Below are 71531 nucleotides of genomic sequence, written 5' to 3'. Positions count from 1 at the left end.
GAGAGCTCCAGCAAAAACGTTAAATTGGTCCCAGATCTGCTGCACAGTCTTGTCAACTCCTATGATCAGTGTCACGCAAGAGCACAAACAGATCTGGTACCAGGCTAGAGTTTTCCTGATTCCCTCCATTGAAACCAATCTGGATGATGGGATCTCCTTCTTGGTATTCGCGTTCTTCTAGTTCAACGTTGAGTGAAGATTTATCGTGGCCGAGCTCTTAATGATGTATCGAAGGGCATGATGTAAGAGAGAACTTAAGTCACGATGACAGACAATCTTCTCGCTGCATCGGATTGGTTCGGGTATTCCGTCAAAGCAGGGGGGAAAAAGATGAAGAGCTAGGATAAGTGAATAGTGAGACATACTGTAGTAGGAACCTCTCTTTGAAGTAAGAGATGAACCAAAGGCACTGTTTGTGGAACATTATTATTTTATTATTCTTTATTTTATTTTTTTAAATGGGGAGACACTTGTCTATTTTCCACCTGACTGGAAGCGGGAGGGAAGGAGGTGGAAGGGAGGGGAAACTCAAGACTGCTTTACTGTTTCCAGGAAGCAGGAAACGCAAAGAGTCCCCCCCTGGCCTGGTCTGTCCAGCCATATACAGTGCCTTCGGAAAGTATTCAGACCACTTGACTTTTTCCACATTATATAAGGTTACAGCCGTATTCTAAAATTGATTCAATAGTTTTCCCCCCCCCCCTCAATCTACACACAATACCCAATAATGTTAAAACAAAAAATATCACATTTACATAAGAACTCAGACCCTTTACTCAGTACTTTGTTGAAGCACCTTTGGCAGCGATTACAGCCTGTGTTCTTGGGGACCTTCAATACTGAAGAAATGTTTTGTTACCCTTCCCCAGATCTGTGCCTCGACACAATCCTGTCTTGGAGCTCTACGGACAATTCCTTCGACCTCACGGCTTGGTTTTTGCTCTGACATGCACTGTCAACTGTGGGACCTTATATAGACAGGTATGTGCCTTTCCAAATCATGTCCGATCAATTGAATTTACCACAGGTGGACTCCAATCAAGTTTTAGAAACAGCTCAAGGATGATCAATGGAAACAGGATGCACCTGAGCTCAATTTTGAGTCTCATAGCAAATGGTCTGAATACTTATGTAAGTAAGGTTTCTGTTTTTTGTTTTTAATACATTTGCAAACATGTCTAAAAACCTGTTTTTGTGTTTGTCATTATGGGGTATTGTGTGTAGATTGCTGAGGATATTGTTTTATTTAATACATTTTAGAATAAGGCTGAAACGTAAGAACATTTTGAAAAAGTCAAGGGGTCTGAATACTTTCCGAAGGCACTGTATCTATATCGAGAGAGAGAGAGAGATTCAGAAGAGAGCGAGTGTGTTAGTGTCAGAAAAGGAGAGCCAGAGCTCGAGTCGGTGAGATCGCCGTAGCCAATGCCCACGGAGATCAGTTACCAGTGGCCCCGCTGACCTCTCGGCTGATGAGGAGGTGTGAAGGCCAAACCTCTCAGGTGAACCTACGTTAAACAGTCATACTGACCACATTCCTCACAGCAACACATGAGACCTGGGTTAAAATACTATTCAAAATCTTTCAAATACTTTAAGCGTTTGTTCTGGCCTGGACTGTTCTGGGAAGAATCTACTGGTCCATTAAACCAGGCAAGCTCAAACGAGCAGAAATAAAGTATTTGAAATTATTTTGAATAGTATTTGAACCCAGGTCTGTAATTGATACGTGGGGTCTCAAAGGGCATCGGGAGAGAATAGCATCCGGTGTGTTTCCGAATACCCAAGTATCCCATGCTTATTCGCGCTAGTGACTCGATAGCTCAGAATTAAGATAGAAACAGTTATGTAAGCGGGAGAGAAAGGGCTAGAATGTTCCTCAGATATCCTTACAAGCAGATGGTGTGTAGTAGTGTCAGACTGAACACTAACTCATGTACACTGCCACCAGCACATACACACTGTGTGTGTGTGTAGATAAAACGTCCCAGTAACGGAGGCCAGAAGGAGAGGAGTGTGGGAGTTTCACTGGTGGTGCCAGGACCTGATGATACAGTAGAGAGGGAGAGAAAGAGGGAGGGGTGGGGGTCAGTTGGTCAGGCAGACAGTGAGAGGAGACAGAGAAAAACGTACACAGAGAAAGAGCTACATATACTGTATACATCCCTTCCCAGTCAGTGAACATCCTTCCCTCCAACCAGCCTCCCCTCTGGCCTCCATTGATAACGCTTGTCCTTTTCTCTCACACACACACACACACACCAAAGCTCCTGCCTGGCAAAAGGCAAATACAGTACATTTCAGTGGAAGAAGAGGCCCTGCGATCCCGAATCAGATTTACACGCTGCTACGCACAAGGACTCTAACCAATTTAGGTCTGTCATGGCTCCGTTTTATGTCTCAATGCAGTCATTGTGTGGCAACCAGTTATGTACAAAGGTACTCTAGAGGGCTGAATGGCTGCTTCAAGATGAAATGGAAGTCATAAATAAACACAGGGTATAGCTTTCATGCTGGGCAGTGGGGCGATGGTCCATTCTTTTCAGAGGTGGTACAGTACTGGAGGGAAATATGCCAATCTCTTGAAGTGTCTGACTGAGGTAGTGTGTGTGTGTGTGTGTGTGTGTGGGTGAGAGAGAGAGCCAGTGTGTGTAAGTGTACCAGAGGGAAAGAGAAACTGGGACAGACACCAGTGATTTGAGCTCTTCCCTGCGTTTCCTGCATTTCCTTTGTCGCAGATCGAGCGAACGAGGTCACCCACTCCTACGAGCCCTCAACCACCAGCGGCCTTGCTCGTCCTGGATATACACACACTTTACATTTTGTTCATTTAGCAGACGCTTGTATCCAGAGTGACTTACAGGAACAATTAGGGTTAAGTGCCTTGCTCAACAGCACGCCGACAGATTTTTCACCTAGCCAGCGTAGGGATTCGAACCAGCAACCTTTTGGTTACTGGCCCAACGCTCTTAGCCGCTAGGCTACCTGCCAAACACACGGCACTATTTTAACAAACCTATCGCAATAGTAAATCTAAGCGCAGGCGGTAGCACTATAGGTTCAGAGTGTGTCAGAAATATATTTTTTGCTATTTTCACTATCACAATTATCGGTGCACTTGGCTGGCGTTGGCTCGAAAAAGGTGGGTTTTGATGAATAAACAAGTTGTGGGTGTGTCCAGGCTTGGCCCCTCACTGGTCAATCAGAATGTGTTCCATGGCGAAATATGTGGTTGCTTCAAGTTGTGTATTTATGGTCTTATGTATCAACTTGGAATCAACTCCAAATCCAATGTTAGTCTGTTATAGCTTGTTAAATGGCTTACAGAAACCAAATAACAAAATGTAGACCTATCTTTGCTAAATACGTTCACTTGAACCCATTTGCAGTCCAATTTTTCTAAGTAATTGCATAGCCTCAATAGCATTCACACTGATATAAAGGCTAGGTCTAGCGTAAATTGCATTAAGGCTGAGCATGGGCATGCCAAACACTGTCAATAATCAGGATTAAATTGATAAAGCATTAAAAGAGAACGAATAATTCTAAACAAAACTAAGCAAAAACTTGTTTTAAATATAGGCTGTCACACTTACAGGCACCATCATTTCTCCCCGTGGGCATATAATATTAAAACAATGCAGACTATGGAGGGTTTTACACACATCCAAACTTTTCACAGTAGCTGGACAAAGATCTAATATAAAGAGAAAGAGAGAATGTCCACTCACCGTTATACGGCTCCCAAATAGGCTTATGTTTTATGAACAAAAATCAGAACCATCTTACAGATCAGATCGCATTCACACATCTCCAGAAGTTGCATTGCAAGCGTGCCAAGGACATTGTCACCCTAAAACCAGGATCATTCTAATAAGTTTGCTTGTAATAAAATTTGCTGAATATATTGATAAAAGTCACCTTGTCCGAGAGAGATTTACAAAAGGTCCCGCCAGGGTCAGCCTACACGAAACACAGCCCTTATTTGAAGTATTTCTAAAATCCCTTATGGGAAAAATGAATGGTGGAAAAACAAATTGGAACCATTTCCCTGTTTGACCGCTAGGTTTTATGGGCATTATGACACATTGACTGTGGAACTCAATAACCAACTGCGTTACCACTAAAACCAGCTTTTGGTTGGTCTTAAATATCCCTATCAGCGCTGCCTGAAATGAGCACTTTGGATCATGTTTTTAAAAGGACACCTCAAATACTTCCACCGTGCTCATCTGAGCGGAAGCGAGCTGATATAAGACAGGTAAATTGCTGAACCTGGCGTTTGGGCTGGAAAAAAGTAGTGCGGCAGTTTTTACATGACTAAATGTCAAACAAACGTGCGTTTGACACTAGCGCCGCCTTAATGACAGCCGAAAACAGAGCCCACAGTGTCAGACACACACCTGCGTGCATGCCAGGCTCGTGCAGTCTGTGTGTTCCAAATCACAATGCTACCGGCACAAAGGTACCATTCTGCCTGCCTTGTGCCAACGGTCACCTTTGCTTCCAAGATTTGCCACTCTGCCACTACTACTGGCACCTGCCCAAGGCCTAGATAGAAGATACATTAACATGGACGTTTCATGCGTCCATGTTATGCTGGAGCACTGGTGTTCAATAGACTAGCTAACTTTACTTCCATAGTTGACCCGTTATTGTACTATACGTAGGGCAAGTCATTTTTCCTGGTCAGTGTGTCAGAGTAGGAGTGCTGATCAAAAGTAACGTGGACAAATAGTCATCAATATATAGAGAACACAGAATCCTGAACACCAAACATAACGTCCAGAAATCTGAGTGTTGTGCGGTTTGATTTCTTCGTGACCTCCCTGTATGTGTCCGTTTCCTTCATCACTTCAGGTCTAATCCTTATTAATGAGAGGGGGCAGAACTGATCTTAGAGCAGCGATCAATACGGGCACAGGTCACATAACCAGGCTAGGTAAAATTCCTAGCCCTGATTCCAGTGGAATATATCAAATGCTTAGGTCAGACCACATGACCTAAGCAGGAAACACTCTGGGCCCCGACTGACTCAGTCCATCAGTAGTGATTGAGGAAACAGCAAACAGCCGAGCCTCCGCCTGCCAGTGGCCCAGGGTTGACCTGATGATTAACAAAGACTCGTGGCCACAGCCATCTCACTGGGCTATGACATGTAACATACCAGTGTTGTGTGCTGTTTAATCTCTATGGAGAAGTTCAGCCTAATAGATTTGTAAGCAGCTGTACAGGAGTTAGCTACTCACACATTGTTTCCACTGACCACAAGAACTGGGCCGTGTTCATGAGGCACCAAACGGAAGTAAACAGACTGAAACACGGAGGGACAGCCTGGACTTGCCCAATAAGAAATGCTCATGTTCATGTTTTAGAACACTTTCTGTTGCGTGCCGTAACGAACACGACCAACCCAAGGCCAGTGGATGACCAAACGAACTCCTGAACAAGAGAAGAAAAACAAGTAGAAACGAGGGAGCTAGGGGGTTAAGAGAACCGGAGGAAGTTTCTTTATCCACTGAATGATTTTTTTAAAAAGGGCCTGAGAAACCTTGGTGAGGGTCTATCAGTGCCTGTGATAAAGACTAGCGTAATTCATGTAAAAGGCACATTCCTGGTGTTGTGATGTAGAGAGGGCGTGGGAGTCAGGTGGGCCGGCCAGCATGCTTATCACCGCTCAGAGTAATGCACAGAATGAGGATGCAGGGTTCTGCATTGCGATCAAAGGTTTAAAGACCATGAGACTCGGAGGAGGGAGCTGTACGGCTAACACAGCAGATAACAGGGTAGGAGTGGAGCAGAGGTGGTTGGTGGGAGGAGCTATAGGAGGAGAGGCTCATTGTAATGGCTGGAACGGAATCAAACACGTTGTTTCCATATGTTGAGGTATTTGATACCATTCCAATCCAGCATTTACAATGAGCCCATTTTCCTATAGCTCCTCCCACCAGCCTCCTCTGGAGTGGAGATATTGTAGAGATACCATAGCCACATTAGGAAAAGTCCAATAGGATGGGAACAATAGGTTGCACTACATTTGTTAAATATCCACCCTGGATTATCAGCTTCATACTAGTCAGTCTCATATGTGATAAAAATTCTGCTAAAACAGACAGAAACATCAGACATTCATCATTATACAATCCCCATAGATTCACAGTCCTGCTGCTTGGGCTAAAAGTACCAATACGTAACAGCATTAAATTAATATGAAATTAATCCAAAGGCTCAGAGTGCATGTGCAAGTAACTGGCTTATCCTAGGTGCTTCCTAGAGCATCCTCCTCTCCTCCCTCTTTCACGCCATCTCTCTCTCTCCATCTGTCTGAGATCGACTGTTCAAGGGCTTTGTTTTAGCAGCACCTTGACCCAGACACCACACGGCTGCAGACAAAGACAGGGAGGCGTCACAGGCCAGTGCACAGCACAGACACAGCAGTCAGCCAGGCTACCAGCTATGAGCCCTGCATCCCAACAGGCCAGAGGGCATCACCAACACTGATCGACTGACACAGCTACACTGGCCCCTTCTGGGCCTGGGGTGGTACTGCAGGCTGGGGGACTGAGGTGAAAACAAAGAGGGGATTGGTTTTGCACAGCATTAGCAGGGTAAGGCAGACACGTTGCGATGTGAGGCACCTATTGAATGGCAAACCTTGAAAAAAAAAAAGAAACTTCTAAAGTTGATTGTAAGAGAATTGCTAAAATCAAGGCTATATCTAACTCCATATATCTAACCCCATTTTGAAATGTACTGTTGTTTCATAGTGTGGCAACCCTCAAAAACACAGAAGAATTTAAATAGAAGTGACTCAGCAAAACATGGCCATGTTCACCAGATGTTGGTGGTGGCCTTTTAATTAATCAAAATATATATATATATAAAAAACACAATTTAACAAACACATTACTTACGCAATGACCACAGCAATTAGCTTTGAAACCTGAAAAATCGAAGGGGTTTGTAAATGAACAGGGCTGGCCCACTTGGAAGCCCTCATGGCCAGTGTCTGTCCTGTCGCATTGCACCATTTCATTGTCCCACGTGGACGCTAGGAAACATCTAACGTCTGTTTGGTCATCCGGTCAGCAATGTGCATGGAGACCTTTGCCAGCCATTTCCACAGCCAAAGGAGACATGGAAGACTCGAGTCAGTCAGTGCACTGTCACCCCAAACCCTGGAATGGATGATGGCATCCCACTAGGTCAAGCCACATTGAATTAAAACCAAATCACCATGGTTCTTAGGCAGCTCAATTCTGATACTTGTTTCACTAATTGGTATTTTGACCAATCAGACCAGCTCTATAAAACAAAATACACATTTTGGGGAAAAAATATTAGAATTGGTTTGCCTGTGTAAACACAGCCTTGGCCAGTGGTATCTAGTGAATATACTAGTCTCATGTGGCAACTAAACAAGAAAAACCTATACAAGGTCTAATGAAGTAAGACCCCACTGAACAAGACTCTTCCAAGACTAGCCCTTTGATGGGTTAAGAGACCCTGCTAAAAGCAATTAACACAATAAGGACCTCAACATAATGTTCTTGTATCATCAATCCACGTGGCACATCTCAACACTAGCCTGCCCCTGTAAAGCACGAAACACCCAGAGAATCTCACTGCCAATAGGTACACAGTGGGAGCCGTTCTTTCTCTTGCTAGAACAAAAGAGGTCCCTGCTGCATGCCGACCCGGTAACGACGATATTCTACTTGTAAAATCAGTGGTCAACAACTTTGAGCCAATCAGAGAGCACAAACTCCCACATGGGGAAGCCAAAAGGAGTGACAACAAAAATGTTTTTTTTTTTTTTTTTAAACAAATACAGCATTTTCTCCACACATCCACAGTTAAATGTCATGAGCCAGTCACACTTGATATGCAATGTAGGCTATGGGATGGTAGCTAGCTAAGTGCACAGATGCAATGCACACAACACAAAATACTTCCTCCAAGCTAGCTAACCAACCAACCACTGACATTGACATTATAATTAAATCACAATGGATTAGTTTCATTGAAACAGCTGCCTGTGTTAGTACAATGTCCTTAGCTAGCGAATATTTTAATGTTAGCTAGGTAAACATTTGGCTATGGACTGGCACACACTGGCAGTAGTCACATGCACAGTGAAATGCCTTTCTTGCCAACTCAAATGGGATTATGGAGAGTGAATTGTGTTGTTTCATCATCTTGCTAGGTAGTTATCTAGCTGTGTCCATCTGGCTAGTATCAACAAGGGCTTTCTACAACATAGCAACATTATCTATCTCGCTAGCTAGCTAACCGACATTGGAATCTAGACCATAAACTAAGCAACAGACATTGACATGCATTGCCAAAAAACACTACTGCCACCTCCAGGTTTGGAGTATTCTAACAAGGCTGAGTGGTTGACGACTTCAAGGTCTTTGCTGTGTGAACACAAAAGAGATTGAACAAAATGGCGGTAGTCAGAGGTGTTAAATGTATCTAAGTTATAAGAGTATAGTAAGGAGCAGTTTGCTGTAGGTCTGTTCTGGTCAGCTCTGGTTGCAGCTAGCTAACAACAGCCTCTTCCTGTTCTGTGCTAGAGCCTAAACGTGGCTATTAATACCAGATCAATCACCAGGGAGATCACATGGCTGTGGCTGATGAGTCACACAGTGGAAATTATGTGGAGCTGGTGCTGGTTATGTTGCGCCTACCTAGTCACTGATCTTGGGCTTTAAGTTTTCCACTCCTAATGGTTATGGATTGGGTTTGCGGTGGGTAAACTAATCCTAGATCTGTGGTTATAACCAGATCAATTACCGGACTAAATGACTGGACACTGGATGGAGATCTCAAAGCAATGGCTGCTGAGTCAGAGGAGAAATATGGAGCTGCCCGAGTCTGATCCAGATACAGGAGAGTATGAGTATGTTGTCACTAGAAGCTCATCTGGGGTCTGTTTTGTGTTTTCCTGTCATAAAGGTCAAGTAAAAGATTTGGAAGTGTAAACTGATCCTAGATCTGTGGCTAGGGTTGATCAACCACCCACCATTGGAAACTCCTCCAAAATGTAAGAAGTGGTAGATATCTACTGGGAGAGCGGGGTATTAATCATTCTCCACATGATTGGAACTGACATCTGACAATAGACATGTGTCTCAACAATGCATTCACTGCTGTTAATACAACCCACAACAAGCAAACCAGATCTAGTCTATGGGGGTGCTTGCACAGACCTGGATTGAGCCTACCAGGGGAAAATGTCCTTTTCATGCTTAATTCCTTTAAAGCTATGTTCCCATTGGGGGTTGAAAACCTTTTACACATTATGCTCTTTATATAGCAGTTGATGATATGGCCTATGTTGAGTATCCCCATTCACAATCATGACAAGAGGGATGTTGTTCTCTTGAATGAAGACAATCACCAGTGAGAACTGGCCTTCAGTGCAACATCACACTGACTGTCTGACACTGCCCTTGGAGCAACATTTAAATTCTCTGCTTTGATGGTGATTGATCCAATCTTAAATAATTTTCTCTTTTAAAGACGGAGGAGCCTTGTTTTAAAATTCATCTACAGGCACGGAGCAGAGAATTCCAAAGCATTTCATCATCTCGATCTAACACCTAATATCGGAGGACAAAGCACACCACTAAATCATGTTAGATTACATGAATCAGATTGGTTACAAAAAATTATTTCATTCTTAGCTCATCAAAACAACTGTCTTTGTGAATGATACTAGGGAAAGTGATGTTAAATGGCAAGTGAATGTGTGGGCCTTGTACTTCTACTTTAGAAATGCATCCTTCCTTCCTTCCTTGTTTCCTTGGGGTAAAGAAATTGGATAGGTTTGTTCCCGGTTTCCCTGATCACAATGGAATTAAGGCTTAGAAGTGTTTTAACGATGCGTCTTTCCTACAACGGCCGAAGATGTAACATGCATTTCACAAAACAACACACAGAGAGAGCGGTCTAAGTGCGTCATTGGCGCATGTATCGTTCCTGATCGGATCGAAAGAAAGGGAGCCCTGCTCTCGGATCAGCTTTCTCCATTAAAATCTACCTTAACATTATAATGTTATTTCACAATATTGACAACGGATCAGCTCTTAGAGAGATATTACCAATTACGGCTGCAATATTGAGGCGTTTATTCTAATACTTACCCAATAAATAGGCAAAAAAAATGAAATCACAGATTTGTCACATCATTGCGCACGTTAGTCTAATTAACATAATAAAAACATCCCTATTTTAAACTAGGGATGTGTGCATTGGATGCGTCTCAATCCACCATATCCACCGATGTAGCACTTCCACATCTCCGGTGAAAAGTGGCAGAGCTAGAGCCGTGTGTCAGGCCATGGGGACATCCCGAAAATCCCCTTTGTAGCATCTGAACGGTTTGGCCTACAAACTACTATGACCCCTCTGTGGAAAGATGACTCTCACGAACACAATGGGTGTTCTTCGTTTTGCTCTACGACCCCCACAAGCATATTGAGACTCGTCTGAAGTCGGTAGAGCCGATTAGCTAACTTCGGTCTATACCGACTAACGATACATTTAACTGTTTTATGAGTGGTCTGAAGCAGGCGTTAAGATTACGAGCGTTTTCAAGTGCAACGTTAATAACAAGAGTTTTGGTGACCAGCTCAGAGATTTAACAATGCTCCTACGAAGGTTCTAACGATGAACTTAACCTTAAGATGGTTTAGGGAAACCGGGCCCAGAGCAAGGTTAGCTCCCTCTTGTTTTCACAAATTCAGATCTGTAATTACTTTCAAGAAAGGTAGGAAGGAAGGATGCATTTTTTGAGTATTTGAACGGGGCCTGTGAACTGAATGAACTCACTATATAAACCCAGAGCTGCATGGAAAGAATTCAGAGCAACGGAGGTGAATGTAATATTTAACCAACACTGCCACCAGGTGGACATCTAATGCCACCATTTTCTCTTCTGAACTACTACTACAACAAAAACTGTGGGAATGAAGCGTCAGTGTAGAGGGTTGTTGTTAAAATGTATGGTTTATTCGTGTTAAAGAGATCCTGGAATTTAAAAGCTGAATTTCATTCTCACTGGGCACACTGGTTGAATCAATGTTGTTTCCACACCATTTCAATGAAATTACATTGAACCAATGTGGAATAGACGTTGAATTGACATCTGTGCCCAGTGGGTTGTGTCTTACAGACTGCTGTAGTCATGGTGACCTGACCTCTTGCTCTCCATGGGCTCAGAATCAGTCCAATCAGGTGAATCCATTTGAGAATAAATCCAAACATATCAGTGTAATAAACCCATCTTATTCTTGCACTGGGCCCTCTCTATTTTAACACATTTGATTTTAAAGGGAGAGTGACAGTTAAATACATGGGCCTATATCAGTTATTTGCTTTTAAAACAAAAGTATTTAAAAAAATAAAGATAACTATGATTTCTTTTAGTTAAGAGTTAGACTACACATCTATTGAAATTATTCACAAAAATCATGAAGTGTTAACACGTGACCCACTAGGCTACAAATATGTCATTCTAATTCATTAATAACCAACCAAGGAACAAGCAGAACTTAAACACCTGAGAAACCAACTAAAATCATTCCTAAGAGCTCACAATTAAAAGAGTAAACTAATAAAAGCGTATCGGGACACACCGGACCTCAATCCTCTGCGTCGACAAACTGCTCCTTCACGATGCGAATGATGTGGCGGACCCATTTGATGGGGGCTTGGTGGTGGGTGGCAGGGCTGTAGTCGGTTGCTGTCTGGGGGTGGGGAGGGCAGGGGGCCTGGTTCAGGGTCAACCCCTGTAGGGTCACTCTATCCACATCCTCTGGGCCTGAAGAGAGGAACAGAAGGTTCATGGCAATTCTGGCTCGTGTTCAGTTGGGCAAACTGTAGCAAAACGTACTGAAATGGACAACATAAATCTGTGTTCTCATTGGAGGTATTCCCTCCCAGTTTCATTCAGCTCAAAACATCTTCTCCCTACTGAACACAGTCCTGGGTCATGTTCTAGAGGAGCAACGCTCTGAATGTTGCAGATAAATGTTTTGTAATAGAGCGGACATTATTCCCTATTCAGCATGGCAGAGAAGTACAGCTGAAGTCGGAAGTTTACATACACCTTATCCAAATACATTTAAACTCAGTTTTTCACAATTCCTGACAGAGTAAAAATTCCCTGTCTTAGGTCAGTTAGGATCACTACTTTATTTTATGAACGTGAAATGTCAGAATAATAGTAGAGAGAATTATTTCTTTCAGCTTTTATTTCTTTCATCACATTCCCAGTGGGTCAGAAGTTTACATACACTCAATTAGTATTTGGTAGCATTGCCTTTAAATTGTTTAGCTTGGGTCAAAAGTTTTGGGTAGCCTTCCACAAGCTTCCCACAATAAGTTGGGTGAATTTTGGCCCATTCCTCCTGACAGAGCTGGTGTAACTGAGTCAGGTTTGTAGGCCTCCTTGCTCGCACATGCTTTTTCAGTTCTGCCCACACATTTTCTATAGGATTGAGGTCAGGGCTTTGTGATGGCCACTCCAATACCTTGACTTTGTTGTCCTTGGGCCATTTTGCCACAAATTTGGAAGTATGCTTGGGGTCATTGTCCATTTGGAAGACGCATTTGCAACCAAGCTTTATCTTCCTGACTGATGTCTTGAGATGTTGCTCCAATATATCCACAAATTTTCTTACCTCATGATGCCATCTATTTTGTGAAGTACACCAGTCCCTCCTGCAGCAAAGCACCCCCACAACATTATGCTGCCACCCCCGTGCTTCACGGTTGGGATGGTGTTCTTCAGCTTGCAAGCCTCCCCCTTTTTCCTCCAAACATAACGATGGTCATTATGGCAAAACAGTTCTATTTTTGTTTCATCAGACCAGAGGACATTTCTCCAAAAAGTACGATCTTTGTCCCCATGTGCAGTTAGTTTTGCTTTTTTTTATGGCGGTTTTGGAGCAGTGGCTTCTTCCTTGCTGAGCGGCCTTTCAGGTTATGTCGATATAGGACTCGTTTTACTGTGGATATAGATACTTCTGTACCGGTTTCCCCCAGCATCTTTACACGGGCCTTTGCTATTTTTCTGGGATTGATTTGCACTTTTCGCACCAAAGTACGTTCATCTCTAGGAGACAGAACGCGTCTCCTTCCTGAGCGGTAGGACGGCTGCGTGGTCCCATGGTGTTAATACTTGCGTACAATTGTTTGTACAGATGAACGTGGTACCTTCAGGCGTTTGGAAATTGCTCCCAAGGATGAATCAGACTTGTGGAGGAATACACATTTTTTCTTCTGAGGTCTTGGCTGATTTCTTTTGATTTTCCCATGATGTCAGGCAAAGAGGCACTGAGTTTGAAGGTAGGTCTTGAAATACATCCACAGGTACACCTCCAATTGACTCAAATGATGTCAATTAGCCTATCAGAAGCTTCTAAAGCCATGACATTATTTTCTGGAATTTTCCAATCTGTTTAAAGGCACAGTCAACTTAGTGTATGTAAACTTCTGACCCACTGGAATTATGATACAGTGAATTATAAGTGAAATAATCTGTCTGTAAACAATTGTTGGAAAAATTGTGTCATGCACAAAGTAGATGTCCTAACCGACTTGCCAAAACTATAGTTTGTTAACAAGACATTTGTGGAGTGATTGAAAAGCTAGTTTTAATGACGCCAACCTAAGTGTATGTAAACTTCCGACTTCAACTGTGTGTCTGTTCTATAATATTTATATTTTGTTACGAGCAGCACATTGAAAATCTTCAGTAGGGCACGATATGGCAAAATGGAAAACCCAAAAATGTTCTTACTGAAGAAGTCTTCTAGCACCTCTGTTTCAGCAAAATGTGTTCTCCAGTTTGGTATCACTGAACACCACCCTCCATGAAAAAGTCCTTAGTTAGAGAAATTGTATAGAAACAAATAAAATTGCACTGTTAGTGCTGCCAAAACTTTGTGTCAACATTTCTATACAAACCAAAAGAACAAGACAAGACTTGATATGATATTAGGTCTGAAATAAATAATGGTTCCTTCCTTGCACTACCGATTGTCTAGTAATATGGATACATTGTTATTGACCTGGGAGTAATGGCAGTAAGTTACATACAGTATAGAGTCCAATATTTGAATCTAACTTGTCCTAGACCAGTGGTCACCAACCTTTTCAGAGCCGAGATCACTGAGTCAAAATGCAGGCCGAGATCTACCGCTCAGATAATTTGTTAAACATGACATAAAAAACCTAAACCTATGCTACATTAACCTATGAAGTTTGTGCAGTTGGCTATAGCCTGATACATTATCACAGCATATTGGCTATGCTTGAATTGCCCTGCAAATGGCATTACAATGTTGTTCTTCTCAGACAATTGTATTATATTTCAAAACTTGAGGTTTATGATCACACTGGTAATATTAGATAATTTGTTGTATTACTTGTTATGCACAGCTGAGTCAGCATAAATTGAAATAATTTGCCTTTTTATTTTACTGGACTGATGGTGCCTGCATATTACAGTCTTCCAGCCGATGGCGAAACTCGAGTCTCACTTCAATATTTCTGCCTCATCCACCAATATTCATGTTGTTAGAGAACGTTAAAATATTACTCGATATTAAAAAGACAAGCCACTAATAATAACAATGCAAGCTTATCGATGTACTTTGCAGCACGAAGAAAGAGCTGCAGCAACATCATAGGCACGTCTAGTACCGGGCAGCGGTATGTGACAGAAAGCCGATCACCAGGCAGAGCTAGCTGAGCTAGAGATGACATTTTCATTTGCACTTCTAAATACAATACAGGTAATGCTTTAAATCACACACACATACATACGTTTGCTATTGCACTTTTGAATACAACAAATTCTGTTTTGTATGCTACATTTGTTTGTCCAAAACAAATTACCTATGTAAATAGGTTTGCTGTTGCACTTTTGAATACAAATATTAAAAGTTGTTTCTATTGTAATGTCAAGTGATGCGTTCTACATCAAGGTAACAACTGATGACAATTTAGAATGATAGGACAGTCATATACAGTAAAAAAAAAAAAAAAAATCTGGTGGGCCTACATTTAGTCTGGTTCTCCTTTCTTTTTGAAGTTAGGCGCACCAGCGCTACAAATAAAAGATGTGACTTCTGCTTTTGGACATTTACAAGGCAGCACCGCATTTTAAATCCTCCTCCACATTTACTGGATTGGTTGTGCAGAAGAGAACCTCCCCAGACAGAAGTCTTTTTTTTCTCATCAGAAAGAAAGAAATTATGCTCAGGCTTCTCTGTGGACTCATGGAAGCTGCACGGTGATCAGTTATCTGATTGGCCAGCTGTAGGCCTATATGTGCACTTGATTGGGCTCGTTGGGTATGCGGAGTTTGTACCTTCAGACACATGAAATGTTTCAAAATGGGAACACGTCGACTTCCCGGCGCGCAGGGCACCTGAATCAAGAGCAACTACCACAAACAGCGTGAAACAAATACAATTTAAAAAAAACAGGAACGCAAGGCGACCGATTATGAATTCCTTGGAGATCGACCAGTAGATCGGGATCGACCGGTTTGGCCATCGAAAGAATACATATGCAAAAAATACCTCATCACTACTGTAAAATAATGGTGGTGGATCTTCGATGAATAACAATAATTTTGATCCCATCTTTTTTTCTCCCTTCTCTTGTAACGTTCGTCTTGTGGTGATGAATACATACTAATTTATTTAATGAAAGACGAAACACTGACAAAACACTAGAACAAACTACAAAACAAAAAACGAAGTCACCAGACCTGAAACAAACGAACTTACATATAGACGAAGAACGCACGAACAGGAACAGACTACCTAAAACGAACGAACAAACAAAACAGTCCCATGTGGTAAACACAGACACAGGAACAATCACCCACAAACAAACAGTGAGAACAACCTACCTTAATATGGTTCTCAATCAGAGGAAACGTCAAACACCTGCCTCTAATTGAGAACCATACCAGGCAAACCATTAACCCAACATAGAAAACACATAACATAGACTACCCACCCCAACTCACGCCCTGACCAACTAAACACATACAAAACAACAGAAAACAGGTCAGGAACGTGACAGAACCCCCCCCCTCAAGGTGCGAACTCCGGGCGCACCCCTAAAACTCAAGGGGAGGGTCTGGGTGGGCATCTGTCCGCGGTGGCGGCTCCGGCGGTGGACGAGGACACCACTCCACCACTGTCTTTGTCCCCCTCCTTAGCGTCCCTTGAGTGGCGACCCTCGCCCCCGACCATGGTCCAGGAACCTTCACCAACGCCCCTCCTAAATAGAGGAGACAACTCAGGACAGAGAGGTAGCTCAGGACACAGAGGTAGCTCAGGACACAGAGGTAGCTCAGGACACAGAGGTAGCTCAGGACACAGAGGTAGCTCAGGACACAGAGGTAGCTCAGGACACAGAGGTAGCTCAGGACACAGAGGTAGCTCAGGACACAGAGGTAGCTCAGGACACAGAGGTAGCTCAGGACACAGAGGTAGCTCAGGACACAGAGGTAGCTCCGGACACAGAGGTAGCTTAGGACAGAGGGACAACTCTGGACTACTGGCAGCTCCGGACTGAGTGGCAGCTCCGGACTGAGTGGCAGCTCCGGACTGTAGGGCAGCTCCGGACTGTAGGGCAGCTCCGGACTGTAGGGCAGCTCCGGACTGTAGGGCAGCTCCGGACTGTAGGGCAGCTCCGGACTGTAGGGCAGCTCCGGACTGTAGGGCAGCTCCTGACTGTAGGGCAGCTCCTGACTGGAGGGCAGCTCATGACTGGAGGGCAGCTCCTGACTGGAGGGCAGCTCCTGACTGGAGGGCAGCTCCTGACTGGAGGGCAGCTCATGACTGGAGGGCAGCTCATGACTGGAGGGCAGCTCATGACTGGAGGGCAGCTCATGACTGGAGGGCAGCTCATGACTGGAGGGCAGCTCATGACTGGCTGGCGGTTCTGGCGGCTCCTGACTGGCTGGCGGCTCTGGCGGCTCCTGACTGGCTGGCGGCTCTGGCGGCTCCTGACTGGCTGGCGGCTCTGGCGGCTCCTGACTGGCTGGCGGCTCTGGCGGCTCCTGACTGGCTGGCGGCTCTGGCGGCTCCTGACTGGCTGGCGGCTCTGGCGGCTCCTGACTGGCTGGCGGCTCTGGCGGCTCCTGTCTGGCTGGCGGCTCTGGCGGCTCCTGTCTGGCTGGCGGCTCTGGCGGCTCCTGTCTGGCTGGCGGCTCTGGCGGCTCCTGTCTGGCTGGCGGCTCTGGCGGCTCCTGTCTGGCTGGCGGCTCTGGCGGCTCCTGACTGGCTGGCGGCTCTGGCGGCTCCTGACTGGCTGGCGGCTCTGGCGGCTCCTGACTGGCTGGCGGCTCTGGCGGCTCCTGACTGGCTGGCGGCTCTTGACTGGCTGGCGGCTCTGGCGGCTCCTGACTGACGGACGGCTCTAGCGGCTCCTGACTGACGGCTCTAATGGCTCCTGACTGACGGACGGCTCTAATGGCTCGGGACAGACGGGCGGCTCAGAAGGCGCTGGGCAGACGGATGGCTCAGACGGCGCTGGGCAGACGGATGGCTCAGACGGCGCTGGGCAGACGGATGGCTCAGACGGCGCTGGGCAGACGGATGGCTCAGACGGCGCTGGGCAGACGGATGGCTCAGACGGCGCTGGGCAGACAAGCAGTGCAGGCGGCGTTGGGCAGACGGCCAACTCTGACCTGCTGAGGCGCACAGTAGGCCTGGTGCGTGGTGCCGGAACTGGTGGTACCGGACTGGAGACACGCACCTCAAGGCTAGTGCGTGGAGCAGGAACAGGGCACACTGGACTCTCGATGCGCACTATAGGCCTGGTGCGTGGTACCGGAACTGGAGGTACCGGGCTGAGGGCACGCACCTCAGGGCGAGTGCGGGGAGAAGGAACAGTGCGTACAGGGCTCTGGAGACGCACAGGAGGCTTGGTGCGTGGTGCCGGAACTGGTGGTACCGGGCTGGAGACACGCACCATAGGGCTAGTGCGTGGAGGAGGAACAGGGCTCTGGAGACGCACAGGAAGCTTGGTGCGTAGTGCCGGAACTGGAGGTACTGGGCTGGGGCGGGAAGGTGGCGCCGGATATACCGGACCGTGCAGGCGTACTGGCTCCCTTGAGCACTGAGCCTGCCCAACCTTACCTGGTTGAATGCTCCCCGTAGCCCGTCCAGTGCGGGGAGGTGGAATAACCCGCACTGGGCTGTGTTGGCGAACCGGGGACACCATGCGTAAGGCTGGTGCCATGTACACCGGCCCGAGGAGACGTACTGGAGGCCAGATATGTAGAGCCGGCTTCATGGCACTTGGCTCAATGCTCACTCTAGCCCGCCCAATGCGGGGAGGTGGAATAACCCGCACCGGGCTATGCACCCGTACAGGAGACACCGTGCGCTCTTCCGCATAACACGGTGTCTGCCCGTACTCCCGCTCTCCACGGTAAGCATGGGAAGTGGGCGCAGGTTTCCTACCTGCCCTCGCCACACTACCCTTTAGCCCCCCCCCCCCAAGAAATTTTTGGGTGAGCCTCTCGGGCTTCCGTGCTAGACGAGTCCCCTCATAACGCCAGTTCCTCTCTCGGTTGCCTCCGCTCTCCGAGCTGCCTCCAGCTGTTCCCATGGGAGGCGATCCTTTCCAGCCAGGATCTCCTCCCATGTGTAGCAACCCTTGCCGTCCAAAACATCCTCCCATGTCCATTCCTCCTTCGTGCGCTGTTTCTCTCTCCCGTTACACCGCTGCTTGATCCTTTGTTGGTGGGTGATTCTGTAACGTTCGTCTTGTGGTGAATGAACGGACCAAGGCGCAGCGGGTGATGAATACATACTAATTTATTTAATGAAAGACGAAACACTGACAAAACACTAGAACAAACTACAAAACAATAAACGAAGTCAACAGACCTGAAACAAACGAACTTACATATAGACGAAGAACGCACGAACAGGAACAGACTACCTAAAACGAACGAACAAACAAAACAGTCCCATGTGGTAAACACAGACACAGGAACAATCACCCACAAACAAACAGTGAGAACAACCTACCTTAATATGGTTCTCAATCAGAGGAAACGTCAAACACCTGCCTCTAATTGAGAACCATACCAGGCAAACCATTAACCCAACATAGAAAACACATAACATAGACTACCCACCCCAACTCACGCCCTGACCAACTAAACACATACAAAACAACAGAAAACAGGTCAGGAACGTGACATCTCTGAGCAATTGTATTAGTATAAAATCCTTTTCCTACAATATAGCTCAGTATTTGTATTTTAAACTGTATATTTTGCTCATTTTTATCAAGAGATTCAATCATTCCAGACCCCACTGTATCTCTCCCCCTCCTTACCATATGTCTCAACGATTCCCATCTCCTCCTCCCAGTTTTCTTCCTCATACGGTGGCAGAGGTGGGGCTGGCGGCAACGGCTGTGGATTTTTGTGTGACTTCTTCCTCCATTTCCACCTGTACCTGGAAGAATAGGCCTTCCTGTACCTATGCTCTGGAGCAGGGTCCAGTATACCATTGCTTGAATACATCAGCTTCCTCTCTGGAACAGGGTCTGTGGCGCCAGTGCATGAATATATCGGCTTTCTCTCTGGAATGGTTTTGGCACGGATGCACAAGCCCGGGGGGTTACTCACTGTCTGGGGCATGGTCCACTGTTACAGGTCTCCCTCAAAACTTTACTGTAGTCCTACAGAGAAAAGCATGAACGCAGAAATGTTGTCATATCAGCTAATAAGCAGTGCTTGACATGGGCAGGAGATCGCCAGAGCCGAGGAGCTGCACCTCAAATCTTATACGCTTGAGCTCCTGTACCTATTATATAATATCTGTTCAAAAGTATTGTAGATCTCCTGCACCAAAAAAATAACAGTACGGGCGCCTATTTCGGTCCAAGTCAAGCACTGCTAATAACGTCTGACACCTTTGCAAAATAAATGTTTGTTCACAGCATCATTCTACAAAATCCCTGCCGTTAGATAGAGAAAGCTTGCACTATCGATTTCACCTTGCTGTGCTGCCACAAATTTTGTCGAGGCAAGTCCTCCTTCACAAATAATTAAACTGACAACATGGAATACAACAATAGGCTAGCTACATTTAACAACAAAATACTGCATGCACATTTATTTTTTTTACGTTGCTAAATGAAAAGTCTTCCGGTTGCTAATAGATTGACTCTTCGATAGTTAGCTAACGTCGATTGCTGGCTAAAAAACTCACTTTATTCCAGCATCAAATAGCATATAATTTTTCCCTTTTCATGTAAACTCAACAGCCCAATTTAACTACATAAACTTGGGTTTCAGAATGGGTAATTATAAAAAGAAAATCAAGGTAAGGTAAATTGCTAGCCAATTAACCAATTCATCGTACACGTACCTCCCGTGGGCTTCGAATGCAGTGTATGACGTCAAGCGCACGGTGGAGTCTCCTCCTGTTCTGACATCCACGTGGGTTACTGCTTGGTTTATTATTTTGTACTGATTCGTTTTTTTTTTTTCAATCCAACAGTATGTATTCTCTGTAGGACAACTTATTGAATCATGCACATAATACAAGTTTTAGTTCCCCATTCCACCATCATAATATTTAATAAATTGACAGTATGAATCAGGGGTTTAATGTATGTGTTGAAGTACACTGAACTATATAATTTCCATCTCTTTGAGAATTCTCTGGGTCCCACAAGTCATTTCTCAGGAATGTGAGATTTAAGTCAGCATAGATAGAGGATCCACATCAGGCACACTGCAGATAGAGAGTTATGTCTATACAGGAAATCCCACATTAGGACCACATTTTATCAATTGTAGCAAACCTGTTTTACTGCATTTCTGAATCAATGGCAAACATTATTATTCCTAAAACAGGACAGAGTATTCCTTTGATCATACTGTAAGAAGTTGACATTTTCATTTATGAAATTAGCATTCATCAGGTTGTAATCATGCCAGGGCAAATCTCTTTATTTACAGCTTAAAGTTGTTTGTACATCACAATTGCAGATAAGACCTCATATCATAAGTAGTAGCCTACTTACAGCCACATACAGTACAGTGCTTCAATGTATGCGTAACAGTGGTACGTGGTAGAGAAATAGGACGACAGAAACAAGGTAACAGAAAATAAGATATCACAAGCTCAAGCCATTCTTATTGCCACAATGCCACCCCTTGTGCTCTTTAAAATACAACCTCTCAATATCTTGAAGAATAGGAGACTACATATTTCATTGTGTTAGGAAGTATTTAGGAGCCAACAAATGGGAAACGTTTGAGTTTATTTAAAACGTTGCAAGTGAAACTTTGTGACAGTGCTCAACAGGTGATTGGCTGTTGCACTGTCTGAAATGGGATGCCATTGATCAACATCTCCTCAAACGATAGGAGGGCTTCTACATGAGGACGAAGTCAACGCTCAATTTGAAGACATTTCTCAATTTAATTACAATTTTTGTGAAGTGAATCTTTCAAGGTTGTAGAAGTAAACCTTGTAGTGCCAGGTTGGTATGGTATAGAGAAAAGTAATATTGCTCACCAGTTTATTTAGTGTATAGGAAGACAGGGGGAAGCCATATCAACATACTTTGAAAGGACACAGAAACCAAAGCAACCTGAAAAGCAATGAATGCTGCATTCATAGAGTTTTTTCTGTTTCTGTGTTAACCTAAATATTCCCCCAATGCTCATCTGTTTTTAAATAAAAAAACCTTGTGCTGTGCCTCCCAAGTGGTGCAGCGGTCTAAGGCACTGCATCGCAGTGCTTGAGGCATCACTACAGACCCAGGTTCCATCCCAGGCTGTGTCGCAGCCAGACGTGACCCATGAGGTGGCACACAATTGGCAAAGCTTCGTCTGGGTTAGGGGAGGGTATGGCCAGCCGGGTTGTCCTTGTCACATCGCGCTCTAGCTACTCCTGTGGCGGGCCGGGGGCATACACACTGACTTCGGTTGCCAGTTGTACAGTGTTTCCTGCAACACATTGGTGCGGCTGGCTTCCGGGTTAAGCAAGCAGTGTGTCAAGAAGCAGTGCGGCTTGGCAGGGTCATGTTTCGGAGGACTGGCTCTCGATCTTTGCCTCTCCCGAGTCCGTACGGGAGTTACAGCAATGAGACAAGACTGTAACTACCAATTGGGGAGAAAAAGGGGTAAAAAGTACAACAAACAAAAAAATACAAAATAAACCTGTGCTGTAATAGTTTTATGAACTAGAGTTGATTACCTGGCCATTTCCTGATAGAACTGTATAAAATAGTATTTTTGTGGTCTCATCTGTAAAAGTGTGGTGAGTGGCACAATACAAATCCTGTACAACATTTACAAGTCATGAACATCGTTCAGACACAGATTTTAAAGCAACAGTAAAAATATTCATTATTACGTTGTTTAAACAACATAGCTATATTAAGAAAAATAATAATAGATAAATGTGTTTTAAAGGCACGAATACCAGAAAATGTGAGAACATGCAAAAAGAAGAAAAAACAACATATTTTTGTGCAAGGAAGCAAAATGTACGTTTAAAGCAATTTAATTTACAGCAGGTTATCCCCTTTGCCTATCAACGTCCTCTCGAATACAGTAGTACAGCAAAGGCCTACTGTATGACATTTGAAAACTGTCTCAACAAAATGTAGATTTGTACACAAAAACCCATTAGGTTTTAACAGAGAGAATGTTAGCTACGTGAGACATTCATGATATTTACAGTATACTAGCCAAAGAGCAAACACTACCCATATACTCTGTATAGACTCCAGTATGATTGCTATTCCAGTCTTATTAGTACCAAACTCTAGTCTACAGTAAGTGAACTTCTGATGAATATACTGCAGTATACTACAGTATCTTATATAGAGATGATAGGGATGATTCAATGAGCCACACTGACATGGCTTAACACCCAGAGGAAATTCATAAAACACATTGAGATGTGGAATAACAGAGATAAATACTGTATCTATCTCTATGCAGAATGCATTAAGCATTCTGTACATTCACATCCATTGGGTTACATTCATGTGCTTGTACATTGTTATGCTGTTGACTTGACAGCCCTGTGTGCTGGCAGGGTTTGTCTCTTGTTCAGTGTGGATATAGGGAGAGTGGAGTGGCAGTGTCCGACACAGAAATATAAAGCATATAGGCTAGTTGGCTAATAGCCACATTATAAAATCCTACAGTATACTATAAAATACTACAGTACTTACTATAGAATTCTATAGTAAACTGTAGTATACTATACTACACACAGTAGTATCCCTCGATCGTGTGTACAGTAGTACTATATAATGTTATAGTATACTGTAGGAGCTATAGTAAATATTGTAGTATTAGCCATAAAAAAGCACTGTCGTAAATACTACAGTATCTTATTTGCATATAACCTGTCCATTCCCCTCCCCCATATCGCAATTTGTGCCACCCTTAAGTGAGAAACCTACATGCCAAGTATAGACCATATAGTGTGTTCTCTACAGGTTATAGAAAAGAGCAGAAGCACTGAACAATCTGTTTGAACCCCAGTCTTACCTACAGGTTATGGAAAATGTGCTCTTTTAGTATTTCTCCACTAGGTTTCCTGAAGGAGAAAGCCTCCATTTCTATGTCAAAGATAATAAAACAAAAACACTGTAGTAAATACTACAGTAAATACAACAAACCGCAAAAACAATACATTATTACTATAGTATATACTACAGTTTTCTATTATTACAGTATTTATACTTTAGTTAACTGTAAATACTACAGTATGATACAGTATACTACAGTAAATACTACAATAAATGCTACAGTATTCACTGCAGTGTTTTTGCGGACTCCGTAAGTCAGCAAAAAAGTCTGCAAAAACACTACAGTGAATACTATAGTATTTATTCCATAGTATACTATAGTTTTTTTTGTGTGGGCAGCTATAGCAGCTTAATGCAATGGGACATCCTTCATAGCACATATCCCAGGTCTAACCAACTTATTTAGACAGACTTACTACAGAATGTCTGAGTAGAAAATAATTAATGGGAACCTGTGATTAAGAGGAATTGGCATCCTCAAATTCTCAACCAGCCAATTAACAACTCACTGTGTGAGTTAAGAATTTACTATATGGATTTATCATACAGTATTACTCTACACAGATCATACTGTACCGTCATCTCAGAGTTCCCTAGGAAGGCATTCTTCTCTTATCTTCCTCTGTACTGTACTGACCGATACACTTCACCTGTTCCTTCTTTGACTTCACTAAGCCATTCCATCCTCCTGAAAGCATTCCATCACACCAAGTTCTGCTGCCTCTCATTATCACTTTACATGACTGATATCTTCTTCAGTCAACGCCAATATCTTTTGACATCAAGATGCTTGTACAATATTTTCTCGCTCCTTCTCTCCCTCCTTTCGTCTCTTTCTGTCACTCTTCTTACTCACAGAAACACGTGCTGCTTTCCTTTCTTCATCAACGTGCCTCTGCCCACATACCGGTCTTCACCGATCAAACACAGATCAACTTTAAGGAAACAGTGGGGATAGGGTTGTCTGGAAGCTAAAGATCTGTGTGGCTATCTGCCAGTCTCTCTCTGTTCTTTTATTCCCCAATGGCTACAACACACGCTGTTGCAGATGAATAGGTTTTTGTTCACATTGTTTCTACATACACCACTAGAGTACGTATATCCAGTGTTCAACAACCAGTAATGCCCTACATATTCAAAGCACCTGCCCAGTATAATTATTTTTCCCAGTAATAATTAATCTCGATTGTGTTTTAGACTAAAGATGAGGCTGTGAGGAAACAATAGAGAACATAGAAGAAAGTGCATGAAGGAGTATGAGGGAGATACCAACATCTGTTGATGAGTCACAGAATAGAACAGAAGTATGACGGTGAAGTACCAAAACTCCCTTTACTAGTCAACACAGAAAATCCACTATAGCTCCAGTCGCTGAGAGAAAACAGGGTCATATTCATTAGGCCACACCGTAGCAAAACGTTTCGCAACAGAACACAAAAACAAGTGTTTCTAATTGGACAAGTCCCGGTAGTACCTCCCAGTTTCAGTCTGTTTTCTTCTGTTTTGTGCCTAATGAATACACCCAAGTTCACAGTTCCACTCCTGGGGCAGCAGGGGGCAATGATGTCTAGCTGTCCCAGGCCTCAGCATGGCTAGTCTTCCTTTCCCTTTCCAATTCCCCATTCCCGGTGGGGGTTCTAGTAGTGGGTTTCTAGTAGGGGGGTTCTAGTTGGTCTTGATCTCCAAGATGGAGGGGCTGTGGTCCAGGATAGACAAAATGATCTTGTCCATGTACTGCCGCAGGCGGAAGTTGATCTCCTCCTGCTCCTTGAGGGCCTCCATCAACTGTGGAGAAATATCATCAGATATGGTGGTGCCATTATCTGGTTATACCAGCTAACCCTGATGTCATGCAGAATGAAACTCTTCAGGTCTTAGGCAAGGTTACTCAACAGACAAGCGTGGTCACCATACCATCAGAACGGTTACACCAGCAATACATTATTTTATGACAGTAATGTAACCTACTGCACGCCTATGAACCTGATCACATACATGCCTACTGTCTAAATTCCATGTGTACTATGACCTTAATCAATAGGTTTACTCTTGCAGGGTTACGCCGAAATGATCAAATGATTAGCATTATGAATGAAAAACTCACGTCGTCACGTGAGGCGTTGTCTATCTCAGCAGCCAGCGACTGGGCCTTGGTCTGGGTGGCAAACAGGTTCTTAGCCTCATACAGGCTCAGACTGAGGATCTGACCATTCAGGTCGTCGTTCTGTTCTCTCAGTTTCAGGTTCTCCTGTTGGGTGGAGGGGGGAGTGAAGGAGAGGGGGAGGGGCATAGAGGGGAGGGTGGGAGTTTGGGAGAGAGAAGAGGGAGGGGGAAGTAGAGGTAGATAGGAGGGAAGGAAAGAGAGAGAGAGAGATGAGTATCATAGCTTGATTTGACAGACTGAAGCGATGGGTTTAGAGGGAGTCCACAGCTTGATGAGATTCATCTCAATTCTCCAAGCGCCCCACTTCATCCACACTGTGTCAGTAGGCAAGGCCTGTTAGATTAGACTACTGAAGCCTCACACAAATACACCCACGACAAACCATCTCTCGATTTCAACAGCAGCCGACACAGCACACCACATCTACAGTAACACCTACAGGACAGGACACGGGTTATTATGTTTATCACGGTGTTATGGCACAAACTGCGCCCTGTGTCGACAAGGGGTGAAGCTCTATAGGCGCTGTATGGTGGTGATATTAGCTGTGGTTAATGGGAGGGGTCAAAGGTTAAAGCTCACAAGAAACAACAGTGGGTTTGTTTACCGTCTGACCGTGACGGAGGCGTGCCCCAGCGGATACTACGAGGTGGCGGAGGTCAGAGGTCAGAGGAAAATCCTGCGAGACAAACCGCTGGACACACAGAGGAGAAGCAAAGAGGAGCACAGGGAGACATGAGAGGGAAGAGACTCATTCATCCCTGTTTGGAATACTATCACATCAGCTAGCTGATCTGCATTCTCTTTTGAACCCTTTCTCAAATATGAAACAGTGCCATTATAAAATAACAGATTTGAAAAAGTAACCTATGAGTGTTTTAAATACGGAGTTTCAGATAAGCACCATTTGATCTAAAAGTGTTGAGAAAAGAGAAAAAGGGTATCACATATCTGCCTAACACCAATTAGAGATGTTTCTCTTCCAGCCTTGTAGTTTAAACTTTGAATCAAAGCCTGTGACTGCAGAAAATGGTTTACTTGTCTATGTGTCTGTGTAGTCTGGGTACCAGACTTTTTAGCTAACATTCCACTCCTGTCATTTGCCAAATGTAACAGTTGAGCAGAGACGGCAACCAGGCAAGTGTGAGAGGGAGAAAAAAAAGAGAGAGAGATAGAGAGCAAGACAGATCCAGATGAAAGCTGCAGGCAAGGCGAGGCACTGTGATTACTCTCCTAGCGTTACTGTCAGTTTGACAGAGTGTACTGACCGAAGGCAAGAAAGAAGCCTACAGTAGAATATCAAATCTTTACACATGAAGATACCGCAATACTGCATGTCTCAGCATTAGAGCCTCTGCCTTGTCTGAGAGGACATCTTAGAAACACTTTCATCTTGATCTCTTATCTCATGTTTATACAAGGTCCGATGCTCGTAACAAGGATGGGGAACATTAACAATATAATTTCACTGCCCTTGACAGACAGATATCACTGGTATTCACTACCTAGAAATGGCACACTATCTAAGAAGTCGAAAGGACAACACTTACAATAGATAAGACGCACTGTAGATAGATATGACTAGTGTATGCCACTCTCTATGTTGAGAGTGTACTCCCAGCATTAGACTATCACACGAAACACTGTTAACTCGCACACCAGCATATAGTGGTGGCATATACAAACACATACAGTATACTTAGAGGTGGAATTGAGAGGGAACGTGTGTAAAAAAACAACAAAAAAAACATTTTGTGTAAAAGATTGTTTTTGAGCCCCACCTGTTTGAGTCTCTTGCCCAATGAAATCCTAGCAAATACCCCAAAAGAGGAAGTAACAATGCATTCAATTAGAGTTAGCATTAGCCACTAGCTCTCAAGCCCACCTGTTTGAGTCTCTTGACCTCGTGCTCCAGCTCCATCTCTCTGGTCTTGGCGTTGAACTCCGTCAACCCAGAGGAGGAGCTGCGGCCGCGGCCAGGCTTCTCTGTCTCCAGCTTGAACAGCTGCAGGTGCTCCAGCTCCCGACGAAGGTCCTCAATCAACTGCAGGAGAGGGACACAACCAGGGACGATATGTGGTAGCTGTCGTGAAGACTGTTTAGTATAAAGAGTACCTGGGATAGCCACGTAGACCAGTCTGATGCAGTGGGCAGACTGGTTTATGTGCAAATGTATTCTATACAAACATTCAGCTACTAGAGACTTCAGAGGAGTGGGAGAGGCATCATGAGCTTTCGTTTCACACTACATGTAAAAGGGTGTATAAGTGTGTGTACACGCAAGTATAAGTGTGTGTGTGTGTGCGCGTGTGTCCCTGTGTGTGTGTTATTCCTCCTCCCACCTCCTGCATAGCCTCCCTCTCCTTCTGGAACTCGTGTCTGTTCTGCCTCAGCTTGTCCATCATCTTCCTGTAGAGGTCCATCTCATCCTTCAGCCTCAGACTGGTGTCCTCCAGCTTGTATGTCATACTCTGCTTCTCCTGACAACACACACATATAGACACATTGAAATACATGTGAAGATACACACAGAATAAAGCATGGATCGTTTTCAAACGTATGCCTGATTCATAATACAGGCCAAAGCCAAGACCATCTGTTCTGGGCTGGACTGGTTACGCATCCACTATAGTTGCTGGAACTGTGCTGGGAAGGACAATGTGAATAGAAAAGCCCCAAGCCAGCACAGTGCAGTTTGGGGCGGCCCTATAAGCCAAGTAGAACAACTTAGGGATAGGCAAAATAATACAACAAGCTGGAGAGAGTGGAGTCACTCAATCTCAAAACTGACCCCGATTACCCAATAACCTCTGCTTTACCCCAGCCTCCAGAGTAGCTCATCAAAATAAAAGTCACATGGTGTTCACACAATAAAGGTCCCACAGTATGAATAAGGCATTAGGTTGTTAGGATGTATGCGGTAAGCAAGAACACAGTCAGTCTAATAATGCACAGTGAATAGTCATGTAAGAAGAAGCATTAGGACACATACCTTAAAATTAACTATAATTTTAATGAATTTACAGTACTATACATAGTGCAAATACTGCAAAAATTCTAACGCAAAAACAGCTATTCATAAAAATATTCTTTAAAGCTGGCAATGAAATGTTGCCTGGCTCCCCAAACTCCTTGCTCCCTCCAAACGCTACGCCCACTGACATTATGACTGTAACGAACTGCAAAAATCACTGAAGCTGGAGACTCATATCTCCCTCACTAGCTTTAAGCACCAGCTGTCAGAGCAGCTCACAGATCACTGCACCTGAGTCTGGATCTGAGTCCCTCCCGACGATTTTTAGAACGGAAAAACATTCTAGCCACTGTGATTGGTTCCAGAAATCAATGGGTTGGGCCAGAGACAGAATACACATGGGTAAAGCGGAGGTTTGAAAATTCGTCATTGGCTTTGATATAATCAAATCGCTGATGACTGTTTTGTACAACGCCCCTCATTTTGACGTCACCACAAATTACTTTAACGATGCCAGTCTCAGACGGAAGTATGAGGTGAACGACAGAGCAGCGAAAGAATTCAGTTTGAGTCGTCAGGCAACCTGAAGTGTATAGTATAGTAATTAGTTAGTGTGACTGTCTGTTAGGAGTTCACACAATCAAATGATCATGCAGACCAGTAATGCCAACTCCCTTGCATGTTTTCACCAGGCAGGCTAGAAGTAGAGGTGTTGATATGAGCCCAGCTGTAGCCTTCACACCTCCAAACGTGTGTGTGTGTGTGTGTGTGTGTGTGTGTGTGTGTGTGTGTGTGTGTGTGTGTGTGTGTGTGTGTGTGTGTGTGTGTGTGTGTGTGTGACTGTGGCAATTGGTCACATGCTGTTGATGGGAGGGTGTTGATGTTTTGTAACCAGTTATCGAGGTCTCTGTCTGTGTAGAGATAGTAGTACTGGAGTTGCATGAGTGAGAGCGTGTGTTTGTACTAAATGTAGCCTACTGTGTCTCTGAGGATGATATGTAAGCAAGCACGCACATACCTCGTCCAGTTTCTCTGTCTGAGACTTCAGTCTGCACATGTTCACCGATATATCCCCGTTCTCCTCCTCTAGCTGTTGGACTCTGTAGGGGAAGAAGAGGAAACACATTATGATAATTCATCTATGTTTAATATGTCAGATACTGGATTCAGTATCTAGCTCAAGGCCTAATCTATGGTATCTACCTAGCGCTATGGACTACACTCTTAGAAGAATGGGTTCTTAGGATGTCCCCATAGGAGAACCCTTTTTGATTCCAGGTAGAACCCTTTTTGGTTTCAGGTAGAACACGTTTGGGTTCCATGTAGAACCCTCTGTGGAAATTATTCTACATGGAACCCAAAGGGTTCTCCTATGGGGACAGCCAAAAAAACATTTTAGGTTATAGATAGCACCTTTGTGTACACGCATACATGTAAATATGAGTATCTACGATGCAGTGTATAAATGATTGAAGTAAGTGTGTTTGTGTGTGTGTGTTACCGGTTGTGTAGCAGCTCTAGCTCAGTGTTCTTGTCTCTCTCCATCTTGCTGTAGGCCTCACGGTGTCGTCTCTGCTCCTCCTCTGTGTTCTGCTCTGCCCGCGCCTCCTGGTCCTTCAACTGCTCCTCCAACTCGTGGATCCTGTGAGTGACACACACACGCACACACATACAGAAACATTAGCATAAATGAGATATGCAAAAAGAAATGCTCACACGCACATATATATATATATATTTAAGAATGAATGTGTGTGTGTGTGCATTCCTACATGTGTTTGTGTGTATCTACGTGCGTGTGTGTGTGTGTGTGTGCGTGGGTGGGTGGGCATGCATGTGTGTGTGTGTAAACCTCCTACCTGTGAACCAGCTGTGTGTTCTCCTGCTTCAGCTTGGACTTGAGATCTCCGTTCATCAGCGTGTCATTCTCCAACTCTGCTACCTTCTTCTCTAGGTAACTCACCTGTGTGTGTGTGGGAGAGAGAGAGAGAGAGAGAGAGAGAGAGAGAGTAAGATATGTTATATCATTCATTCATCCAATGTCCTTACTTCAGCCAGCACAATCAGCAACAAGCTCTGCCAGAGCCATTCAGCTCGATTCACAGCAGAACACCTCTTGACAGTAGCAGCCAATGCAATCAATTTCACAATTAGTATCCCATCAATTTTCACGTTAATATAATGGAGTGCAGGTAGTGGATTGGTCACAGATAGAGACAGACACGATAAATGGTAGTCCCTTCCATAGAATTAAACAGAACACAATGTATCTCTACGGTACCTTCTCAGTGATGTCAATGTCACAGGAGTCGATGCTGTCTCGGAACAGGTCCTCCGTGCTGCCGTTGCTGCTGCTGAAGTTACTGGTGTGGAGGAGCTGCCTGCAGACAGAGAGAGAGGAAGAGAGAGGAAGAGGCTGTTATACAAGACTTGAAGAAAAAACAATAAAATCTCTCCCAACTGTGGTAGTCCTAGAGCTATCCTTTTTTAGCTTCACCCTATAGGGCATCAATCTGAGCTTTACTGCTGAACCATAATGCCACTGTGTGTGTGTGTGTGTCCACTCCTGCAGAGAGAATGCTGCAGGATAGGATGTAAAAGGGACTATAAGCAAAAGGGCTGTGCCAGTGGGGGAGCTGATCATATTGCATAGAGTTCAGACACACACACACATGCACACATCACACACTATTACACTACAAAGACACACAGTCATGCATGCCCATATGTACGCACACACACACGCACACACAGTGGCATTCAAACTGCCACCACAACATCTAGCCCCACTCTAACTAATGGAATGGCTTCACACCAGCCTCCATTACAGAGACTATTCATCAATAAGAGGAGGGGGAGAAAGGGAGGAAAAGAGTAAGGGAGGAGAGGAGGAGAGGAGTAGAGGTAGAGAGTAGGGAAGGGAAGAGAGAGAGGAGATGAGAGGAGGAGAGGTAAAGAGGAAAGGAAAGGGAGAGAGGAGGAGTGGTAGAGTAGAAGAGAGGGAGAGAGTAGAGAGGGAGAGAGTAGTGGAGAGGTAGAGAGTAGAAGAGAGGGAGAGAGTAGAAGAGAGGAGAGAGTAGAGAGAGTAGAAGAGAGGGAGAGAGTAGAGAGGGGGAGAGAGTAGAAGAGAGGGAGAGAGTAGTAGAGGGGGAGAGAGTAGAAGATAGGGCGAGAGTAGAGAGAGGAGAGAGTAGGAGAGGGAGAGAGTAGAAGAGAGGGAGAGAGTAGAGGAGAGGGCGAGAATAGAAGAGAGGGTGAGAGTAGAGAGAGGAGAGAGTAGGAGAGGGAGAGAGTAGAAGAGAGGGAGAGAGTAGAGGAGAGGTAGAGAGTAGAAGAGAGGGAGAGAGTAGAAGAGAGGGCGAGAGTAGAGAGAGGGAGAGAGTAGAAGAGAGGGAGAGAGTAGAAGAGAGGGAGAGAGTAGTAGAGAGGGAGAGAGTAGAGAGAGGAGAGAGTAGTAGAGAGGGAGAGAGTAGAGAGAGAAGAGAGTAGGAGAGGGAGAGAGTAGGAGAGGGAGAGAGTAGAGTAGAGGAGAGGGCGAGAGTAGAAGAGAGGGCGAGAATAGAGAGGAGAGAGTAGGAGAGGGAGAGAGTAGAAGAGAGGGAGAGAGTAGAGGAGAGGTAGAGAGTAGAAGAGAGGAGAGAGTAGAGAGACGGAGAGAGTAGAAGAGGGAGAGAGTAGAAGACAGGGAGAGAGTAGAGATGGAGAGAGTAGTAGAGAGGGAGAGAGTAGAAGAGAGGGCGAGAGTAGAGAGAGTAGAAGAGAGAGAGAGAGAGAGGGAGAGAGTAGTAGAGAGGGAGAGAGTAGAAGAGAGGGCGAGAGTAGAAGAGAGGGAGAGAGTAGAGAGAGGAGAGTAGAAGAGAGGGAGAGAGTAGAAGAGAGGGAGAGAGTAGTAGAGAGGGAGAGAGTAGTAGAAAGGGAGAGAGTAGAGAGAGGGAGAGAGTAGTAGAAAGGGAGAGAGTAGAAGAGAGGGAGAGAGTAGAAGAGAGGGAGAGAGTAGAGAGAGGAGAGAGTAGAAGAGAGGGAGAGAGTAAAGAGAGGGAGAGAGTAGTAGAGAGGGAGAGCGTAGAAGAGAGGGCGAGACTAGAGAGAGGAGAGTAGTAGAAAGGGAGAGAGTAGAGAGAGGGAGAGAGTAGAAGTGAGGGCGAGAGTAGAAGAGAGGTAGAGAGTAGAAGAGAGGGAGAGAGTGAGTAGTAGAGAGGGAGAGAGTAGTAGAAAGGGAGAGAGTAGAGAGAGGGAGAGAGTAGTAGAAAGGGAGAGAGTAGAAGAGAGGGAGAGAGTAGAGAGAGGAGAGAGTAGTAGAAAGGGAGAGTAGAGAGAGGGAGAGAGTAGAGAGAGGGAGAGAGTAGAAGAGAGGGCGAGAGTAGAGAGAGGGAGAGAGTAGAAGAGAGGGAGAGAGTAGAAGAGAGGGAGAGAGTAGAAGAGAGGGAGAGAGTAGAAGAGAGGGAGAGAGTAGAAGAGAGGGAGAGAGTAGTAGAGAGGGAGAGAGTAGTAGAGGGAGAGAGTAGAAGAGAGGGCCAGAGTAGAGAGAGGGAGAGAGTAGAAGAGAGGGAGAGAGTAGAAGAGAGGGAGAGAGTAGAAGAGAGGGAGAGAGTAGAGAGAGGAGAGAGTAGTAGAGAGGGAGAGAGTAGTAGAGGGAGAGAGTAGAAGAGAGGGAGAGAGTAGAGAGAGTAGGAGAGGGAGAGAGTAGAGGAGAGGGCGAGAGTAGAGGAGAGGGTGAGAGTAGAAGAGAGGGAGAGAGTAGAGAGAGGGAGAGAGTAGTAGAGCGGGAGAGAGTAGAAGAGAGGGAGAGAGTAGAGAGAGAAAGAGAGTAGTAGAGAGGGAGAGAGTAGAGAGAGGGAGAGAGTAGTAGAGAGGGAGAGAGTAGAAGAGAGGGAGAGAGTAGAAGAGAGGGAGTAGAGAGAGGAGAGAGTAGAAGAGAGGGAGAGAGTAGAAGAGAGGGAGAGAGTAGAAGAGAGGGAGAGAGTAGAGAGAGGAGAGAGTAGAAGAGAGGGAGAGAGTAGAGAGAGTAGTAGAGAGGGAGAGAGTAGAAGAGAGGGAGAGAGTAGAAAAGAGGGAGAGAGTAGAGAGAGGAGAGAGTAGAAGAGAGGGAGAGAGTAGAGAGAGGGAGAGAGTAGTAGAGATGGAGAGCGTAGAAGAGAGGGCGAGAGTAGAGAGGGGAGAGAGTAGTAGAAAGGGAGAGAGTAGAGAGAGGGAGAGAGTAGAAGTGAGGGCAAGAGTAGAGAGAGGAGAGAGTAGTAGAGAGGGAGAGAGTAGAAGAGAGGGAGAGAGTAGAAGAGAGGGAGAGAGTAGAGAGAGGAGAGAGTAGTAGAGAGGGAGAGAGTAGTAGAGGGAGAGAGTAGAAGAGAGGGCGAGAGTAGAGAGAGTAGGAGAGGGAAAGAGTAGAGGAGAGGGCGAGAGTAGAGGAGAGGGCGAGAGTAGAAGAGAGGGCGAGAGTAGAAAAGAGGGCGAGAGTAGAAGAGAGGGAGAGAGTAGAAGATAGGGAGAGAGTAGAAGAGAGGGAGAGAGTAGAGAGAGGGAGAGAGTAGTAGAGAGGGAGAGAGTAGAGAGAGGGAGAGAGTAGTAGAGAGGGAGAGAGTAGAAGAGAGGGAGAGAGTAGAAGAGAGGGAGAGAGTAGAGAGAGGAGAGAGTAGAAGAGAGGGAGAGAGTAGAAGAGAGGGAGAGAGTAGAGAGAGGAGAGAGTAGGAGAGGGAGAGAGTAGAAGAGAGGGCGAGAGTAGAAGAGAGGGCGAGAGTAGAGAGAGGAGAGAGTAGGAGAGGGAGAGAGTAGAAGAGAGGGAGAGAGTAGAGGAGAGGTAGAGAGTAGAAGAGAGGGAGAGAGTAGAAGAGAGGAGAGAGTAGAGAGAGGAGAGAGTAGAAGAGAGGGCGAGAGTAGAAGAGAGGGAGAGAGTAGAGAGGGATAGAGTAGTAGAGAGGGAGAGAGTAGAAAAAAGGGCGAGAGTAGAAGAGAGGGAGAGAGTAGAGAGGGATAGAGTAGTAGAGAGGGAGAGAGTAGAAAAAAGGGCGAGAGTAGAGAGAGGAGAGAGTAGTAGAGAGGGAGAGAGTAGAAGAGAGGGAGAGAGTAGAAGAGAGGAGAGAGTAGGAGAGGGAGAGAGTAGAAGAGAGGGAGAGAGTAGAGTAGAGGAGAGGGCGAGAGTAGAAGAGAGGGCGAGAGTAGAGAGAGGAGAGAGTAGGAGAGGGAGAGAGTAGAAGAGAGGGAGAGAGTAGAGGAGAGGTAGAGAGTAGAAGAGATGAGAGAGTAGAGAGAGGAGAGAGTAGAAGAGAGGAGAGAGTAGGAGAGGGAAAGAGTAGAAGAGAGGGAGAGAGTAGAGGAGAGGTAGAGAGTAGAAGAGAGGAGAGAGTAGAGAGAGGAGAGAGTAGAAGAGAGGGTGAGAGTAGAAGAGAGGGAGAGAGTAGAGAGGGAGAGAGTAGAAGAGAGGGCGAGAGTAGAAGAGAGGGAGAGAGTAGAGAGTAGGAGAGGGCGAGAGTAGAAAGGGAGAGAGTAGAAGAGAGAGAGAGAGAGTAGAAGAGAGGGGGAGAGTAGAGAGAGGAGAGAGTAGAAGAGAGGGAGAGAGTAGAAGAGAGGAGAGAGTAGAGAGAGGAGAGAGGAGAAGAGAGGGCGAGAGTAGAAGAGAGGGAGAGAGTAGAGAGGGATAGAGTAGTAGAGAGGGAGAGAGTAGAAAAAAGGGCGAGAGTAGAGAGAGGAGAGAGTAGTAGAGAGGGAGAGAGTAGAAGAGAGGGAGAGAGTAGAAGAGAGGAGAGAGTAGGAGAGGGAGAGAGTAGAAGAGAGGGAGAGAGTAGAGTAGAGGAGAGGGCGAGAGTAGAAGAGAGGGCGAGAGTAGAGAGAGGAGAGAGTAGGAGAGGGAGAGAGTAGAAGAGAGGGAGAGAGTAGAGGAGAGGTAGAGAGTAGAAGAGATGAGAGAGTAGAGAGAGGAGAGAGTAGAAGAGAGGAGAGAGTAGGAGAGGGAAAGAGTAGAAGAGAGGGAGAGAGTAGAGGAGAGGTAGAGAGTAGAAGAGAGGAGAGAGTAGAGAGAGGAGAGAGTAGAAGAGAGGGTGAGAGTAGAAGAGAGGGAGAGAGTAGAGAGGGAGAGAGTAGAAGAGAGGGCGAGAGTAGAAGAGAGGGAGAGAGTAGAGAGTAGGAGAGGGCGAGAGTAGAAAGGGAGAGAGTAGAAGAGAGAGAGAGAGAGTAGAAGAAAGGGGGAGAGTAGAGAGAGGAGAGAGTAGAAGAGAGGGAGAGAGTAGAAGAGAGGAGAGAGTAGAGAGAGGAGAGAGGAGAAGAGAGGGCGAGAGTAGAAGAGAGGGAGAGAGTAGAGAGGGAGAGAGTAGAAGAGAGGGCGAGAGTAGAAGAGAGGGAGAGAGTAGAGAGTAGGAGAGGGCGAGAGTAGAAAGGGAGAGAGTAGGAGAGAGAGAGAGTAGAAGAGAGGGGGAGAGTAGAGAGAGGAGAGAGTAGAAGAGAGGGAGAGAGTAGAAGAGAGGAGAGAGTAGAGAGAGGAGAGAGGAGATGAGAGGGCGAGAGTAGAAGAGAGGAGAGAGTAGAGAAAGGGCGAGAGAAGAAGAGAGGGCGAGAGTAGAAGAGAGGGAGAGAGGAGTAGAGAGGGAGAGAGTAGTAGAGAGGAGAGAGTAGAAGATCGCGAGAGAGTAGAAGATAGGGAGAGAGTAGAAGAGAGGGAGAGAGTAGAGAGAGGAGAGAGTAGAAGAGGGAGAGAGTAGAAGAGAGGGAGATAGTAAAGAGAGGAGAGAGTAGAAGAGAGGGAGAGAGTAGAAGATAGGGAGAGAGTAGAAAAGAGGGAGAGAGTAAAGAGAGGAGAGAGTAGAAGAGAGGAAGAGAGTAGAAGATAGGGAGAGAGTAGAAGAGAGGGAGAGAGTAAAGAGAGGGAGAGAGTAGAAGAGAGGGAGAGAGTAGAAGATAGGGAGAGAGTAGAAGAGAGGGAGAGAGTAAAGAGAGGAGAGAGTAAAGAGAGGAGAGAGTAGAAGAGAGGGAGAGAGTAAAGAGAGGAGAGAGTAGAAGAGAGGGAGAGAGTAGAAGAGAGGGAGAGAGTAGAAGAGAGGGAGAGAGTAAAGAGAGTAAAGAGAGGAGAGAGTAGAAGAGAGGAGAGAGTAGAAGAGAGGGAGAGAGTAAAGAGAGGAGAGAGTAGAAGAGAGGGAGAGAGTAGAAGATAGGGAGAGAGTAGAAGAGAGGGGGAGAGTAAAGAGAGGAGAGAGTAGAAGAGAGGGAGAGAGTAGAAGATAGGGAGAGAGTAGAAGAGAGGGAGAGAGTAAAGAGAGGAGAGAGTAGAAGAGAGGGAGAGAGTAGAAGATAGGGAGAGAGTAGAAGAGAGGGAGAGAGTAAAGAGAGGAGAGAGTAGAAGATAGGGAGAGAGTAGAAGAGAGGGAGAGAGTAAAGAGAGGAGAGAGTAGAAGATAGGGAGAGAGTAGAAGATAGGGAGAGAGTAGAAGAGGGGGAGAGTAAAGAGAGGAGAGAGTAGAAGAGAGGGAGAGAGTAGAAGATAGGGAGAGAGTAGAAGAGAGGGAGAGAGTAGAAGAGAGGAGAGAGTAGAGAGAGGAGAGAGTAGAAGAGAGGGCGAGAGTAGAAGAGAGGGAGAAAGTAGAGAGGGATAGAGTAGTAGAGAGGGAGAGAGTAGAAAAAAGGGCGAGAGTAGAGAGAGGAGAGAGTAGTAGAGAGGGAGAGAGTAGAAGAGAGGGAGAGAGTAGAAGAGAGGAGAGAGTAGGAGAGGGAGAGAGTAGAAGAGAGGGAGAGAGTAGAGTAGAGGAGAGGGCGAGAGTAGAAGAGAGGGCGAGAGTAGAGAGAGGAGAGAGTAGGAGAGGGAGAGAGTAGAAGAGAGGGAGAGAGTAGAGGAGAGGTAGAGAGTAGAAGAGATGAGAGAGTAGAGAGAGGAGAGAGTAGAAGAGAGGAGAGAGTAGGAGAGGGAAAGAGTAGAAGAGAGGGAGAGAGTAGAGGAGAGGTAGAGAGTAGAAGAGAGGAGAGAGTAGAGAGAGGAGAGAGTAGAAGAGAGGGTGAGAGTAGAAGAGAGGGAGAGAGTAGAAGAGAGGGCGAGAGTAGAAGAGAGGGAGAGAGTAGAGAGTAGGAGAGGGCGAGAGTAGAAAGGGAGAGAGTAGAAGAGAGAGAGAGAGAGTAGAAGAGAGGGGGAGAGTAGAGAGAGGAGAGAGTAGAAGAGAGGGAGAGAGTAGAAGAGAGGAGAGAGTAGAGAGAGGAGAGAGGAGAAGAGAGGGCGAGAGTAGAAGAGAGGGAGAGAGTAGAGAGGGAGAGAGTAGAAGAGAGGGCGAGAGTAGAAGAGAGGGAGAGAGTAGAGAGTAGGAGAGGGCGAGAGTAGAAAGGGAGAGAGTAGGAGAGAGAGAGAGTAGAAGAGAGGGGGAGAGTAGAGAGAGGAGAGAGTAGAAGAGAGGGAGAGAGTAGAAGAGAGGAGAGAGTAGAGAGAGGAGAGAGGAGATGAGAGGGCGAGAGTAGAAGAGAGGAGAGAGTAGAGAAAGGGCGAGAGAAGAAGAGAGGGCGAGAGTAGAAGAGAGGGAGAGAGGAGTAGAGAGGGAGAGAGTAGTAGAGAGGAGAGAGTAGAAGATCGCGAGAGAGTAGAAGATAGGGAGAGAGTAGAAGAGAGGGAGAGAGTAGAGAGAGGAGAGAGTAGAAGAGGGAGAGAGTAGAAGAGAGGGAGAGAGTAAAGAGAGGAGAGAGTAGAAGAGAGGGAGAGAGTAGAAGATAGGGAGAGAGTAGAAAAGAGGGAGAGAGTAAAGAGAGGAGAGAGTAGAAGAGAGGAAGAGAGTAGAAGATAGGGAGAGAGTAGAAGAGAGGGAGAGAGTAAAGAGAGGGAGAGAGTAGAAGAGAGGGAGAGAGTAGAAGATAGGGAGAGAGTAGAAGAGAGGGAGAGAGTAAAGAGAGGAGAGAGTAAAGAGAGGAGAGAGTAGAAGAGAGGGAGAGAGTAAAGAGAGGAGAGAGTAGAAGAGAGGGAGAGAGTAGAAGAGAGGGAGAGAGTAGAAGAGAGGGAGAGAGTAAAGAGAGTAAAGAGAGGAGAGAGTAGAAGAGAGGAGAGAGTAGAAGAGAGGGAGAGAGTAAAGAGAGGAGAGAGTAGAAGAGAGGGAGAGAGTAGAAGATAGGGAGAGAGTAGAAGAGAGGGGGAGAGTAAAGAGAGGAGAGAGTAGAAGAGAGGGAGAGAGTAGAAGATAGGGAGAGAGTAGAAGAGAGGGAGAGAGTAAAGAGAGGAGAGAGTAGAAGAGAGGGAGAGAGTAGAAGATAGGGAGAGAGTAGAAGAGAGGGAGAGAGTAAAGAGAGGAGAGAGTAGAAGATAGGGAGAGAGTAGAAGAGAGGGAGAGAGTAAAGAGAGGAGAGAGTAGAAGATAGGGAGAGAGTAGAAGATAGGGAGAGCGTAGAAGAGGGGGAGAGTAAAGAGAGGAGAGAGTAGAAGAGAGGGAGAGAGTAGAAGATAGGGAGAGAGTAGAAGAGAGGGAGAGAGTAGAAGAGAGGAGAGAGTAGAGAGAGGAGAGAGTAGAAGAGAGGGCGAGAGTAGAAGAGAGGGAGAAAGTAGAGAGGGATAGAGTAGTAGAGAGGGAGAGAGTAGAAAAAAGGGCGAGAGTAGAGAGAGGAGAGAGTAGTAGAGAGGGAGAGAGTAGAAGAGAGGGAGAGAGTAGAAGAGAGGAGAGAGTAGGAGAGGGAGAGAGTAGAAGAGAGGGAGAGAGTAGAGTAGAGGAGAGGGCGAGAGTAGAAGAGAGGGCGAGAGTAGAGAGAGGAGAGAGTAGGAGAGGGAGAGAGTAGAAGAGAGGGAGAGAGTAGAGGAGAGGTAGAGAGTAGAAGAGATGAGAGAGTAGAGAGAGGAGAGAGTAGAAGAGAGGAGAGAGTAGGAGAGGGAAAGAGTAGAAGAGAGGGAGAGAGTAGAGGAGAGGTAGAGAGTAGAAGAGAGGAGAGAGTAGAGAGAGGAGAGAGTAGAAGAGAGGGTGAGAGTAGAAGAGAGGGAGAGAGTAGAAGAGAGGGCGAGAGTAGAAGAGAGGGAGAGAGTAGAGAGTAGGAGAGGGCGAGAGTAGAAAGGGAGAGAGTAGAAGAGAGAGAGAGAGAGTAGAAGAGAGGGGGAGAGTAGAGAGAGGAGAGAGTAGAAGAGAGGGAGAGAGTAGAAGAGAGGAGAGAGTAGAGAGAGGAGAGAGGAGAAGAGAGGGCGAGAGTAGAAGAGAGGGAGAGAGTAGAGAGGGAGAGAGTAGAAGAGAGGGCGAGAGTAGAAGAGAGGGAGAGAGTAGAGAGTAGGAGAGGGCGAGAGTAGAAAGGGAGAGAGTAGGAGAGAGAGAGAGTAGAAGAGAGGGGGAGAGTAGAGAGAGGAGAGAGTAGAAGAGAGGGAGAGAGTAGAAGAGAGGAGAGAGTAGAGAGAGGAGAGAGGAGATGAGAGGGCGAGAGTAGAAGAGAGGAGAGAGTAGAGAAAGGGCGAGAGAAGAAGAGAGGGCGAGAGTAGAAGAGAGGGAGAGAGGAGTAGAGAGGGAGAGAGTAGTAGAGAGGAGAGAGTAGAAGATCGCGAGAGAGTAGAAGATAGGGAGAGAGTAGAAGAGAGGGAGAGAGTAGAGAGAGGAGAGAGTAGAAGAGGGAGAGAGTAGAAGAGAGGGAGAGAGTAAAGAGAGGAGAGAGTAGAAGAGAGGGAGAGAGTAGAAGATAGGGAGAGAGTAGAAAAGAGGGAGAGAGTAAAGAGAGGAGAGAGTAGAAGAGAGGAAGAGAGTAGAAGATAGGGAGAGAGTAGAAGAGAGGGAGAGAGTAAAGAGAGGGAGAGAGTAGAAGAGAGGGAGAGAGTAGAAGATAGGGAGAGAGTAGAAGAGAGGGAGAGAGTAAAGAGAGGAGAGAGTAAAGAGAGGAGAGAGTAGAAGAGAGGGAGAGAGTAAAGAGAGGAGAGAGTAGAAGAGAGGGAGAGAGTAGAAGAGAGGGAGAGAGTAGAAGAGAGGGAGAGAGTAAAGAGAGTAAAGAGAGGAGAGAGTAGAAGAGAGGAGAGAGTAGAAGAGAGGGAGAGAGTAAAGAGAGGAGAGAGTAGAAGAGAGGGAGAGAGTAGAAGATAGGGAGAGAGTAGAAGAGAGGGGGAGAGTAAAGAGAGGAGAGAGTAGAAGAGAGGGAGAGAGTAGAAGATAGGGAGAGAGTAGAAGAGAGGGAGAGAGTAAAGAGAGGAGAGAGTAGAAGAGAGGGAGAGAGTAGAAGATAGGGAGAGAGTAGAAGAGAGGGAGAGAGTAAAGAGAGGAGAGAGTAGAAGATAGGGAGAGAGTAGAAGAGAGGGAGAGAGTAAAGAGAGGAGAGAGTAGAAGATAGGGAGAGAGTAGAAGATAGGGAGAGAGTAGAAGAGGGGGAGAGTAAAGAGAGGAGAGAGTAGAAGAGAGGGAGAGAGTAGAAGATAGGGAGAGAGTAGAAGAGAGGGAGAGAGTAAAGAGAGGAGAGAGTAGAAGAGAGGGAGAGAGTAGAGGAGAGGTAGAGAGTAGAAGAGAGGGAGAGAGTAGAAGAGAGGAGAGAGTAGAGAGAGGAGAGAGTAGAAGAGAGGGCGAGAGTAGAAGAGAGGGAGAAAGTAGAGAGGGATAGAGTAGTAGAGAGGGAGAGAGTAGAAAAAAGGGCGAGAGTAGAGAGAGGAGAGAGTAGTAGAGAGGGAGAGAGTAGAAGAGAGGGAGAGAGTAGAAGAGAGGAGAGAGTAGGAGAGGGAGAGAGTAGAAGAGAGGGAGAGAGTAGAGTAGAGGAGAGGGCGAGAGTAGAAGAGAGGGCGAGAGTAGAGAGAGGAGAGAGTAGGAGAGGGAGAGAGTAGAAGAGAGGGAGAGAGTAGAGGAGAGGTAGAGAGTAGAAGAGATGAGAGAGTAGAGAGAGGAGAGAGTAGAAGAGAGGAGAGAGTAGGAGAGGGAAAGAGTAGAAGAGAGGGAGAGAGTAGAGGAGAGGTAGAGAGTAGAAGAGAGGAGAGAGTAGAGAGAGGAGAGAGTAGAAGAGAGGGTGAGAGTAGAAGAGAGGGCGAGAGTAGAAGAGAGGGAGAGAGTAGAGAGTAGGAGAGGGCGAGAGTAGAAAGGGAGAGAGTAGAAGAGAGAGAGAGAGAGTAGAAGAGAGGGGGAGAGTAGAGAGAGGAGAGAGTAGAAGAGAGGGAGAGAGTAGAAGAGAGGAGAGAGTAGAGAGAGGAGAGAGGAGAAGAGAGGGCGAGAGTAGAAGAGAGGGAGAGAGTAGAGAGGGAGAGAGTAGAAGAGAGGGCGAGAGTAGAAGAGAGGGAGAGAGTAGAGAGTAGGAGAGGGCGAGAGTAGAAAGGGAGAGAGTAGGAGAGAGAGAGAGTAGAAGAGAGGGGGAGAGTAGAGAGAGGAGAGAGTAGAAGAGAGTGAGAGAGTAGAAGAGAGGAGAGAGTAGAGAGAGGAGAGAGGAGATGAGAGGGCGAGAGTAGAAGAGAGGGAGAGAGTAGAGAAAGGGCGAGAGAAGAAGAGAGGGCGAGAGTAGAAGAGAGGGAGAGAGGAGTAGAGAGGGAGAGAGTAGTAGAGAGGAGAGAGTAGAAGATCGCGAGAGAGTAGAAGATAGGGAGAGAGTAGAAGAGAGGGAGAGAGTAGAGAGAGGAGAGAGTAGAAGAGGGAGAGAGTAGAAGAGAGGGAGAGAGTAAAGAGAGGAGAGAGTAAAAGAGAGGGAGAGAGTAGAAGATAGGGAGAGAGTAGAAAAGAGGGAGAGAGTAAAGAGAGGAGAGAGTAGAAGAGAGGAAGAGAGTAGAAGATAGGGAGAGAGTAGAAGAGAGGGAGAGAGTAAAGAGAGGAGAGAGTAGAAGAGAGGGAGAGAGTAGAAGATAGGGAGAGAGTAGAAGAGAGGGAGAGAGTAAAGAGAGGAGAGAGTAAAGAGAGGAGAGAGTAGAAGATAGGGAGAGAGTAGAAGAGATGGAGAGAGTAAAGAGAGGAGAGAGTAGAAGAGAGGGAGATAGTAGAAGAGAGGGAGAGAGTAGAAGAGAGGGAGAGAGTAAAGAGAGGAGAGAGTAGAAGAGAGGAGAGAGTAGAAGAGAGGGAGAGAGTAAAGAGAGGAGAGAGTAGAAGAGAGGGAGAGAGTAGAAGATAGGGAGAGAGTAGAAGAGAGGGGGAGAGTAAAAAGAGGAGAGAGTAGAAGAGGGAGAGAGTAGAAGAGAGGGAGAGAGTAAAGAGAGGAGAGAGTAGAAGAGAGGGAGAGAGTAGAAGATAGGGAGAGAGTAGAAGAGAGGGAGAGAGTAAAGAGAGGAGAGAGTAGAAGATAGGGAGAGAGTAGAAGAGAGGGAGAGAGTAAAGAGAGGAGAGAGTAGAAGATAGGGAGAGAGTAGAAGATAGGGAGAGAGTAGAAGAGGGGGAGAGTAAAGAGAGGAGAGAGTAGAAGAGAGGGAGAGAGTAGAAGATAGGGAGAGAGTAGAAGAGAGGGAGAGAGTAAAGAGAGGAGAGAGTAGAAGAGAGGGAGAGAGTAGAGGACAAGAGAAAGGAAAAGAGTAGAGAGGTTGGGGAGAACACTATGCACATAGATCAGTGCTGGCAGGCCAATCTCTCTTTGTCAGTTTAATTCACAGTCTAGAGGGAAGTAGGACAAAACCCTAGACACTGTACATTGACCACAATGAAAGGATATTTATATGATAGGTAAGCTATACAAAACCTTGAAAAGAGCCTATATAACTGACAATCTCTTAGAAAAAAATTAACTATTAGAACCAAGAACTGATATTGGCACAATATGGAGGGAATGTTGGAACATAACTAACAAAATTACAATTAACTAAAATGTACACTTAATCCAGTATGAACTAATGTATAGAATTTTATTAGAGGAGACAAAATTCAACAGCACAACAGCAGATTCATGTATGTCTTAAGTGTAAAACTAACAATGAATCAATAATTCTGGAAAGGTATGGGCAGAGTTGAAAGTTGGCTGTCAAAAATATTACAATGTAAATGTACTTTTAATCAGTCTGTCTGCATATTTCAAGACATGGCAAATGGGGGTGTAGTGAGATACCCAATGGGTTGGGACAATACTTTTCTCGTCAATCATCTTGAATACTTAAAAAAACTCGAAATCAACCAATCCTCTGTTGTTAACACAATGGAAAGGTCAAATGCTTTATTATCTAAATGTTGAAAGTGTGTGGGCGACAGAGAGAAACAAGATGGTGCAGTTTGAGGCCATGTGGCGGAGAGTGATGCGGGCGCTTGAGATGGGGGTGTCAGCACGTGGGTCTGGGCAGGTGTGATATAGTTGATGTTTGTTTGATGTTGTCGTTTGTATGTGTATTGTAAAATAACCTATAATAATGCCTCCACTGCATTGTATACAGGTACACTTGTATGTTGAACACAGTGCCCTTGCTTCAATGTGTACAAACAAGCATCTTCATTTGATCACCCTGTTGATCAATTTCCTTTATTTGCCCATATTTCCCGTTGCTGCAGGTTTATTTTCCTGCTGTGAGAAACTGGTCAAATTAAGATCTGTACACAGTAGTAACTGTAGTAGTAAAGTGAACACAGAAGAGGTAGAGCGGTTCAGTATACCTAAACCATTACCATATTACTTAGGAAGAATTACCTAGATAGTAGTCAAATACACTGGCTGATATAATGATCACATGACTAACGGACTGGAACAATAAGTAAATGGCCAACATACAAAAACAAACACAGTAACCACACATACATATGGAGACGAGACCGACCTGCCAAAGGCTGTGCAGGAGATTTTCCTATTGGGGCTGGAGAAAGAGTCAGAAAACATCCCAGTTAGTCTTTATCCTTGTCAGATGTCATGGATATGTCTAGAGACTTTAGTTTATTAGTTATAACAATGAATTATAGATAGTAAAGCTAATTGCTGTTTGATTGGTATTAAGGTAGTATTGTTAATCAGTATTTTGCACAAGAGGAGAAAGAGAGTGTGTGTTCCAAATAGCACCATGTTCCCTATAGTATATAGTGCACTACTTTTGACCAGAGCCCTATAAGCCCTGGTCAATAGTAGTGCCCTATAAGCCCTGTTCAATAGTAGAGCCCTACAGGGAAAAGGGTGCCATTTACAACACAACCAGAGAGTATGGCATGAAGGGCATGTCAATGTTAATGAAATAACGTTCCCTGAGGGTGCTGCTGGGAACAGTAGTTTTGTGGGCTCAGCAATAGTTCTGTCTCAAAGCTTTGTGTCTGCTTCACCATTAAAGAGAGAAATCTCTCTCACACACACACACACAGGTGTGAGGGTACACCTTATGCACACACAAATGCATGTGCGCACACACATTTATGCCATTTCAAGCATCTCCCCAGACTGACTGCATGCTGACGGGGCATCTTTTTCTGTCTCCTCCTGTCCCTCCTTCAAGGATTGATCTTGTGAAGTCTTCCATCTCTCTGCCAGCAACACTTCACTCGCAGCGACTCTGCATCATACATCTTTGCTTTAATTTATCCTTCTCCTACAATCCCTCTCTTTGTCGCTTTTTCCTTCTCTGCATGCCCATTCACCTATTTATCATTCCACGTTCTCTCACCTCCCTCCTCTCCCTCTCTCCCTCTCCCATTCCCCTCTCTCCCTCTCCTCTCTTTACTACTCCCCCTGTCTTTACTTGCTCTCCTGCAGAAGGTAGGGGTCTGACTAATTACAGTTAGCCCAGGTATTCATCTTAGTAGAGAATAATCTTTTCAGGCAGAAGAACTGCAGAGTCAGCAGAGACAGAGCAGTAGTTGAAGGGAAGACAAAACGATTCCAGAGTCCTCACCACTTCATTACATTCATTACCGAGTTCTCCAGCCTAGGGCCACTACTGCTATGGCTTACATATAGTAGGAGTGCAGGTGTGTGCTTGTCTGGGTGTGTGTGTGTGTGTGTGTCTGTATACAAGAGAGTCTATATAAGTAAGTTCTCTGTGAGATGTGAGTGTTTCAGTCAGTGTATGTTCATCAAAGAAGGTGTGGGTGTGTTAGTTTACAGAGGAAGTGATTAAATCCATAAAGATCACACAGGATAACATGTCTGAAAATAGACCGCCTACACCTCTCACTGTACACACGCTGATGATGTGGGTCGATGAATGGTGGTGACCCATTCTGACATTTGGGGATTTACGTAACAAGTTGTGTGTGTGTGTGTGTGTGTGTGTGGGCGGGGACAAGACATTTAAGCTCTTGGTGACATCATCAAAATAAACAGCAGGTCACTATGACAGTATTATCTAACCTATCTTACCTACAGTACAATAGTCAGTCAGGGTAAACATAGTGGACAATAGAAGTGTGTCATTTCCCTGAAATAATGACCAGGTTAATTTTCTGTGAGAACACATCTCATTCTCAGAGCCAGGAGTTTAACTGTCCACGTGATCTGACATGAAAAAATCCTGCGCCAGTTCCAGTTCCACCTATTCAGCTGGGCTCGTACGTGTAATGGTGTCGGTGGGTGTCCTGTCCTGTGTTACCTGTTGGCTTTGAGGTTCTTCAGCCTGGCCTCCAGGTCGTTGAGTAGGTTGACCTTCTTACAGCACTGGGAACAGTACACATCCATCATCTCATTGTTGTACAGGTGGCGTGTCTTCCTGGGGCTCTGGCCAGCACTACACACACAGATGAAGATAAAGTGTTAGAGACAGAATATACACACACACAGTAAAATCTGATTTAAAAAACAGATACAGGCACACACATACACATGATAACAAATGCACTACACACAAACATACACATGGATTTTGTGTTGTAAATATGTGGTAGTAGAGTAGTGGCCTGAGGGAATACGTGTTATGAAATCTGTTGTGAAATGTAATGTAAATGTTAATTGTATATAACTGCCTTAATTTTGCTGGACTCCCGGAAGAGTGGCTGCTGCCATGGCAGGAACTACTGGGATCATCATAAATACAAATATAGAAATACAGTAGACACACAAACACATTACATGCACGTACAAACACCCACACACACACACACTGCTGTCTGGGTTTACTACACGTTAACATGCATTTCACATAACACACTATTTCCCATGGAAACGTACACGACCATCTACAAATATCATAAAGCACTAATCTAAACTCAGAAGTAGGACAAAAATAAGTCCATAGTAATGAGTTTAGGTACTTGATATTCGGAGCAGGACCAAGGAAGCTGAATAGTGTTGGGAGTAAATCCTCCTTCAAAACAGCTCTATAGATGAAAATTAATCAAGAGAGGCCCTGGGGGCCATATAGGCTACGTCTCCAATGGCACCCTATTCCCTTTATAGTGCACTACTTTTGACCAGGGCCAATAGGTCTCTGTTCAAAAGTAGCGCAATATGTAGGTAATAGGGTACATTGGGACACCATCATACTCAGTTCCAGTCAAGAATAAAAACTAATGAGTTTGGTAAGTGAAGCTCTGAGAGAGGAGAGAAGCAGCCTGAAGTGGGTACACACACACACACACACACACACACACACACACACACACACACACACACACACACACACACACACACACACACACACACACACACACACACACACACACACACACACACACACACACTGGGAGATTAAGAGGGTAACAGACTTATAGGACAGGAGGTATGAGACTTGACAGGGGCTGTTTTGTGAAAATATAACATTATGCTCTGTGGGGTTCAGTAAGTCATCATCACTTGGATCTGAAATCGTTCAAACTCTTAGCTCTGTGTGTTTGTATTTCTGGGTTGGGTGATGCTGTGCATGCATTTGTCATCTTTTGTTGCACAGTGTTATGCAGATTTCTCTAGTTTATCAGTTTGCCTTTCTGGGTCACATGATGTTTGACAGGTAATGAATCATCTTCGTGTTTGTGTTTCTGTCTCATATCATTTGACACAGTTTTGGTCATGTATACGTTTGTATTTCTCATTGCATATGGTGTTCCCCAATTCTATGTGGATGTTGTAATGATACTCTATGTAATAGTGTGTCTGTGTATTAGTGTGTCAGGGTCTCCTCTTACCTGGAGGGTACAGAGGAGCCAAGGTCAGAGTAGCCGTTGGTGCGCGTCTCGTCCTCGGGGCAGGGGCTGCTGGGAGTGTAGTCCACGTCCTCTCCCTCTCCGTAGTCCTCAAACTGCTCCTCGTTCAGAGAGGCAGAGGAACGCGTCGACAGGTCAGAGGTCACCGATGGGTTTAGCTGACTGCACCTGCAAAAACAGGAAGTAGACTTTCAGGAAGTAACATTCAATAAGTTTAAAGTGTCGTAGTGAAAAAAGACAAATTGTACATTCATTTTTCAATAATAAGGGTGACTATTCAGATTCTGACAGTACAGATTTTTTTATAAGATTGCAAATTATATATTTCACATGAGGTAGATGAGTTACATGTACATTAACAAGTCTAATCTCTACAGTTATTTTTATAAAGAGAGTTCACTTATAAAGACACCATATGTTCAACACCACACAAAGAATAACAACTAAAAGAGGCACTCACTTGTCTCCAGGAAAGAAAAGTCCCCCCAGTCCATCCTCCTTGTCTCCTCCGCTCCTCCCCCCTTCAGAGACATCTGATCCTGGGTTGCTCTCCACAGCACTGTCCATGTCTAACTCTGCCCTCTCTCTGCCCTCCACCTCTCCTTCCTCCTCTCCCTCTGGGAATAGATGACACCCAGGCTCTGGGTTAAGGGACACCCGCGTGCACGTGATGACCGGATGTGCAAGGGCTTTGTCAACACGCTGTAGAGCGAGAGAGAGATTTGATTTATTAGGATCCCCATTAGCTGACGACAATGGCGACAGCTAGTCTTACTGGGGTCTGAAACATAACGAAAAACACATTACAGACAAAATATTTTAACATTTACATACAGAGTGAGGTAAGCAGGGGATGTACACACACACAGGCATGCGTGCACACACACACACACACACACACATTTTTGTGCAGTCAACAGAACTTCAGAACTATGCAAATAGTATTCTCAGACCTTCAGTCAAAATATTGATAGCGTCTAACACTGATAGACATGTTTTTAGGGTTTTTAGAGTTACATGTTGGTTGTGAACATTGAGCTCAAACCTGAAATCCAAGTGCTAGAACTAGTGCTCAAAATGAGGTCTTAACTCATACAAGGTGTTAAGTAAAACACTAAAGGGATTTAAATCAGGCTTGTGGATTCCTTCATTGTGGGAAGACTCTGGGGGTCACAGAAGGTCATGGAGGGTATTGAGTTGGGGTCAAAGGTCATGAGACTGGTCATTCAGTTTCACTCTAACAGCTCTAATCCAGTCTAATGGTAATAAAGTAAAGAACAACCGATAACCGATAATCAGCCGACCCGATATATCGGACCAATATTGGCCTTTTCTAGTCTATCGACTATCGGCCCTTCTCTATCGGCTTGGCCAATAGTCCCTTCTACATAGCAAAGCTGCTGCTATGCTAGCCACCACTCACTGCCTGAGCCACGAGCACTGCACAATGCAGAGGAATGTCTAGCTGGGAAAGTCAGCAGCAGCAAACTAGCTCATTCTCCAACAGAAAGGTGCAGTATTGAGAAATGGATAAATTGACACAGTGACCAAAATCAAACTCCTGTTGCAAATATTAGTTTAGTTAATTCACTAATAATAAGGCTTGTGTCGACGTGCCCCGACATGCATGCAATAAGCTAAGTAGATAGCTATGTGACCTTTTAGCAAATATTACGATAACTAACCATTTCATCTGTGGTGTTATCTAGCTAGCTATATGCTAGCTAGCTGGCTATATAAGCAAGGTGCTAAGATATCAGATAGGAGCTAATAGCCAACGTAGCAAGCTAACGTTAGCTGGTTATCATTTTGAACATGCACCCTTTTCAGCAACGAGCCAATATCTGACTTGCGGAGTAAAGTTAGCTATTTACAGGTGTGCTGATCTGACCAGCCGCAATAGCATCCGTAAATTGACAGTTGATAGTTGGGTTAAATGATTGTCGTAATAGGGAAAGAAATAAGTGTTTTAAAATGCCTAAATAAAGGTTGGCAATAGGTTTAGCTACCTAAGAATATTCCTGCATATTTAATGTTTATGGACCAAGAAAGCTATAGATCATCACGTGTTTGTGCGTTCTCACGTCTCAAACTATTGGCAGATTTGAGTCATTCAGACAGAATGTGCTTGGTCATTTAATCTTTTTTCCTACCCTCGCTATCCTTGTTAGATATTATGCACATTTATGGCTTGGCAGAAAATGTCATCGCCATTGAGCTAGTTCTCATAGTAGCAGTAAACATCACCAAGTGATATGAGCGATGGAGATAGATGTAAGGACATGTGAAAGGGAGCGGAGTTACAGCCTCGCTCTATCCAATCGTAGCTGTAGGATAAAGTTACAAACCGCCGATTTGTTGACAGATAGCTGAACTAGCCAACTGAGTTGTTTTGAATTTCATCCAGGCAGTTTAGAGATGCTTACTGACAGATAGTAGAAAAAAATCCAGATCACGGAAAATGACAAAATATACTAGTTTGATAAGCATCCATGATCACAAATCATGACGTTAAATTGGACCCATTTGCATTGAATAGATGTTCTTTTATATTCTCAAACTAACAGCAGTGTCTACATGATGTCCTTCCATACAGGCGTGACATGCTGGAGTGATGCTTCTATGCAAATGTTGTTGATCAGTAGGCTGATTGGCCCAGCATCGTCCAGATTTGGCCGGGGTAGGCCGTCATTGTAAATAAGATTTTGTTCTTAACTGACTTGCCTAGTTAAATAAAGGTTGAATTCAAAATACAAAAAAACTCAGAGCTGGATGCCAAAAGTACTCTTCCTAACATCACTAGAACTCTGTTGGAGCCTGTCTGCCTCCCAGAACACACACACATAAATACACACACACGCACGTACACAGTCACTACCTGGAAAGCATACACACACATCTTTGTGCAGGCTACAGGACAACGCAAATAGTACTCTCAGCCTTATTAACATCACCAGTCAAAACATTGATAGCATTAAACACTGACAGATACATTCTTAGGCTTTCAGTAAAGTTCAAAACATGTTGGTTGAACAGTGATCAGTGAACAGTGAGCACAAACCTAAAATGCAAGTGCTAGAACAAGTGCTCAAATGTGGTCTTAACTCAAACAAGGTCGTAAGTGAAACACTAAAGGAATTTCAATTAGGCTAGTGGAACCCGTCACTGTGAGAAGACCCAAGAGGTCACAGAGGGTATTGAGGTTATTGAGGTGGGGGGGGGGGTCAAAGGTTAAAGGTCATGAGACACTTGTCATTCATTCAGTGTCGCGCCAACAGCTCTAATCTAGTCTAATGCTAATAGAGGAACCTTACTTTATCTCTACATACCGGAGAAGTAGGAGAGAGGGAGAGAGGGAGAGAGAGATGGAGATGAGAAAGAGGGAGGTAGAGAGGCCAGCCCAATTACACACAGGTACATCCCACACAGAGCATTAGACAGCTTTAGAGGATTCTCTCTCTCTCTCTCTCTCTCTCTCTCAACCTGTATGCAAACACACACACACTGTCTGTAGGATTAAGCGACAGCAGCAGGGACCCTGAGGCAGGGAGGGCCAGGGACAATACAAGGAGAAAGAGCCTGTTTAGTATTCCATAGAGGACCAGGAGGGGGTCTTCACATCTCCATGCCCCAAGGAATGCCACCCAGCATGGGGTAGAGGCAATAAACTAGGCCCCATCGCACCTCTCGGGATGGAAATATTAGACTGCAAGAAAAAAGTAGCAGTAGTGAAGAGTGTAAATTCCTTACAGGAAACGCACAAAGAAAAACACACAGTAGGAAGAATTGGTAGGATTTTAGGTGAATGGTGTTGATTAACCCGACTTGACACCTGTTGCTGAAGAACTATTTGGGTGTGAGGAAGCCGTTTTGCATAGCCAGTGTGTACAGCATAGGATCTTGCCTGCTGTGTTTGGTGCTGTATGGTGGGCATGGCTAAGAATGGTTAAAGTTGAAGTTGAGCAACTTCCAAAGGTCTTCTCCCTCAAGACATGAGACTCAGACAGGGCTATTACATACAGATGAGCCTCCAATCCGTCTGAATTAAAGCACACACACACACAGCCAGACCGCCAGGCAGCGTCACCCCAGCCCTGGTAGTCCAGTACAATAGAGACTGGGACAGTTTGGTCAGGGTGGGTGAATGCCTTTATGCCAGTAAGCAGTTGGTAGCTTAGGTCAGAAGAGACAGGGTAGAGAAGGATGGGGTAGTAGTTTGTTTTGGATGGGGTTCAGCTGGCACTCCTCCAGTCACTCCTGAGCTGTTCTGACAACAGTGGGAACAGGGTGATCAACGGGAGGGGCCGAGGGGGTGGAGTGTGTGTGTGTGTGTGTGTGTGTGTGTGTGTGTGTGTGTGTGTGTGTGTGTGTGTGTGTGTGTGTGTGTGTGTGTGTGTGTGTGTGTGTGTGTGTGGCAGTGTGTGGCAGTGTGTGTATGGAGACCGGCTTCTTTACCGGATCCTTGCACAACAAACTACTCCTAAAAAGCCTGCCGGCCATAACAGCTGAATACCTAGGCTACCACAGGCTAACACATCACTGTGTTCCCAAAAGTGTACCAGGATGCTCTCAGAGCCATATATACAGATGTCTGTGGAGGTTGCCAAATGACCTCACAGCAGCCAGTGGGTGTTACCTGAATGCCAGAGGGTGTTGCACTCTTCTTTAATGATGCCATGTTAGTTTCACCACCTCCCAGGATATGCCCATTCTTGCTCTTCTCTAATATTGATAGCTCTAGATCACTTACTGGAGTTCTCTGTCTCTCTCTAACTCTCTCTCTCTATAACTCTCCCTCTCGCTCTCACTCTCTCTGGTTTCCCATTCAAGATCAAGTGAGAGATGGGAAGCCACCAACAACCTGAGAGACCAAGACCCAGGGGCTCTGGCCTGGTTTCCTGATATCCAGGCCAACACCCATTCCTCTCCCTCTCTCTCCTCCTCTTCCGCTTCCACACATCACACACTGACATTCCATCCTTCCCTCAGCCGTGTGTGTGTGTGTGTGTGTGTGTGTGTGTGTGTGTGTGTGTGTGTGTGTGTGTGTGTGTGTGTGTGTGTGTGTGTGTGTGTGTGTGTGTGTGTGTGTGTGTGTGCGCATATCTGACTCGTTTCAGGAAACTAGGCGTATGTTGCGGGTCACTACTTCACAGGAGAGCCATTTGAATTTAAACTTTCGCCATGTAGCACATGTCTGTCTATTTGAGCTGGTCAGTATGTGTAGGTAATCCTGTCTAACACAGCTTTAAAAATATATATATATCACTTAGTAGAACTGCATAAGTTTTGCTCTCCACTTTCTGGAGGCTCGAGTTTTGAAATCAGTGGAATTAGAGTATGATAGCTAAGGAGATGGAGAAAACACCTGTCTCTGGATAACATCTTCAAAATAAGGGCATCCGTGACAGGGAGAGGTGTCCATCCATGATGTATACGGGTAAGATAGTCTAACTAGCTACATTTTCAGATATTACATGTTTCTAATTTTGACAGAATGTCATTTTAATTTCAAGCTAAAGTGTACTGTTAACTAGCTAGCTAACGTTAGCTGGCTGCCTCGCTAGCTAATGTTACGCGTATGATCTTATTATTCATATCTCAGAGCCATTTGCTTTGCTAGTTATATCCTAATGTTAGCTAGCTAACAGTGAACCTCGTTGGTTAGCTACCTGCAGATTCATGCGGGGTAGTAAAGTCATGAGTTGGGATTATGGTTCATTGTTTACCTAGCTAGCTAGCTAGCTACATGTCTAACAAAAGACTATGCAAGTAACCATTTAAATAGAATGTCACTGTGACAACTGTTGATAGATGTAGCTGCAAATTTCGCGCTGCTACCTACTCCGATTTCAGAGCACTCTCGTCTGAGTGTGCCAGAACGCAGAATAACTGACGAATTTACGAAAGCTCAACACCTGTTGAATATTGCCGTGTCAGTAAACGTTGGCAAAAAAGCGTAAATTGTTGCCAGCAGCACAGTTGCTGTCACCAACGCTCTGGATTACATAAAAACAGCCTAACCAGCTCTACTAGGGAGAGTAAAATGGTCAATGAGCTGTTCTAGAGATGGGTGGGGCTAAACCTTAAGAGGGTGTGAATGATGCTGAATGGGTGTAGACAAAGAAGAGCTCTCCAATAGGTACCAAAACATTTTCTCAAAAGTGAGAAACAAGTCCCATTCTTCCACAAACACAGTGTATGATAAACCATTTTGTAGCTCTGTGTCTCTGCTGTTATCCAATGTAAACAACTAAATTTAATTTTGCTCCATAAGACCGAAGGCGGTCGGTCACATATGTGAACTCGGGTGTGTTCATGTTAAAGACTGTACTCAGCCCTTTACCCCATCCTTGTGTTTATGATGCCAGATAGTCTCCCATCTCTCCTCTCCTCTATCCCATCTCTCCTCTCTCCATTCTCTCCTCTCTCTCATCTCTACTATCATCTCTTCCATCTCTTATCTCCCATCTCTCCTCTCTCACATCTCTCCTTTCCTCTTTCCCATCTCTACTCTCCTCTCTCTCATCTCTCCTCACACCCTCAGTCATCGGCCGACCCAGCCTGCCGGACGTCTTTATTAGGTTCATCATGGCCTGCTCACTCAGTGGAGAGAAAAGCCCAGCAGTAAAATCACTGTTGTTGATGCTCTGCTACACACAGTAGAGTAGAGCGGCTCCAGCTCTGGGCGATGCAATGCTGTTTTTGTGTCTAAAGACTAAAGAGAGGATGATTCAGAAGGACGCATCTCAATAGTCTAAGCTGTCTTCCTGTCCTCGTCTCCATCTACACTACAGACATGGAAGCAATTATATTTCAAGGGATGCATCTCAGTAGTCTAAGATGTCTTCCTCTCCTCATCCCCTTTTCTTTATCTACACTAATATAAAAACACTAGAGGCTCCCATAGATGTGGGATTGTGTGTCACAGGGGCAATAGGTACAAAAGTGAGGTCAGTGTCAGTTGCTGTCATGTTGCAAGTAGAGGAGAATGAGAGTTACTGAGAGATGATTGCCAGGTGGGTGATAGCACTGCACAAAAAGAGAGAATGAGAAATGGCTCCACATCGGTGGTGCAAGCACTGAGTTACAATATAAAGTGCTTTGGACAGCAGAGAAGCGCTAGATACAGTCATACCAAATCATTACTATTAAACAGAATATGCTCCTGCAGACACTGGGTTTGTGTGCTGCAGTCTGATAGAGAGAGAGAGAGAGCAGCACGGATCTCTGAGAGGAGGATCAGTAGAGCCATCTATTATTCACATCCAGCGCAGCAGAGAGGAGAGGACGTGAGAGAGGGAAAAGACAGGGAGAGAGAAAGGAAGAAGAGAAAAAGAAAGGAACTGCTCCTCCCCTCCAGTCACACACCCACTGAGTGGAGAGATCACAGAGGTGGACAGAGAGGGATGAGAGAAAGAGGGAGAGAGAGGGAGGGAGAGTCAGGGAGGGAGAGTCAGAGAGAAGGGGGGAGAAACTGAGATAGAGGCATGAGGCTTGACACCAGCTTCACCAGCCATGGGATTGACTTAGACAATGAACAGAAACTTCGAGGGAGGGAGGAAGGGGAAATGGGGTGTCAGTAATGACCGTGGGATGTTTAACCTACACTGTGTGGTAATATGGTGTGTCATACCATAGTTCTTAGTTAAAGCTGTGGGTGGTATCGGACATGTTGAAACGCAAAGCAAAAAACATACATCACTAATTTGTTATGGCTTCCGGTTTGAACAATAAAGTTACTGGACAGACACACTTGCTGGAGCACCTTAACAACAATTACCACTAAGCAACAAGCATCTACAGTGCATGTACAAGGTGTGTTTGTGATATTCAACAGTATATCTCTAAAACATATGGAATCCTTCTCAACTAATTTAATTATTCGTTTATTTTTAGTTCCTGTACTAATATCAGTTCATCAGTTACCCGAGAGCATTAGCATCCACATATTCTTAGCTGGACCCAGAGTCAAATTGTACTCATGCAAATACATGCAAACACTTCTATGCTATTTCCAACATGTTGTCACACAAACCTCCAGAATTTTTCCTGGAAAAACACTGATGAATATAGTTTGGTCGAGTCAGCAAGTTGACGTTGGTGGGAAAAATAAATTTACATTTTAAAGCACCATCTTTTCAGAGTATGGCGAGATAACATGAATATATTAATACACATATGGAATGAATCTAGACTAGATTCATATTGCTCAAACAGACTTGGGAAGATGTAGCGACTACATTCGTGGCCAAAAGTTTTGAGAATGACACAAGTATTAATTTTCACAAAGTCTGCTGCCTCAGTTTGTATGATGGCAATTTGCATATACTCCAGAATGTTATGAAGTGATCAGATGAATTGCAATTAATTGCAAAGTCCCTCTTTGCCATGCAAATGGACTGAATCCCCCAAAAACATTTCCACTGCATTTCAGCCCTGCCACAAAAGGACCAGCTGACATCATGTCAGTGATTATCTCGTTAACACAGGTGTGAGTGTTGACGAGGACAAGGCTGGAGATCACTCTGTCATGCTGATTGAGTTCGAAAACAGACTGGAAGCTTCAAAAGGAGGGTGGTACTTGGAATCATTGTTCTTCCTCTTTCATCCATGGTTACCTGCAAGGAAACACGTGCCGTCATCATTGCTTTGCACAAAAAGTGCTTCACAGGCAAGGATATTGCTGCCAGTAAGATTGCACCTAAATCAACCATTTATCGGATCATCAAGAACTTCAAGGAGAGCGGTTCAATTGTTGTGAAGAAGTCTTCAGGGTGCCCAAGAAAGTCCAGCAAGCGCCAGGACCGTCTCCTAAAGTTGATTCAGCTGCGGGATAGGGGCACCACCAGTACAGAGTGTCACGAATCCCGCTTCCTGAGTCTGTTTTTGCCTGTGTTCTGTCCTGGAGTGTTTTTTCCGGTGTCCTGGAACGCACCCTGTCTGGTTGCCGGGCGACATAGCTGGTTGGGAGATCTCTGATTTACCGCACCTGTTTCCAATCCGCTATCTGCACACCTGGTCCTGATCATCACCCCTCCACTTCATAAGCACTGACCTGACATCCATTCCCTGCCGGATCGTTAGCCATGAACAGTATGTTGTGCCAGCGTATCAGCCTCCATTTTGATAGAGTTTGTTTTGTTGTTTTGTACGTCTTGCTTGCCTTGAACTTACCTCCGTTCTCTCTGTCAACAGTCATTCCCCCGGAACACTCATTCCATCCCTACCTGGTCGTCGGTGGCTTCTGTTACTCCCTTGGATCTGCCAATTCAATCCCATCAACTCAACTCCGCTGCCCGCTCCGCTACCTGGATCTTTCTATCTCTACACTTAAACTTGTAAATAAATACTCACCTTCGTATTACTCTCCTTGTCCTGGTCTGCTTCTGGGTTCTACGTTAGAAAACCGTGACAGAACGATCCGGCCAGGAATGAACCCAGCGGACCTGGAATCCGTTCGCCATGCCATTATCCATCAGGAGAAGATATTGGGACAACACAGCACGGCGCTACAGGAGATAGCGATTTCAGTCCGGAATTTCTCTGCTAGCTTGACGAGTATCCAGGATCAGCTCAGTTTGCCGACGGATCCTCCACCACCTGTTTCACCCCTCTCACCTGCCGCTTCTGGAGCGGTTCCCTTCCGTGAGCCCAAGGTACCGACGCCTGATAAGTACGAAGGGGATTTGGGAAGATGCCGTTCATTTCTTATGCAGTGTGGTTTAGTGTTTGATCTGCAGCCCCACTCTTACGCCACAGACAAGGCTAGGATAGCTTTTGTTATTGAACTGCTGCGTGGTAGAGCTTTGGAATGGGCTTCAGCTGTTTGGGAACAACAGGACACCTGCATGGCGTCATACCAGGAGTTCACGGCAGAGATGAGAAAGCTTTTTGACCATCCAGTCCGAGGTAAGGACGCAGCTAAGCGTTTGTTCTCTCTTTGCCAAGGAGCTCGCTACGTGGCAGACTTTGTGATTGAGTTCCGGACATTGGCTGTGGAGAGTGGGTGGAATGAGGAGGCACTACAAGCGGCTTTTTACCAGGGGTTGTCGGAGCAACTCAAGGATGAGCTGATCTCCTATCCGGAGCCTTGTGACCTGGACAGTTTGGTCGCATTAGCTATTAGGGTGGATAACAGAGTTCGAGAGAGAAGGAGGGAGAAGCAGTGGGTCCCGTCCAATCAATCAGCTACTCGGTTACCATTCGGGTCAGGAGGTGGACCAGAAGGTGTTAATCATGTTTCCCCACACGGGATTAGTGGAGGAGTCCTGCCGCCAGATCCTGAACCTATGCAAGTGGGGCGGCACGGGTTAACTAAGGACGAGCGCCAACGTAGACATGAGACCAACAGCTGCCTCTACTGTGGTAGCTCGGAACATTACATCTCCGTTTGTCCTCAGCGCCCGTTAAACTGCTCGGCTCGTTAAGTTTGGGAGGTTTGTTAGCGAGCCAGTTTCAACCTCTCAAGAGCCCTGTCAGACCTCATTTTCCTGCTACCCTCATAAATAAGAATCAGAGTTTAGCGATTAACGCTTTCATCGATTCAGGTGCCGATGACAGCTTCATTGATGCCGACTTAGTGGAACAGCTGGGGCTTTCCAAGGAGCAATTACCGGAAGCCATTGAAGCAACCACTCTGAACGGCAGTAGTCTGGCACGGATCACTATGAGGACTGAACCGGTTAAGATGTTGTTGTCGGGGAATCATTCAGAGGTTATTTCTTTTTTCATTTTGCCTTCCCCCCATGTTCCTCTGGTTCTTGGATACCCCTGGCTAAGAGAACACAATCCCTCGTTCGATTGGGTGACTGGAAAGGTAACTAGTTGGAGCATTGAGTGCCATGCTAACTGCCTCAGGACTGCCTGTTCTCAGGCTGTCCCCAGTCGGGTCAGTGAGTCTGCTCCTCCTGATTTGTCCCTGGTTCCTGAAACATATCACGAGTTGGGTGAGGTGTTCAGTAAGCAGAAGGCTCAGTCACTTCCTCCCCACCGACCTTATGATTGTGCGATTAATCTGTTCCCTGGAGCTGCCTTTCCCAAGGGACGGTTATACAGTATCTCTCGACCTGAGCGGGAAGCCCTGGAGACCTACATAAAGGAGTCTCTGGCTGCAGGTCTCATTCGTCCCTCGTCATCACCCCTGGGAGCTGGATTTTTTTTTGTGAGTAAGAAGGATGGCTCTCTTCGACCGTGTATTGATTATCGGGGGTTGAATGATATTACGGTCAAGAACAAGTACCCCTTGCCCTTGATGAGCTCCGCTTTCGACTCTTTACATGGTGCTACTGTGTTTACGAAGCTTGATCTACGCAATGCGTATCATCTGGTTCGGATCAAGGAGGGGGACGAGTGGTTGACTGGGTTCAATACACCTATGGGACATTTCGAGTACCAGGTGATGCCGTTTGGACTTTCCAACGCTCCAGCAGTGTTCCAAAGTTTGGTGAATGACGTGCTGAGGGATATGATCGGTCTGTTTGTGTTCGTTTACCTGGATGACATCCTTATTTTCTCCAAGGAGCTTTCCAGCCACATCCAGCATGTTAAGCAGGTCCTGCAGCGGTTATTGGAAAACCGTCTGTTTGTGAAGGCAGAGAAGTGTGATTTTCACGCCCACACTACATCCTTCCTCGGGTACATCATCTCCAGGGGTGAGATCAAGATGGACCAAGAGAAGGTTCGGGCGGTTCGGGATTGGGCCCAGCCCGGTACGAGATTGCAGCTCCAGAGATTCCTGGGATTTGCGAACTTCTATCGGAGGTTTATCCGTGATTACAGCCGGGTGGCCGCCCCTTTAACTGCCCTGACGTCTTGCACCAGAACTTTCTGTTGGACTCCTGAGGCAGACCGAGCATTTCTGAACTTGAAGAGCCGATTCACCAACGCCCCGATTCTCTCTCAACCTGACACTTCCCGTCAGTTTGTTGTTGAGGTGGACGCATCTGATGTGGGGGTGGGCGCCATCCTGTCCCAGCGTAGCTACACTGACGGTAAACTCCATCCCTGCGCCTTCTACTCTTGTTGTCTTTCACCAGCTGAGAGAAACTACGATGTGGGTAACCGGGAGCTTCTCGCTGTGAAGCTTGCCTTGGAGGAGTGGCGTCACTGGTTGGAGGGAGCGGAGCAACCGTTTGTGGTCTGGACTGACCACAAGAATCTGGCTTACGTGCAATCGGCTAAACGTCTCAACTCCCGTCAGGCCAGGTGGGCTTTGTTTTTTGGACATTTCAATTTTTCCCTGACGTTCCGACCTGGGTCGAAGAACGGCAAGGCGGACGCCTTGTCCCGGATGTTCTCCAAGACGGAGGAGAGTGGGGCCAAGACTGAGACGATTCTTCCCCAGAACCTTGTCGTGGGAGCCGTTACATGGAGGATTGAGGAGGATGTGATGGCGGCCCTTCGGACGCAGCCCGGCCCCGGTAACGGTCCACCCGGTCGGTTGTTCGTGCCTGAGTCGGTCCGTTCTGATGTCCTTCAGTGGTCCCACGCCAGCAAGATAGCTTGTCACCCTGGCGTTGCCCGGACTATGGTGCTACTGCGCAGACGTTTTTGGTGGCCTGCCATGGGAGAAGATACCCGGAGGTTTGTTGCCGCTTGTCCTGTTTGTGCGCAGAATAAGAGTACCAATCGGCCCAGCTCTGGGCTTCTTCACCCCATACCTATTCCCCGGCGACCTTGGTCGCATCTGGCCCTGGACTTTGTCACGGGGTTGCCCTCTTCTGGTGGGAACACGGTCATTCTGACCATTGTGGACAGATTCAGCAAGTTCGCTCACTTTGTCCCCATCTCCAAGCTTCCATCTGCCACTGAGACGTCCGAGATCCTTGTTAGGGAGGTTTTCAGGGTCCACGGATTGCCCAGTGACATTGTTTCTGACCGTGGTCCTCAGTTTACCTCTGCTGTCTGGAGATCTTTCTGTTTGGCCATTGGAGCTACAGTCAGTCTCACATCGGGTTTTCACCCCCAATCTAATGGTCAGGCGGAGAGAGCCAACCAGAAGATGGAGTCCACGCTGCGCTGTCTTGTCTCCTCTGATCCCACCTCTTGGTCCTCTCAGTTACCCTGGGTCGAGTATGCCCATAATACTCTCCCTTCATCTGCCACTGGGATGTCTCCCTTCCAGTGCCTGTATGGTTACCAACCTCCCTTGTTTCCTTCTCAGGAGAGGGATCTCTCGGTTCCCTCTGTCCAGGCCCACATTCGTCGTTGCCACCGGACCTGGCATCGGGCCAGGAAGGCCCTCCTTAGAGTTTCTGACCGGTATCAGATCCAGGCGAATCGTCGCCGTATTCCTGCCCCCGCTTATACCGTCGGAGATAAGGTTTGGTTGGCTACACGGGATCTTCCTCTACGGACTGAGTCGAGGAAACTGTCACAGAAGTTCATTGGTCCGTTTGTGGTGGAGAGAATCATTAATCCTGTTGTGGTTCGACTCAAGTTGCCTGCAACGCTTAGAATACACCCCACCTTTCATGTCTCCTGCCTCAAGCCGGTTCTCCTCAGTCCTCTGTTGCCCCCTCCTCCTCGTCCTCCTCCTCCTCGGATGATCGGAGGTGGTCCTGTCTACACGGTGCGCCGCATCATGGACTCCAGACGGCGGGGTAGAGGGTTCCAGTATCTCGTGGATTGGGAAGGATATGGTCCAGAGGAGAGGAGTTGGATTCCTCGGCGTCAGATCCTTGATGCTGACCTGCTTCGTGACTTCTACCGCCTCCACCCTGGCGCTCCGGGTAGTACGCCCGGTGGAGTTCGTCGGAGGGGGGGTACTGTCACGAATCCCGCTTCCTGAGTCTGTTTTTGCCTGTGTTCTGTCCTGGAGTGTTTTTTCCGGTGTCCTGGAACGCACCCTGTCTGGTTGCCGGGCGACGTAGCTGGTTGGGAGATCTCTGATTTACCGCACCTGTTTCCAATCCGCTATCTGCACACCTGGTCCTGATCATCACCCCTCCACTTCATAAGCACTGACCTGACATCCATTCCCTGCCGGATCGTTCTTGCTTGCCTTGAACTTACCTCCGTTCTCTCTGTCAACAGTCATTCCCCCGGAACACTCATTCCATCCCTACCTGGTCGTCGGTGGCTTCTGTTACTCCCTTGGATCTGCCAATTCAATCCCATCAACTCAACTCCGCTGCCCGCTCCGCTACCTGGATCTTTCTATCTCTACACTTAAACTTGTAAATAAATACTCACCTTCGTATTACTCTCCTTGTCCTGGTCTGCTTCTGGGTTCTACGTTAGAAAACCGTGACACAGAGCTTGCTCAGGAATGGCAGCAGGCAGGTGTGAGTGCATCTGCACGCACAGTGAGTCGAAGACTTTTGGAGGATGGCCTGGTGTCAAGAAGGGCAGCAAAGAAGCCACTTCTCTCGAGGAAAAATATCAGGGACAGACTGATATTCTGCAAAAGGTACAGGGATTGGACTGCTGAGGACTGGGGTAAAGTCATTTTCTCTGATGAGTCCCCTTTCCGATTGTTTGGGGCATCCGGAAAAAAGCTTGTCCGGAGAAGACAAGGTGAGCGCTACCATCAGTCCTGTGTCATGCCAACAGTAAAGCATCCCGAGACCATTCATGTGTGGGGTTGCTTCTCAGCCAAGGGAGTGGGCTCACTCACAATTTTGCCTAAGAACACAGCCATGAATAAAGAATGGTACCAACACATCCTCCGAAAGCAACTTCTCCCAACCATCCAGGAACAGTTTGGTGACGAACAATGCCTTTTACAGCATGATGGAGCACCTTGCAATAAGTGGCTCGGGGAACAAAACATCAATATTTTGGGTCCATGGCCAGGAAACTCCCCAGACCTTAATCCCATTGAGAACTTGTGGTCAATCCTCAAGAGGCAGGTGGACAAACAAAAACCCACAAATTCTGACAAACTCCAAGCATTGGTTATGGAAGAATGGGCTGCCATCAGTCAGGATGTGGCCCAGAAGTTAATTGACAGCATGCCAGGGCGGATTGCATAGGTCTTGAAAAAGAAGGGTCAACACTGCAAATATTGACTACTTGCACCAACTTCATGTAATTGTCAATAAAAGCCTTTGACACTTATGAAATGGTTGTAATTATACTTTAGTATTCCATAGTAACATCTGAGAAATATATCTAAAGACACTGAAGCAGCAAACTTTGTGAAAATGTATATTTGTGTCATTCTCAAAACTTTTGGCCACGACTGTACTTTCACACATTATATCCCACTGGGCCCACACAATGAAATTATGTTGAACCAATGTGGAGAAAGAAAGAAATAGAGAGAGAAGGGGGAAAAACTGAGATAGAGTGGGAGGATGAAAGATGAAAAATGACTATTGAGGCATTAGGCTTGACACCAGCTTCACCAACCATGGGAATGACTAAGACTCATGATTCCCTCAGTTCCATCTGGCAAACAGAAACTTAGAGGGAGGGAGGGGAATCTGGAGACAAGTTTCCTGACGTGTTGACGTTCCTCTTACTACAGTATGACTACGGTGTAATTGTAATAACTATAGAGTACTGTGTAATATGGATGCCATACTAGCTCTTGGGTAATGTTTGGTGTGTGGTATTGTACATGGTGATACGCAAAAAGACAAAACATTCATCATACATTTGTTATGGGTTCTAGTTTGAACAATAAAGGTTGCTAGGGATAGTCTAAGTTGCTGGAGCACATTATGCAGAATTGAGAGCATCCTGTCGGGCTGTATCACTGCCTGGTACGGCAACTACACCGCCCGCAACCGCAGTGCTCTCCAGAGGGTGGTGCAGTATGCCCAACGCACTGCCTGCCCTCAAGGACACCTACAGCACCCGATGTCACAGGAAGGCCAAAAAGATAATCAAGGACATCAACCACCCGAGCCACAGCCTGTTCACCCCGGTGTCATCCAGAAGGTGAGGTCAGTACAGGTGCATCAAAGCTGGGACCAAGAGACTGAAAAACAGCTTCTATCTCAAGGCCATCAGACTGTTAAATAGCCATCACTAGCCGGCTACCACCTGGTAATTCAACCCTGCACCTTAGAGGCTGCTGCCCTATGTACATAGACATGGAATCACTGGCCACTTTAAAAATGGAACACTAGTTACTTTAATAATGTTTACATACTGGTTTACTAATTTCATACTGTATGTAGATTGCATTCAGAAATATTTAGACCCCTTGACTTTTTTACACATTTTGTTACTTTACAGTCTTATTCTAAAATGGATTAAAAACATTTTTTTTTACCATCAATCTACACACAATACCCCATAATGACAAAGCAAAAACAGGTTTTTAGAAATGTTTGTACATTTATTTTAAAATGTTAAACTGAAATATCACATTTACATAAGTATTCAGACCCTTTACTCAGCACTTTGTTGAAGAACCTTTGGCAACGATTACAGCCTCGAGTCTTCTTGGGTATGACGCTACAAGCTTGACACATTGTCACGGATCCCTCCGGTACGGTTGCTCATTCTGTGCACCAGTTTCTGAGGTCTACGTCACCAACCTCTAGGCACTGAACTGTGTCATTACGCACACCTGGTTCCAATTCCTCACTGATTTGTATAAATGTGCCCTTTGTTTCACCATTGGGCTGTCGATTATTGTTCCAATGTCTGTTGGTCGTGTGAGTACCTGTACCTTGTCGTTTTGGATTTCATGCCACTTGTATTGTGCATAGATGATTACAGGTCTCGTCCCGTGTTGTATCATTGTGCGCTTGTGTTTTCGGGTCTCGTCCCGTGTATTTATTCGAGGTACTCCTAGCTCTTTTGTTTGGGTTTCAACCCTATGTTTTGTATACGTGTTTGTTTGGTCTTCGTCCCTGCGCCTTTACATGGCACGTTGTAATTTGGGTAAAGAAATTTAAAAAACTATTACGCATTCCTGCGCCTGTCTTCCGATCCTTTATACCAACGTGACACACATCTGTATTTGGGGAGTTTCTCCCATTCTTCTCTGCAGATCCTCTCAAGGTCTGTTAGATTGGATGGGGAGCGTCGCTGCACAGCTATTTTCAGGTCTCTCCAGAGATGTTCGATCGGGTTAAAGTCCGGGCTCTGGCTGGGCCACTCAAGGACATTCATAGACTTGTCCTGAAGCCACTCCTGCGTTGTCTTGGCTGTGTGCTTAGGGTCGTTGTCCTGATGGAAGGTGAACCTTCGCCCCAGTCTGAGGTCCTGAGCGCTCTGGAGCAAGTTTTTATCAAGGAACTCTCTGTACTTTGCTCCGTTCATCTTTCCCTCGATCCTGACTATTCTCCCAGTCCTTGCCGCTGAAAAACATCCCCACAGCATGATGCTGCCACCACCATGCTTCACCGAAAGGATGGTGCCAGGTTTCCTCCAGATGTGATGCTTTGCATTCAGGCCAAAGAGTTCAATCTTGGTTTCATCAAACCAGAGAATCTTGTTTGTCATGGTCTGAGAGTCCTTTAGGTGCCTTTTGGCAAACTCCAAGCGAGCTGTCATGTGCCTTTTACTGAGGACTGGCTTCTGTCTGACCACTCTACCATAAAGGCCTGACTGGTGGAGTGCTGCAGAGATGGTTGTCCTTCTGGAAGGTTCTCCCATCTCCACAGAGAAACTCTGGAGCTCTGTCAGAGTAACCATCGGGTTCTGAATACTTTCCGAAGGCACTGTGTATACTGTATTCTACTGTATTTTAGTCAATGCCACTCCGACATTGCTCTTCCTTATATCTATATATCTCTATTCCATTCTTTTAGTTTTAGATTTGTGTGTATTGTTGTGATTTGTTAGATACTACTGCGCTGTTGGAGCTAGGAACACAACGACAACAGAGTGATCAATGAAGATAGTACACCTGTACATGTATGTGTTATACAACAGTAAAATACACCTCTAACAATTCTGAATCATCTCAATTTTAGTTCCTAGTATTTTGCTGCATCAGTTACGCAAGCTTATCTTTGGCATCCATGTATTCTAAGCTTGACCCACAGTCAAATGATATTCATGCAAATACGTAGTCAAACACGTCCATGATATTTACAGCATGTTGGCACACAAACCTTAGAAAAAACATTGATAAATAGTTTGGTCAATTCAGCAAGTTAGTGGAAAAGAGTAATTTCCATTCTAAAGCACCATCTGTTCAGAGTAAGGCGAGATAACATGAATATGTTAATACACATATGGGATGAATATGGGCTACATTCACCCTGCTCAAACAGAATTGGAAAGTTGTAGTCTCTACTTTCACACATCTTTCTCTCTCACTCTATCTCTCTCGCAAATGTCATGTAACATTAACAATATTGGAAAAGCCTTAAAACGCCTCTGATCTACAACTACCTCTTTCCCAGATCTAAGTTTCTTTTAAGAGGAGAGACAACACTGTTCCTACGACTCTAATGAATAAAATGGACTACTCCCTCTCTGATCTCATGTGGTGCTGAAGGTCAATAACATTTGAGTGCTGGACATGTCATTGATCTGAAGCCCAGGGCCAGTAGGCAATCATCTGGATGACCATGCAGTTCACACTACTATTGACTGAGGAAGAAGGAAGAGGATGGAAGATGGTTTAAGAAGCTGATTCATCATGACTAAACAGTGAGCGTGATGCAGGCCAACATCTCACCATAACAACAAGGTATATATGCTATACTATACTATACCTAAGGCAGAAGGACAAGTTTTCCACTGGCAATGTTTCCACTCTCTCTTCTCCTTCTATTTAGCCTAAGAGAAAGAGACAGAAAGCCTGTGTCAGTCTATTCTTTCCCATGCGTCGTAATACCTCCTTTCAACTTTCGCATGGGAAATCTGAAAGGATAATTGAGCTATTCCATGTATTCTAGCCTGGATCCTATCATTTTCCCACCATCTGCATCCCTCTCTCCCGCTGTCCAGAGATGGGAAATATTCAGATAATCTGGATAATTATTCCCTGGATTAAAGTCTGGATGATCTTTTATGGATATTGAGTATGTTGGAGAGATCAGAGACGGAGAGAGCGAGAAAGAGCGAGAGAAAGTGAGCAAGAAAAAGAGAGCGAGCGAGAGCAGTAGGTATGAGCAGCCACCCACTGGGACAGACATCGACTGGCGAAATTCAAAAGAGGAGGCTTTGATTTTGGGTGTGTCAGCAGAAACAGGAGTGGGGGAGAGAGAGAGAGACCAAGAGGGAGGGAAAGAAAGATAGACTGGGAGAGTGAGAGACAGTGAGAGAAAGAAGGAAAGAGAGAGCCATACTGTGGCTTTGCTGGTGTTTCTCTGACTGTGCTTGAGAAGATAAGAACCAAATCCAATCTCATACTGTTGACGCACTGCAGAGCGCTTTTCAGTCTCTTTATCTCTGTCTTACACTAACTCAGCAGCCGGCATTCGATTCAAGTGCTCTCTCCAACACAATGGAGTCTACCTGTGCAGTCACTAAACAATATTGCTTTTTAAGTCTATTTTATTGTCCTTTACCAGAAAACCTATGTGTTAACTGTTTAGTCAGTATGTTTCCTTCTCTGAGTTGCACAAAGGCGGAGGTAGCGGTCCTGCTGCTGGGTTGTTGCCCTCCTACGGCCTCCTCCACGTCTCCTGATGTACTGGCCTGTCTCCTGGTAGCGCCTCCATGCTCTGGACACTACGCTGACAGACACAGCAAACCTTCTTGCCACAGCTCGCATTGATGTGCCATCCTGGATGAGCTGCACTACCTGAGCCACTTGTGTGGGTTGTAGACTCCGTCTCATGCTACCACTAGAGTGAAAGCACCGCCAGCATTCAAAAGTGACCAAAACATCAGCCAGGAAGCATAGGAACTGAGAAGTGGTCTGTGGTCACCACCTGCAGAACCACTCCTTTATTGGGGGTGTCTTGCTAATTGCCTATAATTTCCACCTTTTGTCTATTCCATTTGCACAACAGCATGTGAAATTTATTGTCAATCAGTGTTGCTTCCTAAGTGGACAGTTTGATTTCACAGAAGTGTGATTGACTTGGAGTTACATTGTGTTGTTTAAGTGTTCCCTTTATTTTTTTGAGCAGTGTAGTTTAGGCCTATCAGCTTAGTTAGTTTGAGACTAAGAGGACACATCTCATTACTTAATGTCTTGTTACAGAACATGAGCCGTCTTATTCAAACAGATACGGCTAGCCATGTCACATGTCACTGTGAGAGAAACTAGTTACTGTATGATAAATAGACATCTTTCCTCTTTTCTGTGGAACTGAGACCACAATTACAACAAGGAAACTCAAACATTGTGAAACCCTATCACCCATTCCAAAAGTTTGAATGCAAACGTCCTTTTTTGACACATTGTTGTGTGGGATAAACTTCTCCTTTCTCACTGAACCATAGGCTAAGTTACACAGCCGGAACAGACAACATTGAGCTTCAGCCAAGCTCATACTGTACTGTACACGAAAAACCCACAATGTTTAAGTCTCTCTCTCTCTCTGTACAGGCGGTGGCTGGGTGCTGTCTCGGTTCACCCCTCTGATTGTAATGGGATTAATTGAAATCTGGGGCTGGCTGGTCAGAGAGAGGGGGGGAGCGAGAGAGAGGGAGAGATGAGGGGAAGAGTGAATGGTGATGAATTGTATTTCAGAGGGAGATAGACTGTAGGCTACAGTGTGGCAGCGGAAGAAAGAGCATAATACTCTGTCTGCAAAAGACAGAGTGACAGAAAGAGAGCGAGAGAGAGAAAGGGTCAAACGCAGACACACACAAAACACACTCTCCGTCACTCACACACCCCACTGGAACAATGGACTTTGAGCTCTGGTGCTGAACTCTCCACCGCACCAACCCCCCCAGATCCCCCAACCACTAGCCTCCGCCCCAGATCCTTCTCTCTATCCTTCTACCCCTCTATCCCCTTACCCCCGTCCTGTAGCAAAGAGGTGCTGTCTCTTACCCCTTCCATTATTTGGGGGGAGCCATGGTGGTCCCCCTGGCCCAACACTCCACCGGCCAAGCCCTCATCCGTAGAAGTCATCCAACGCGCCCCTCAAACCAGGGGTTAAGTCCTCTGCCTTTCGTCTTACACACACAGGTGAAGCCAGGTCAGTACAGAAAGTGCCGGGGGTTTAGATAGTCCAAATGGCAGTCCTTTGAATCAGTGTCGTCCAGAAAAAGAGGGAGAGAAAAGGAGGAGAGGAGAGAGTGCTCTTTCAGAGCCTCTAAAACTGTGCTGGCTGGCTTAGCTCCTCTGTGAGAGCACGACTCACACACACTGCAACTACCTCACTCTCTCACACACATGCAGAGATGCAGCAACTCTCTCACACACACTCATTTGGTTGTTCGCTCTCCGGCTGGCTCACATTCACACAGAGGGAGCTCAGTTCTGGCAACAGTTGTTGAGATTAGGCCACTCCCCCCTCCTCCCCTCTCCCTGGGCTGTTGCCGGGCAACTGGCTTCAGCTGGGCCGGCCCCTAGAGAGAGAGAGTCACATTGCTGCAAACTCTCTCTTGGCCGCCGCCCCCTCAAGCTGCATTTGCATATCAAGACCTGCCTCTCTTCCATAGAACAGAGCGGCTTTACTAGAGGGCGGAAGTAACATGCTATCTCCACTCAAACAGTCTTATCCAATGACACGGCACATTTATCTACAGGTTCAAAACCTGAAAAGTGGGGTGATGGAGTTCTGTGTGGGTTTGAGGATTTGAGAGAGTGGGGAGGAGGAGAGAGAGATAAGGGAAGGGAAGAGAGTGTTAGGTGTCCCAATCAGGTGTATAAAAAGTTGTTTGCATATTTGAGCTTCTGTGTGGGTATATGAGAGAGAGAGAGAGAGAGAGAGAGAGAGATAGGAGGAAGAGTGAATGGTGAGAAATTGTATTTTAGACCGAGGGAGATAGCTGGTAGGCTACAGTGTCACTGGAAGAAAGAGCAAAATAGACTAATGTCTGAAAAAGACAGAGTGACAGAAAGAGTGTGAGAGAGAGAAAGGGTCAAACGCAGACACACACACACACTTCCCCCTGGAACAATGGACTTTGAGATCTGGTGATGAACTCTCCACCCCACCAACCTCCCCAGATCCCCCAACCCCTAAGAGAAGGGAAGGTTGAGGCTTCTCCCCTCCTTCCTTCCCTTCCTGATATCCTGGGGCTCCCGAGTGGTGCAGCGTTCTAAGACACGGCATCTCAGTGCGTGAGGTGTCACTACAGACACCCTGGTTCGATTACAGGCTGTATCACAACCGGCGGTGATTGGGAGTCCCATAGGGCGGCTCACAATTGGACCAGCGTCGTCCGGTTTGGCCGGTTTAGGCTGTCATTGTAAACAATAATTTGTTCTTAACTGACTTGCCTAGTAACAAAAAAAGGTAACAAAAATAAATTAATATTCTAAAAAGCCTGGCTGACGCAGTGTTTGAGTCAACAACAGTGGATCCCAAAAGGTCACCATCACAACACGGCTACAGCCTTAACACCTCCTTCTCTCAATATCACCTCCCCAATCTCCCCTCTACCTCTCCTCCCCAGCTCCCCTCCTCCTTGTACTTCTTCACCCTCCTTCACCCCCTCTCCCTGTCCCAGGGCCCAGCAGCTTAATGTTAAACCCACACAGTCTGAGCCCGCTGAGCCCAACTGTCTCACAACATAATAAGTTGACTTTGGCAGGGGCAAACTGTGTCCCAGGCTCTGGTCAAAAGTGGTGCACTACATAGGGAATAGGGTGCCATTTAGGACGCAGCCTCAGACTACAAGACAACAGCTCAAACTGCTAGACAGGATGAGGGGTGGATGGTGAGGGGAATACTGTTGAGTCTGTGCAGTACATCACCTGCCATGGTAAAATTCATTATTAAAACCAATTATTTATTCTATATAAGATAGATATTTTTTAATTAGTCACAGGTAGTTGCAGTGTACAGTGAAATTCTTAAGCTCTGAGCTCCAACAGTGCAGGTGTGAATGAAACAATAAATAATAATACTAATATATAACTGTTTACAACTGTGACAATGATGAATATAAATATCCACTGGGGCAGGGACAGGTAGCTGACTATTCAGCAGCCTAATGGTCTGGGGGTAGAAGCTATTGGCCAGTCTGTTAGTTTTAGCCATGATGCTCCTGTACTGCCCGCGTCTGAGTGATGGAAGCTATGAGAACAGGCCGTGGATACGGTGGCTGGAGTCAATGATGATCTTCTTGGCCTTCCTGCGACACCTGGTGTTGTAGATATCCTGGATGGCAGGCTGTGTGCACCCAGTGGTGCGTTCGACTGAGTGTACCACCCTCTGCAGTGCCTTGCGGTCAGCATATGGAATTTGATTAATCAGCATTATCATTTAGAGGTGCGGTACACTTCGTAGGAGTCTTTTACCTATACAGCAGCCTCTCTGTTGCACCTGTGCAAACTACGCCATGTAAATCTCCCTGTTCTTCCTAGCTCCAAACGATAGCATCTCACTGTGGTAGCACTAACACCTGTCTGTGGTAATGCTGTCACTATGGTGTCTGTTGTGCTGTTATCATCACTGTTGTGTTAATGGAAGGGAAAGTGGGGTATGGTATCTAGTCAGCTGCACAACTGAATGCATTCATCCAAAATGTTTCTTCCCCTTTAACCCAACCCCTCTGAATCAGAAGGGGGGGGGGGGGCAGCCTTAATTGACGTCCACGTCATTGGCGCTCAGGGAGCAGTTGCTGTCTCTGTTATGTCTCAGTGATGTCCTACTTTCTTCAAGAGGAGCTGTCTCCCATACAGGACAGTTGTAAACAAGGTACTCTCCTGTCAACCAAGCTGATCACTCACAATACACCTTATCCCTCTGTACCATGCCAACCTAGCTTCTTTGTGACAAACTTGCTCCAAACAATGGTGACCGTGCCTGGCATGCCAGGCCAAACCCTGCAGCATTTCAGGGTGGAGGACACTTCTCTTCCTCTCCCTCACCACTTCCTCTCTCTC

General features: G+C 45.8%; 1 protein-coding gene across 1 annotated transcript; it reads right to left on the bottom strand.

Annotated features, from left to right (window-relative positions):
- Positions 1-22567: 22567 nt before the first annotated feature.
- On the bottom strand, positions 22568-68925 carry LOC120066418 (rab11 family-interacting protein 4A-like). The gene is made up of 13 exons (XM_039017783.1): positions 68523-68925; positions 48114-48355; positions 47636-47821; positions 46108-46242; positions 44356-44391; positions 31045-31144; positions 30623-30726; positions 30265-30405; positions 29782-29863; positions 28132-28269; positions 27675-27833; positions 25730-25873; positions 22568-25410 (listed from the first exon to the last, which is right to left on the bottom strand). Exons 1-13 carry the CDS (start codon positions 68601-68603, stop codon positions 25291-25293), a joined length of 1668 nt encoding a protein of 555 aa, XP_038873711.1. The 5' UTR covers positions 68604-68925; the 3' UTR covers positions 22568-25290.
- Positions 68926-71531: the final 2606 nt, after the last annotated feature.

The sequence above is a fragment of the Salvelinus namaycush genome, chromosome 2 (genome assembly GCF_016432855.1).
Source record: "Salvelinus namaycush isolate Seneca chromosome 2, SaNama_1.0, whole genome shotgun sequence".
Taxonomy (NCBI): Eukaryota; Metazoa; Chordata; class Actinopteri; order Salmoniformes; family Salmonidae; genus Salvelinus; species Salvelinus namaycush.
The sequence above is the reverse complement of the archived record's forward strand: the minus strand, read 5'-3'. Positions and strand labels throughout refer to the sequence as shown.

Bases quoted from the DNA above. Each gene is read 5' to 3' on its own strand.
- LOC120066418 (XM_039017783.1), bottom strand. From the start codon at position 68,603: ATGACTTCTACGGATGAGGGCTTGGCCGGTGGAGTGTTGGGCCAGGGG. The intron at 46,243-47,635 runs GTAAGAGGAGAC...CTGTGTGTGTAG, and splicing joins GGCTCCTCTGTACCCTCCAG to TGCTGGCCAGAGCCCCAGGA. The intron at 28,270-29,781 runs GTATGTGCGTGC...GTGTGTTGTCAG, and splicing joins AGACAGAGAAACTGGACGAG to GAGAAGCAGAGTATGACATA.